At 40.8% G+C, this 68,976-nt stretch overlaps 5 protein-coding genes across 8 annotated transcripts in view; 4 read left to right on the top strand and 1 right to left on the bottom strand.

Annotated features, from left to right (window-relative positions):
- Nucleotides 1-4,662, top strand: part of ubap1lb (ubiquitin associated protein 1-like b) — a 13,699-nt gene extending 9,037 nt beyond the window's left edge. Inside the window, exons 3-5 of the mRNA XM_010790183.1 lie at nt 286-462; nt 3,746-3,847; nt 3,933-4,662. Of these exons, the coding sequence (XP_010788485.1) occupies nt 286-462; nt 3,746-3,847; nt 3,933-4,067 (414 nt within the window). The 3' untranslated portion in view covers nt 4,068-4,662. The remainder of the gene's footprint in view (nt 1-285; nt 463-3,745; nt 3,848-3,932) is intronic.
- A 3-nt stretch (nt 4,663-4,665) lies between these two features.
- LOC104961830 (kelch repeat and BTB domain-containing protein 13) lies at nt 4,666-6,583 on the bottom strand. Its single transcript, XM_010790178.1, has one exon. The coding sequence runs from the start codon at nt 6,140-6,142 to the stop codon at nt 4,682-4,684; it is 1,461 nt and encodes a 486-aa protein (XP_010788480.1). The 5' UTR covers nt 6,143-6,583; the 3' UTR covers nt 4,666-4,681.
- Nucleotides 6,584-11,619: 5,036 nt separating this feature from the next.
- Nucleotides 11,620-33,843, top strand: gpsm1b (G protein signaling modulator 1b). The gene is made up of 14 exons (XM_010790177.1): nt 11,620-11,788; nt 19,304-19,525; nt 20,557-20,692; nt 21,524-21,666; nt 22,463-22,586; nt 23,704-23,819; nt 24,069-24,224; nt 24,319-24,427; nt 24,557-24,671; nt 25,926-25,996; nt 26,151-26,321; nt 30,567-30,729; nt 30,822-31,027; nt 31,689-33,843. The coding sequence occupies exons 1-14, from the start codon at nt 11,727-11,729 to the stop codon at nt 31,887-31,889; spliced, it is 1,995 nt and encodes a 664-aa protein (XP_010788479.1). The 5' UTR covers nt 11,620-11,726; the 3' UTR covers nt 31,890-33,843.
- A 362-nt stretch (nt 33,844-34,205) lies between these two features.
- Nucleotides 34,206-39,917, top strand: ak1 (adenylate kinase 1). Of its 2 annotated transcripts, none has more exons than XM_010790175.1 (7): nt 34,206-34,318; nt 37,238-37,274; nt 38,110-38,145; nt 38,257-38,420; nt 38,663-38,779; nt 38,864-39,055; nt 39,138-39,917. In XM_010790175.1, the coding sequence occupies exons 2-7, from the start codon at nt 37,268-37,270 to the stop codon at nt 39,201-39,203; spliced, it is 582 nt and encodes a 193-aa protein (XP_010788477.1). In that variant the 5' UTR covers nt 34,206-34,318; nt 37,238-37,267; the 3' UTR covers nt 39,204-39,917. The 2 variants fall into 2 exon arrangements, with proteins under 2 accessions (XP_010788477.1, XP_010788478.1); XM_010790176.1 differs by lacking the exon at nt 34,206-34,318 and adding an exon at nt 36,866-36,967.
- Nucleotides 39,918-46,892: 6,975 nt separating this feature from the next.
- eng (endoglin) overlaps nt 46,893-68,976 on the top strand; it is a 57,994-nt gene continuing 35,910 nt past the window's right edge. For 2 of the 3 annotated variants that reach the window (XM_010790173.1, XM_010790171.1), the window contains exons 1-2: nt 46,893-46,979; nt 48,058-48,233. In XM_010790173.1, coding sequence (XP_010788475.1) covers nt 48,176-48,233 — 58 coding nt within the window. In that variant the 5' untranslated portion in view covers nt 46,893-46,979; nt 48,058-48,175. The remainder of the gene's footprint in view (nt 46,980-48,057; nt 48,234-68,976) is intronic. The other variant, XM_010790172.1, reaches the window with a different exon arrangement.

The following is a 68,976-nucleotide window of genomic DNA, read 5'->3' as shown; positions in this document are numbered from 1 at the left end:
AACCGTAACGTAACGTAACGTAACGTTAACGTAACGTAACGTAACGTAACCGTAACCGTACCGTACCGTACGTACGTACGTACGTACGTACGTACGTACGTACGTACGTACACACACTACACGACACACACACACACACACACACACACACACACACACACACACACACTACACACACACACACACACACACACACACACACACACACACACACACACACACACACACACACACACACACACACACACACACACACTGTCACTCACTACACAGTGTTGTTTTCAGAGGCTCAGTCCAGACTCCTGCAGAGAATCCTCTCCTGGCTGGGACTGGTCTGCAGACCTGCTGTCAGCTCTGAGCCCAGAGGAGAGGGAGCTGCTTGGGGCCGTCACTGCCCGGGGTTACCCCCTCCATACCGTCATCATGGCCCTGCAGAGGACGGGCCGACAGACCCCAGATCAGGTCAGTCACTGTTACATACACTTAGACCTCTGATACTGTAAGCTATCACTCCTTCCCGGTCTGCCACAGACACAACATAAGCACACAATAAGTCACAAAGAGACCAAAACAACAACGAAAACAGGCTAAAAAACGATTAAGTCTTCAGTGCCCAGAGGGCCAATCGTCTCATAGTCTACCTGAAAAATTGTCCCTTGGCTATACGTATGTATTTATACACTGAACAAAAATATAAATGCAACACTTTTGTTTTTGCTCCCATTTTTCATGAGATGAACTCAAAGATCTAAAACATTTTCTATTTACACAAAATAACCATTTATCTCAAATATTGTTCACAAATCTGAATGTGGAGGTCCTGGGCTGGTGTGGTTACACGTGGTCTGCGGTTGTGAGGCCGGTTGGATGTACTGCCAAATTCTCTGAAACGCCTTTGGAGACGGCTTATGGTAGAGAAATGAACATTCAATTCACGGGCAACAGCTCTGGTGGACATTCCTGCTGTCAGCATGCCAATTGCACGCTCCCTCAAAACTTGCGACATCTGTGGCATTGTGCTGTGTGATAAAACTGGACATTTCAGAGTGGCCTTTTATTGTGGCCAGCCTAAGACACACCTGTGCAATAATCATGCTGTCTAATCAGCATCTTGATATGCCACACCTGTGAGGTGGGATGGATTATCTCGGCAAAGGAGAAGTGCTCACTATCACAGATTTTTTCAGATTTGTGAACAATATTTGAGAGAAATGGTTATTTTGTGTATATAGAAAATGTTTTAGATCTTTGAGTTCATCTCATGAAAAATGGGAGCAAAAACAAAAGTGTTGCATTTATATTTTTGTTCAGTGTATATAACAGCTTTTGCTCTCGAGTGAAAGGAGCAACATCATTGAATCCAGCTCACAGTAATGTTTGATGTGTCAGTCTATGTTGAGACTGCCATTAGCATTGAAATAGCTGCGAGTATAAAAAGCAACTCAGTGAGAGGCAATGACAAGCTGAATTTGTTGTTAGTTAAAGTTACTTATATTTGAATCCTGCTCACCTTTTGTGTAAATGTAAATAATAGTGCAGCCACTCTGCATTTAGAGTGGGTTACATCATGGGTTTAGCTTCAGGAGTGGCTAAAAATAAAAGTTTGACCTGTGACCTCCGTATTAACTGTGTTAGTCCAATCAGACATGCAGAGCCTGCTATCACTGCACATACAATAACTTTCAGATTTTATTTATATTTATTTCTATATTTATACAGTATACACCTTCTACATACTGACCACTTTATTAGGTTCACCTTGCTGGTACCGGGTTGGACCCCCTTTGACTCAACAAGGTGCTGGAACGTTCCTCAGAGATTCTGGTCCATATTGACATGAAGGCATCACTCAGTTGCTGCAGATTTGTCGGCTGAACATCCATGATGTGGATCTCTAGTTCCACTACATCCCAAATGTGCTCTATAGGATTGAGATCTGGGGACTGTAGGCCATTTGAGTTCAGTGAACTCATCGTCATGTTAAACAAACCAGTTGGAGATGATTTGAGCTTTGAGACACGGCGTGTTATCCTGAAGGAAGTAGTCATCAGAAGATGGGTCCACTGTGGTCATAAAGGGATGGACATGATCAGCAACAAATCTCAGGTAGGCAGTGGCATTAAGACGAAGATCAATTGGTGCTAAGGAGCCCAAAGTAAGCCAAGAAACTATCCCCCAAACTATTAACCCCCACCAGCCTGAACCGTTGATACAAGGCAGGATGGATCTATGCTCTCATGTTTTTACGCCAAATTCTGACCCCATCGTCCGAATGTCGCAGCAGAAATGGAGACTCATCAGACCAGGCAAAAATGTTCTAACCTTCTTTTGTTCAGTTTTGGTGAGCCCGTGCAAACAGTAGCCTCAGTTTCCTGTTGTTATCTGACAGGAGGGGCACCCGGTGGGGTCTCTGCTGCTGTAGCCCAACTGCTTCAAGGTTCCACGTGTTGTGGTTCAGAGGTGGTCTTCTGCATTCCTTGGCTGTAACCAGTGGTTATTTGAGTAACTGTTGCCTTTCTATCACCTTGAACCAGTCTGGCATTTCTCCTCTGACCTCTGGCACCAACAAGGCATTTTCTCCCAGAGAGCTGCCGCTCACTTGGTGATTACCCTAATTGGACCATTCTCTGTAAACCCTAGAGATGATTTTGCGTGAAAATCAGCAGTTTCTGAAATGTGATTGGCTGATAATATACTTGTGTTAACGAGCAGTGGAACTGGTGTACCTAATAAAGTGGCCAGTGAGTGTATTCTCTTCAGTTATTTTTTATAGCTGAAAGAGTTACCAGTCGCCCATGGGAATGAAACCAAAACACAATCTACTAAGCCTTGTGAAGCAAGATACAAATAGCCGTCAGAGTTTCCATAGCGCTCTGTGTTTCCCATGACCCCGTTTTGCAGGATGGGAGGGGACACACTCCTGGAGACACTTGCTGCCAACATATTGCTATATGCATTTTCCAAAAAAAAACATCATCAATAATATAATAGAATATCATTTAATAGTACAAAATAGTATATCATATAATAAAATATAATATGTTAGATTTAATAATGATAATAATCAAAATTATTTGATATGATAAAGCTTAACATTAATAGTTACATTACTTAATTTATTATTATTATTATCTAATGATAAATATATGTACTGTATAATAGTACAACTAATACTAATACCCAATACTTACATATTTTGCTGACGTTTAAATTAAAATTAAAATTAAAATAGTTAATAGTTAAATCATAAGTATAAGTGGTTATCCAGCTCCATATTAGACCATGACTCCCACCCTCTGCACTCAGAATGTAAGCTTCTTCCTTCGGGCCGGAGGTTACTTGTCCCAAGGAGTAGAACGAAGCGGTATAAAAATAGTTTTATCCCAGCAGCTATTGCACAAATTAACAAATCATAGGAGTGTCACACAGATGCCTATCTTTATTAATTTATTTAATTATGAATGTCCATGTTTGTACTAGTGTTTTCCTTCTTAAAATGTTTTTAAAATATTTTGAGATTTGGTTGATCTGGGTATACTTTTACTAGTCCTTTTATTAGAGATGTGTCTGTTGTTTGTGTTTGTTTTTAGTGTCAGGATGGAACCCTTGTCTTTTTCTCTGCAAACAGAATCTACCTACGGGTACAAATAAATAACCTGAACCTGATAAGTGTGTGTGTGTGTGTGTGTGTGTGTGTGTGTGTGTGTGTGTGTGTGTGTGTGTGTGTGTGTGTGTGTGTGTGTAGATCCTGAGTTACCTGCTGGCCTGTGACCACCTGTGTCAGCTGGGTTATGATAAGAGTCTGGTGGAAGAAGCTCTAGAAATGTTTCAAAACTCTGAGACAAAGGTAAGCCCTGCAGAGGATAGCACCACACACAAGATTTATTGATGAAATGGTATAAAAAAAAAAAAAATGTTGTCTTCCTCTGGAGGCAGAGGAGTTTCTTCATCTGATGAGTCAGTTCAACGAGATGGGCTTCCAGCAGAACGCCATCAAAGAGGTGCTGTTGGTCCATGACAACCACCGGGAGCGCGCCCTGGAGGAGCTGATGATGCGCGTGGCCTGACGGAAGATCTACACACACTCCATATCACAACTGAAACCAAAAATCCGCTGTAGGAATAAATATGAAGTCCAGTTGATAAACACACAGAGAATAACCCACAATATTATATCTGGAGCTGGACCTGGCCAAAAGTACATTTACTGCATTATACTGTGTACAATGATGATGATTCCATATTGCACCCTTTCAGTCCTGTGTTTATTATGTGAACATGTGAAAGTATTCTCATGCGACCTGAGTAGTTTGTATTTGGGATTACTTTATTAAAGACATGTCCACCGAGGCAGTGTGTTTTTTTTCTTTTTGTAAATTGAAAACTTTATTTTCTTTCTACTCCCTCTCTGCTTCCCACAGATTGATAACTGCAGCACAACATGTCATCATCGCTGGTTATTAAAGCATAACTCCAATCTCCTCAGTTTGTGTTAACCAGAGATCTTATTTCAGGCATTTCAATATGCCAACTCATTTCCGGGTTTAGGACTCAAGAGTTAACCATCAGTGGATGAACACTGTGCGAAGGACAAAGCAGGAAATCCATCTATAGCCTGTGATGGATGTCTTGCCTCTTTGGATTACTTTAGAACCAAAGCAGTGAAAATAAGACAGGCATATTAGTTATTGTCTGAGCATTGTGAGGAGATTCTGGGACAGGTTCTGAGGGTTTGGTTCACATCTGGAGACTTTCCCAAAGGGGAGACAGTGGCTTTAGGAAGCTTCATCAGAAATGTATATATGGATCCAATCCTACCGAACCCTTTCATCTCCCGCGTCACTCTCCACCTGTGATCCTCCACTGTGTACTCTGTGGTGACGTGGCGGCTCAGAGTGAACACTGAGTCTCCTCTCACCACAGCGGTGAGCAGGGAGCCCTTACTGTTGCCGTAGTGACCGCACACAGCCGTCCACTGGCCGGAGCTCAGGCTGTAGCAGTCCATCACACACAGCAGGAAGTCATCACAGGGCCCATTGCGCACCACGTACAGATTATCCCTGTGGGCCACCATGTAAAGAGCGTAACTGTGCTCCCTGGTGAGCGTGGTGACCAGGAGCCACTGATCGCGCTCCGACACGTACTCGTGTATATCTGTGGCCCCCTTCCCTTTCCACAGACAGATGAAGATCCTGCTCATAGCTACAGCAGACACCACCAGGGCTGCCGGGCAAGGGAGGGGGGAGACAAACCCCCAGTTCCCTGTTTCCACCCTGAACCTCTCCACAGAGGACAGGGCCTTCCTGTTGTTCTCTCCTCCCAGGGCGTACAGGCAGCCCTGGTGTCCAATCAGAGTCAGGTTGTAGCGCAGCTTCTGGGGGCCACAAAAGGTGGTCCAAGTGTTTGCTGCAGGGCTGTAACAGAAACCACTCTCCACCACCTTTTTGCTCACATCATGCACCCCCCCGATGATGTAAAGTTTGTTGTCTAGGACTGCCACGCCTGCCATGGTGGTGCTGGTGCTCACCGGGAGATGAGTCAGCACCTTCCACTCCCTGCTGTCCTCGTCCAGGAAGTTCACGGTCCTCTGGGGGTCCTGCAGCTGCTCTGTGCATGGGGAGTGGCTGCACACTGCCATGTAGCTGCTGGGGAGCAGGGACTGGATGTACTCCACCAGCGAGTCGGGTAAGGTGTGCACGTCCTCCTCCAGCTCGGAGTACATGTCTCTGATGAACAGGGCGGAGCAGTGGGCGAGCTCCCTCACCCCAAATGTGGCCGCTGTGTGGAACATGAGCAGGCAGTTCTCAGAGTTCACAGTGTTGATCAAGTGCTCGGTGAGAACCGGCACCTGCAGGAAAGCCGTACACTCGATGGCCTCCACGATCTGGTCGGCGCTCAGCAGGGGGCGCTCCCCCCTAAGGACCCTCAGCATGAGCAGGAAGCCTGGAGCGCCCACCCCCTGCAGCTGGAGGTGCTCCTGCTGGCACTCTCTCATTCCGGACTGGAACAAGGCTCTGAAATACTCACACTTCTCAGCCAGAAGGATCTTATCCACAATGAAGGAGCTGTCACAAACACTGACCCTCAGACAGTGAGCTGGACAGCTGCTGGACTCCATCTCTTCCCTGCTGTGGGCCTTCATCACATCCCAGCTGAACCACACACTCACTACAAGAAAGCTCTGACACAGAAGAAAGCCAGTCTGTGGGTGGTGTTTCTGCACAGACTGCCAGAGAGGCTGAGCAGCTCCGACCCAGCGAGCTGACAGGCGGCTCTGGACAGACTATAGATAGCACACCTCAAGTACATAATGATGACACGCTGCCAGAGTAGAAAGAGGAGCAGGGAGCTGTGAATGTGCTGATGAGTATTATATATCATATTTATCTTTGTATGTGGGACAGCTGCACATTTGTCCTTGAGCAGCAGGAAGAGTCACAGCGTAACAATAGGCTGTTCTCTGGCACACATAGGGAGCATGCCACTGTTTCACTGAGCACGTGAGTGAAGGACACGCAGGATCGTACTGCTACTACAGTACAGTTCCGCTGTGGCCCTGCAGCCTTCACTGGAGCACCAATGGATTTAAAGCAGCAAACAGAAGATAACAAATTAAAGTGAGAAAACTATAAGTCATGTCCTCGCTGTATAGTACAGTGCTCCTTATACTACCATGGCTAAAATGCAGACTGTACACTCACTGTGACAATAAAAAGTTGAATTCATTCCAAATATTCCTACCAACTTAATATCTCAGTGTGTTTACATTATGTCCCTAAATGTTAAAGGTCTCCTATCATGCAAAATGCACTTTTTGGTGTCTTTTATACATGGATAGATAGACAGATTTGCTGCGGTCATGACGACATTACTAAAATGTGGGCTGGGTTTACGCCCACGGCCCTATAAGAAACGTTGCTGTATCAGAAAAAATGCGCGACGTGTTTTAGAAGTAATATGGTCTGTGTTTACATTAGCATTGCTAACACTCAGAGCTAACACTGTTCTGGAGAGAATTAGTGTAAAAAAGCAAGATATAAAAAAGAACTCACCTTGTGGTAAACCTGTGAGAGAGAAAGCGTTTGATCTCCATATTCCATAGAAATAATCCTTGAAGTGGTTTGGAACATGATAGGGCATTTAATCAACTGACAATATGCTGGCAGAGCCAATAGTATGAAGCTGCAGCGTCGGAGACTGCAACCCACTGCACCACACGCCTCCCTTTATTAATTATTAATGTTAAACAAATAAAACTTTAAAAGCACTTCACATTACTCACACTCTGTGCGTTGTCGTTCATATTCATGTCTCCAATTCGCTAGTTGGCAGTGTCACGAAAAACTAGGGTCCTAGGAATGCGGTCCCAGGACTGAGATCCTGAAACTGCAGTCTCCGGCGCTGCAGCTTAATGCTACTCAGCAGAGAAGACAATCTTCTGCTTGCCTTGCCGTGCTCCAAAGGGGGCGGGGCCAGCATCAGCCCAGTTCAAATTGAAGCTAAGGACCCGGAATCAGCATTTCTCTCACAGGGCTGAAATAGAGGAATATGAGGGATGTCTAAAATGCATGATCTGTTTGTTATTTTGAGCAAAACGCATCATAGACATGTTTTTATAAATGTGTATATATCTGAGATCCATAATAGAGAGGTGCAGGGATGGCGTATTTACCCGGAAGTAAGCTGCACATGGGTGCCCTCGACAAAAAAGCAATGGGATTTCTCCATAGGATTTTGGAAAATAGCTTGAAATAAGGTCTGTGGAAAACGAACCTGTTTGATAAATGCACGTTTTGTTCAGCCGGATAATATCCACTTTTATAATTTTCGAATCATAAATCTAATCGCTAGAAGCACAATGTTATGCTATAAACGAACTACAGCCGAGTACAGCAGAACGTCACGCAAACTTAAGATCCATATTCAAAAATACAGGTTCAAAATTGTATAAGTTGAAGCGTTTGTTTGAACAGTTTGCAAGAGCGCAGGTACTTGCTTTCAATCAGAACAGGGGCAAACAAACTTAGCGGGAGTGTTTACGTCTAGCTGCACAGGCTCGTGCAGCTAGAACTTTAGCTCGTGCTTTAGCTGCAGCTAAGCTAGCTGAAGAGTTTTTGGAACTTGAGCTAGAGCTACCAGCTGCAGACCTGATAAGAAAGCTCCTGTCTGATGATGGACCCGCCTGTTGCTCTTCTGCGTGAGGTGTAGCATCCATCATGTAGCTTTAAGGGAACATCAGTCTGGCAGAGTTGAAGTTGCTTTGAAGAAACCTCTCTTGTTTACGAAGGCTTCCGCTGTGTAGAACCCGCTGTNCTAAGCTAGCTGAAGAGTTTTTGGAACTTGAGCTAGAGCTACCAGCTGCAGACCTGATAAGAAAGCTCCTGTCTGATGATGGACCCGCCTGTTGCTCTTCAAAAATAGCTGCGGGTAAAATTTACCCGTTGGCGGTTCTAGTGTTAAGGGAATATCAGTCTGGCAGAGTTGAAGTTGCTTTGAAGAAACCTCTCTTGTTTACGAAGGCGTCTGCTGTGTGGAACCCGCTGTGATGCTTTTTTTTTCACTATTCTGGCCCCTGGGCACGTAGCAATGATGTACACATCACCAGATAGTTAAACAGTTTATTGTTGTAATCTTGTGAAACTGAAAGTAAAAAGCACAAAGCATTGCAATCAATACAATGACATGCTATAAAATACAAACATAAATGAAATCCATAAACATAGATGAATCATCAAACTTACAAACAATGCCTCTCCAAGGTCCACATGAGTAGATGGAGCCGGATGTTTGAGGAGGTACAATAACATGTGGCACTCTAGCTGTTCTGCTGGAAAAACATGGCCGCTGAACTTTCAACTCAGTCATGTGAACATGCAATCAAGAAACATAGAGAGACCATTCCAAAAATCTACTGACCAATGAAAACACCTACATCAAAACTAGCATGAAAAGGCTGCAATCACGCCAGTTGCCTTTAGGAGGTGCTATAACAACAACAAACGAAACTTACATGTAACGTGACATACATGTTACAAGTGTTGGCCAGAATCGCGTCTCCCCTTTGTTTGGCAAGAAAGGGACATGTCATTTTCGTCACTTAAAAAAGTTCTCCCGCGTTTTTAGGATCACATGACCTGCACGAACTAATTATGTTTAAAGGGAAATTTGTCAAATGCAAGGTTTATCTTTATTTTTTTTACATTGATTGAGGTTTAAAAAGTTGTGATATTTTATTTGTTTAAAATCTTTATTAACAGTACTTACGTAAAAGTTACGCTATGGGCATGTTTGGTATAGTCCGTACATTTTTTCTTAAATGACACAAGGCTGGTAAGAAGCATTTAAAATAAGTTGATTCATAGAATTACAGTGTGTGTACAGTTGTTGACGACTTTGTCGTTGACGACTAGCACAACGGCAGGAGATATTTTGTGAATTTTACAATCAGCGTATTGGATTAGCCCTTATGTTGTGTTCGGGTCTCGACCCGTTTCAAGTTAAAATTATATAATAACTACGCTCTAGTTTTTTTTAACGGAACAAGGCTTCATGATATCCTCCACAACAGCTATATAAACACTAAAAAAGCCAAGTCTGAACGTCTCTAAAATAAAAAGTGTATAATTTGGTGTTCGGGTACAGGATTGTACGGTTTTGAAAGCATTATAAGTTAGTTATCATGCAGTTAAAACAATATTGGATGATAGTCAATATTTTTGAGTGTTTTGGACTGAGATAAATCATGGGTCAAAATTTACCTGTGAACACCATGAACGGTAACAGCTTTTGAACACAACACAAGGGTTAAATCAGGGGGGTCAAACTGAATTTCATCGCGGGCCACATCAGCAATATGGTTGCACTCTAAAGGGCCGGTTGTAACTTTAAGACTATATAACTATATATAAAATATATATGTATTATATTACATTATTGCTTCTGCATTGGATTATTGCCTCTGCATTGGATTATTATCAGATAGGGTAATAATTTAATAATACGTCTGAAAGCAGAAGTCTGGGGCAAATAATTGCAAATAATTGCAAGTCTCTTCGGTGCCCATGTCACAAAATGAGATGCATTGTGGGACATGTCATTTATGGGCAGCATATTATATTCTTTGCAAGCTCTTGCGGGCCACATAAAATGAAGTCGCGGGCCGGATCTGGCCTGCGGGCCTTGAGTTTGACACCCCTGGATTAGACTATCTATCGCTATATTAATTAGGCTAGGGCCCCCTGATGCAAGCCCTTCAAATTGCTGTACCAAACCTGAGTGTCTGTTGTTACCTTCCCAGGAAAGGCAACTCATTTGGATCTCTGCAGGAAAAAAAAACACTCTTAATTGTTGTTTATCCCAATAGGTGCGGCCAAGAGAACAACATTTTCAGCGCCATTAAAAAGAATAACACAATCAAGAATCATTCCCCAGGTAATTTTGGCATATAACACACAGAAATGCATTTTATGTTTGAATCAAGAAACATAGAGAGACCATTCCAAAAAGGCTAATTTGGACATGCAGGTTGCAGGCAGTCGCAGGCTATATGAATGACCAGTATGGGAAACAGGCCGGCAGGTTCAGACAGGCAGCGATATCAAGGCTGGAAAGTTAGAGTATACCAGTGGAAATGAACTGCTATATTTACAGGGTAAACCAGGGTAAATGAGAAACAGGTGAGTAACTGGTCACGGAAGGTCAGGTGATGGAAAATGCCGGAAACCGGTTCCCGTAGGTTAGTCTGAAATGAGACAGGTGAATATTTCTAAATAAAACAGGAAAATATGAATATATTAAAAAAAGAAAAGCTTGACACATTGATTTATTGAGAAGTACATATTTTGAAAATGCACCATTTAAAAGCAAATAATAAAATGAAAAGTAATGCATGAAAGTGTGGAGAAGTAGCATCCTTTACATTGTCCTATTGGGATGTACAAGGTATAGACAATAAAGTCCATTTGGACATTTGGAAAAATCCAAATCCCTCTCATTATTTCTAAAGTGTTGACTCGCCCTAATACAAGGTTACTTTATGGAATAGTTCAACTTAAAAGTAAAATAAAAGTTGTGAGACACTCGTAAGGGAAAAGGAAACTGGAAGTATTTATTTAATTTGGTTTATAGTAGTAAATACCCTGCATGACTAATGTAAATAAAACCTTTTTAACACCTGCTTAAACAAATCTTGTTTTTCTAACCTTCAGTGGTTTAGTTGTACACCTTTCTTCTGTGAACCCTAGGATACCCACTTCTGACCACACCCAAACATATCCATTTGTTGTATTATCAAAGGTAAAGCTGGCTACAGGCTACTATTTTATAAAGGATAAAAGCACCTGCAGAAAAAATATAACATTGAGAAAATAACATACTGAATAATAAGCATGAAATGTGTTGGAAAACCCTTGCTCACCAGCCAGCACATTCAACACTTCCACGCATAAGCAACTCCCCGGCCTGTGACGTAATTTGGAGGCGGTTTTTTTTTTTCATGGTTTACTTGCACAATACCTCACTTCCTGAGCAGCTGCCGCTGTGGCGAATGAGGAAAGAGGGGAGGGTGATAGACAGTGGTGAACAACGAGAGAAAAAGGGGGGGAGGGAGTGACAGAGAAGCGGAACGACAGAAAGAAGGAAAAGGGTAGCTGCCTCTGGAGGAAATAATTGTGAGGGGGGCCTCATAGCGGGTGGAAGCAAGCTCGGAGGCAGGAAGCAGCGGCTCTATGGCTCAGTCGGCTGCTAACGGTGTGGACCAGGATCTGGCCAGCAAGAGGCTGCACTCAAGGTAGGACCCTGGGGGGGTACACCGGCAAACAGGGGGGGTCAGTCTTGTAGTCTGTCCTTGAATGGCTGTCAGGAGAAAGAGAAAAGACAGACAAGAGGGAGCGGCTGAAGGAACAGACATTAGGGGGAATAATAGAGGATGCCAGCTCAGGGCTTTCTTACCAAGGAGGAGTTGGGCAGGCGGAACTTGACCGGCCAGCTTCCTCCGGTTTAAAGCTCCAGACCAGCCACAGCTGCAGCCAGAGCCCGCTTCCAAGCCTCATTCCTGGCTCGGGTCATTGAGCTGCTGTGGCTGGAATGTGCAGACTGAACGGAGCCTCATAAGATGTGGATGTTGAAGGAATATAACAAGGGGTGTATTTGTCTAGGTTGAACACATTGACAGTGCACATGGCTTTGGTTTTAAAGTGCCATGTGGGTGCAGAGGCAGATCCATCATATTATGTACAGTCAGGAGATCACATGCCTGAAACCTGAACATAGATGCTCATAGTAACTGTGTAGGAAGATGGATTTGTGTTGCTCAACTTGTCAGTTTCACCCCTTATTTGCATATTTGATACCATTATAACCTGCCTCACTAGCTTTGTGATAGCCTTATTTGCGTGGCTTCAAACAGCTTTTAACTGTCATTCAATGGCAGTCCTAATTGAGATATATCAATATTTTTGCAGATACACTGTCAGAAAAAAGAACTTTACAAAGAATAGCATCAAAATCGGACCTTTTTGAGAAGCTGAAAACTGATTATTTAAAATAAAAACATCAACCCTATGTATTACATCAGTGGGACATTGTGTGTCAACTGTTATCTTAGACACCACTGATCCAATTTTGGTAGAACTTCTCAGAATGATGCGCTTCTGTTTCCTTTTTTTTGACACTCTTGGAAATGATTGATGACCATAACACTGATTACCCTGTGTAAAAGGGCCTCCACACCATGTCAGTCATGTATAATGTGTCAGATGTACCACCCACAGATTATGCAAATAACTGTCCATGTTATATCTGCATGGTACAATTGTCCATAGGAAACTTTGGAGGAGAGTGCTTCAAGTCAAATTAAGACAGTATGTGTTTGATTGTGAAATATACTTTCAGCAAGCACATGTTCTGCCCTGACATTAGATCTATTACTAAACTACAGACCAGATTTTCACTCCGTATTTTAGTTTTTGACATTACACACTCCCTTTATTTGAAGCCCAGACGTCTGTAACAAAGGGCAGAATGCTGGGAATGTTAATGCCTGTTGAAAGTTTGAAGTGACATTCATGAAACTTTTGAAGGTTGTCTATGTCCCTGACAAACACACACCCAAACACACATACACACAAGATAAGAACGCAGAGTCTCAGTGCTTGTAATGAGCCGGCTCTACCCTCTCTATTTTACAAACAGGTAAAATACATGACCTTTCTAAAATGAGGGTAGTGGATATGTGGGTCTGTGTATGCTTGTCCATAGCTGCTAAGGAAACACAAATGAGACAACACATGATATAATCTGCAGTCCTGTAAAAAAGTATTTTGTTCCAAACTAAAATGTTTTTTATTGGATAATTAAATGAAACTGTGTCAATCTATGGATAGCAACACATACAGAAGCATTTTTCAAAGCAAACTGCTTCTATGTAATTAATTTAATCAGATTTGGTCAGATCTTTATATAACCTGTGTTATAGCGAAGCTGTATCTCCAACAGAAAAGTGGACCTTGTTCTCTCAAGGTCCATATTATATGATAATTCTCGATTCATATCACTATTAATAAACAGGAACAAGCAAATCAGACACAACAATTCAGAAGGAGACAGCTCTGCACAAACTGAAAGAGACATGCGCTGCAAGGGGAAAAAAACATTCCTAGAGAGTTTCTCTTTGGTTTCCCTGACAACTAACCGTGGCACTCTGTAATTATGGCTGGATTACTACTCTGAGCACAGAGTTTCTTAGCTAAGCCAAGAATAATGGGGGCAGAAATGTAGATCCCTGAATATGGAATAGAAATTCATAAATTAATGAAGAGCTTCAAAAAAATGTAAGAAGAATATTTGGCTTATTTTTTATTAATATATATATATATATACAATATTATTCTCATACATTTCAATAAAATAACATATGTTGTCGCTGCATATTTCAACAGTTCTATATGTATTATTAGGTATTGCCGAATTGATATACTTTTTATCTCACTTAGATTTTTAATCATATAAAATATACTGGAAGAGCTGGTGTATAATTTGTGCAGCATTTGTTTACAACAGGTTGTAAATGTTTTATCTAGGGCTTCGATCAATGATTATTTTCGTAACCAAACAATCTGCTTTTTGCTTTACTGATTTAGTTTATGGTCTTTATCTCTATATACAAATATGTCTGTCAAATCCCACCATTGTTTCCGAAAGCAAAAGGTGTCAATTTCTTGTTTTGTCCAAAACCCAAATAAATTAAGTTGACAATTTAGGGCTTTCATTTAGGACAATTCTCATGACCTATTTGATAGCTTGTTGGACCTACAGCTTAAAAGCCAATTAGTATTCAGTTTGCTGTTACTAAAAAAACATGATGTTTTTCGCTCTAAGGACAATCCATGAATGTATCACTTAAATATACACACGTTCCTTACTTTAACTTCCTGAAACCTGTCCAATATGTTCGTACCCCGTGCTGCCATGTCGATGGCACCCTGGGAGACTGTCTCTCGTAGACCACAGGCAGGCGATTATGGGATGAGTGTCTCCCAAACTGACCAATTAGAGCGGTAATCAGAGGAGGGAGTAGCAGGCTAAACCACACAGATCCATTCTTACTCCAACCACAAAGATGACAAGAATGAAAGTCACTGTGAAAATCCTCTCATGGAGAATAATCCTTTCCTTTGTCTTTGTCTTATTGTCTCTTGGCTTTGCCTTTTTTTATAATGCCCATACATTTCTCTCTCTCACCCTTGGTCTCTTTTTATTCTATCCTTCTTTCTGTCTGCCAGTTAGCCCTGTAGCTAGCTCTCAAGCAGCACTTAGCGTTTACTGACTTTGATCAAGATGAGTGATGATGTATTGGCCTCTAACTTTACAGCTGCACAGCTTAAGTTATTTAAACATGTCGCCAGGCACTCCAAAGGCGACACCCTCTTCCCACAATCTGTTTTTACAATTCCAAGTTTTACAATTGGGTCGTGGTTTACAGAGGCCCCCTTCACCATCTGTTGCTTGACACTGAATCCGTATGTCTTCCTTCTCATCTTTGTCTTTCCACTTCCAAAGCACCTTTGTAATTTCCTCCGTAAACGTGACTCCTTATCGCTACTGCATTCATGTCCTTTCAAGGCCTCAGCATCCACCTTCAATTGGATAGATGCTTGTTTAATATCATTGTGTGAAATCTTGTTAGAGATGGAGACCAATATGCCTCGTGTATTGTATGATGCTTCCACCTCGTATTACTTCCAAAAGGCACAGCGCAAGACAGAGTCTTTGCCAATCATTAACCTTCCCAAAGTGGATTGCAAAGGAAAGCATAATCTTCTTTTTCTTTGTTGTCTGTGAGCTTCCTGACCACATGCTGAAACCTTGCGTGCAGCATTAGAAACAATTTGGACCTGCTCAGTGCCATCCTTTGTGGAAGCTGAAGAGAAAGTCTTGAGCCGATTGGTTAACTAAACTTCCTGTCTTCTACACCATGGAAGTAATTACTAAATTATGAACATATTTCCTTTGTTTGTCTTTTGACATTGCATTGACCCTGTAACTTTCATCTCTCTGGCTAGTGCCTGCTCCACTTTCCTGTCTGCACTGAAGAGTAACCTTGGTGCTATCTACAACTTAGTGGGCCCTCCTTTGGTGACTTGTTCAGACGTGGTTATTGGAATAATCAACATTTTTGGGCTGTCTCACTGAATGTTTTTAGAGCTGGACGTTTTTACTCATTGTTGTTGTTTCTATTTGAAGTCTGTTGTATTTAACGCCAAGGATATGACCGTACACATTTTACAGGATGGTGATAACCAGGTCTATCCACTTTGCAAAGGGTGACTTTCCATTTGTTATTGCCAGCCAAACTAAAAGATGTTTGGACAACTATCCCCCTAGGGCTAGGTTGTGTTGAACCAAAAACAGCAATTGTCTGTTTGTTATTGGGAAAGACAGTTTGGTCACTTCAGATCTGCCTTTGAGTGAGGGTGATGTATCGTTATAATGGCAACAATGTGTTTTCTTGCTTCAAAAAACAGCCACAGTAGTTTTAAACATGTTAAAGCTTTTTGTTAAGCGTTAAGCTTTGACTTAAAGCCTTGTTGTCCAAGCCAGACTAATAATATCAAACCATTACAAATAGAAGGACATTTAGGTTCTGGCAATATAACATGTATGTATAATGTACTGTAACATTTTGAATAGCATCACAGATTCTCAACAGATTTTTCACACCATGTTTTACATTACAACAATATACAGTATATTGTACCCAAATATAAAAGTACAGTAGTTTATTTCCATATCCCCAATGCGAAAAGATGGTATAAGTGAAAGGGCAAACAAACAAAAGACCACCTGGTGAACACTTCTGTGAGTAACACCTATGGTTAAACACTTTCCATAAGATCAGAGAGGATATGTCTCTCTGCTGTATTAACATCTGCTTTGGAGAGGTCGGCACATAAACCTATTTCACAAAGGACATTTGAATGTGCCACAGTTTCAAAAGCCCAGGTGTATAATAAAAATGAATTATGGATGTTTTCTATGTAGCTGCTTTGGTTTCTGGATCCTGGCTCACTGTCATGGCTTAATGTGGTCCATCTTTAATGTTATTAGTAACACCTGTGCTTTTTTCCTACTCTGAGTGACCAGTCAAAATGTCTGCTGTGAGAATGGTCACACAGAGTTGTTGAGACACAAGAATATGCCTAAAAGCAGGCAAAATATGGATGGAAGAAGAGGAATAAAATAATGTATTTTTTCACATACGTCTCAATTTTCGCATTTGATAAAGGTTAGGTGGTTTATAGCCCTTTTACCTGGTATGACTTTTCATGTCCTAGCAGGAACCACAGGTGTGCTGTCTTGACTTGCTGACATAACTGAAGGGAACAGAGCCAGTGTTAATGTTATTAGTTACACGCAGGATGTGTTCTAGTACGCATTAAGTAGGTCACAGCATATTGGCTGCGTAAACACTTAGGGTAGCATTTTGCATGGCACATTGCATGAGTTACCCAGTTACTGAATGAGGAATCTGCATGAACTATTTTAACCTCTTTGTTACAATCTTTAATTGTTTGGAAGTGAACACAGGTAATTACGTTAAAAAAGAACTCGTGTAAGTCTTGTCATAGTTGCTACATTATTTGTTTTGTGATGGATCAAAATAGATCTTTGTAATATATTTACTAGAACCATAGACGAATGAGATTCTCTGCCATAGATTCCTTTATTTTCACTAAAAGTAATTGAAGGTATACTATGCAACCACAGTTGGAAACTTAAAGGTCCCTTACCTCCTCTTTACACAATTGTATTTGTCTTGGCTGGTGACCTATTAGTGTTACTGCCAGTGTCAGCAGATAGTTGGATTAGTCTTGGCCAATCAGTACACTCCGTAGTCTCTACCAAGGACGTGCAGCTCACTGGATTAGCAATGGTCTCTTTCCTTTCTCTCTGTCTCTCATTGGAACGATGGTCAAGCTAAGCAGTATTAAACACACATTGTCGTCCCTGACTGTACTTTTTCTCTCACCCAAATTGTTTCCCTACATTACACACTTCTTCATTTCTAACTGTGGCTTGTAGTGGGAAGGCAGAACAATGGATCACAGCTGAGGACAGGTTGAAGAAGATGGAAGTATAGGATTTATTTTGTATGGGATAGTAAGTACTGAATGACAACAGTGCAAAGGACAATTCAAATGCAGTTGGATTAGGGGAACATGCCCTCTGTCAACTCTTAAATCAATATTTCCTTTCTAAAAAATACAGTTGTAACTGGAACTGCTATTTGGTGGAATTTTCTACAATTGCTTCCTGACTGGCTCGGCTGTCTGAGGAGAGAGTTCATCGCTGAGAACGATCTCATGGACTTAAAAAGCAGATGTGATTCTTGGCTGGTATGGTACTGTGTGTAAAACGTCTAGATGGATTGTTTCCAGGTATGCTGCAACATTGCTGACAATTTTTATTTTTATTGAGTCGATCAGTGGACAATTATGGACTTGATTCTGTAAAAACTATTAGCTGGAACTGTCCTCTCACTAAGTTTATTGCTTTAATGAACCCTGAACTCTATGTTAGGAGTTCCTCATTTCCCAAATGCTTTGGACATAGCCCTTTCCGTGATGGCATATAAACCTTGCCCTCTGACTGGAGCCGAAAGAGCTGTGTGTAGACTGGTCCACCGTGGACCTCGACCTAAAGCTTCGCTAAGGCCATTGCACTTGGAGCTACAGGTGTATGTGGACAGAACCCGAACCAAGAAAAAACACAGGTACTGTTTGAACACTGGAAAGGACCAGTTCTTGTATAGCACTGTTGGTGAGCACTCTGATTCTAGATCAGAAAAAGCTGATGCATTTTGAAAAGAAGATCATGTTTGTAATGCAAGTAAACTGTAACATTACATCCTTTTGGCATTGGAACTGCCTCCCATTGTGATTTTGGTGCCCTTTGTGAAACAGATTAGATTGGAGGATAATCCTTGTTTAGCTCTGCATTCTAGTACCGTATCTGGAATTTGGAGCTGCAACCAAATTGGCTGGTCTTTAGTTTATCCTGGATTATACAATAAATCTACTCCCTGGATACAATTCACTCAGACACTCTTTCATGTCTTTTTAAGGACCCTCTGGAGAAAGATTTAAGAAACTAACAGGATTTATGTGTTTTTATTCACTACCCGATCAGGAAATGATCTATAGACACAAAGTTAACATTTATTTTACCTCCCCTGAGTCACCCAATTGATCCAACAGTTGTCATGGTAACCAATACATTGTAGAGAACGAGGAAGTCTCTTCTTGACTTGGCTTTTGTTAGTTTTTTCTGAAAAGTGTTGCTTCTATTATGTCTATTATGAAAAGTGAAGAGACCTACTTGGGTTTTCACATGTTGACACAGAATTACCTACATCATTTATGTACATTTTTCAATATTCACATGAACCGATCAAATTTTAGAGAGCATTGAGATGTACATTTAATTTCGGCCAACAAATATAGTTCTTCAACAAATTAAGCAAAACATCTGTAAATCATATATCAGACTCAAATCAAGCTGATTTGAGCAGTAATGAGTAAAAAGGCAACACATTTTCAAGGTGCTCATCCATGAGCCTAAGACTCAGTTGCTAAGGCAACAGTCAATATGGTTACAAACCTTGTTGTCATGGAGATAATGGCAATGTGTTCTCATCCTGAGAAGATATTGCACTTGCTACTATAAGTTCTCTCTCTGATAGTGCTCATTTGCTAACCCTGTTTCTGTCTTCCTCTCTATGTGTCTGTGTTGCTGCACCTTTTAGGATGGAGGCCTCTTGCTTGGAGTTGGCGTTGGAAGGAGAGCGGTTGTGCAAAGCTGGGGACTTTAAAGGGGGAACAGCGTTTTTTGAGGCAGCCGTGCAGGTCGGCACAGATGATCTGAAGACCCTCAGTGCCATCTACAGCCAGCTGGGCAACGCCTACTTCTACCTCAAAGAGTATGGCAAAGCCCTGGAATACCACAAACACGACCTGACTCTGGCCAGGTGAGCAATGGTTCTCTTAGTCCTGTTAGTGCTACATGCTGCACAGTTCAAGTTGGACAGGTTGCCGGTCAGAGTTTTATTACAATAGGTGCTTGAATAAATGCATGACGCAATTTACTAACCGCTGTGTTCATTAAAATATAAAAAAAGGTATTTTCATCCAGTCAGATACTAGGTGGGAAATGTGCCTATAATTTGTCTGTACACAAAAATGCAATGATGGGATTTTATTTTGTAAATCATCACTCGCCAGATAGTCATAGTAGTATATGTTATCCTTTTTTTGTTGCTTATTTAATTGACACTCATATCTCATTATCTGAGAAAACATTAACAATTTGCAATGTGCTTGTTACATCGTAGACAGTATCGTACAATGTAAAACAAACAGATATTCGGTTGTAGCTATCTCTGAAGCCTAAATGCTATTCAATACATAAGAGATATTACATTGTGGTCGGATAATGGGTTAATAATCCAGGCAAAAAAAAAAAGTTTGAAGCTGGGCTATATTACTTCATTCCTGTCATTCATGCAGGAGTTCTGTTTAATTAGTAGGAGAAATAGTTATTACATATACAGATGGTCTCAGAAAAAAGGATTCAGTTTACCATTGCTGAAATATCTTTTTTTATAATTTACGAGATGAGTGTCAGAGATTTTACTATGTTGACATTGAGACATTTCTCAAAAAGTGAGGGGACTTTCATATAGTAACACTCGACAACTACCAGCTGGATATTTAGCTTCTATGAGTAATCCGGCCCCCTGCAGTGAGTGCAGCTGGTCCTTCAGCAGGGAAATGATAAAAGACCCCGGGGAGCTTTACCTTGCTGCGTTACAGTCTCACAAGAGCCACTGGGACCGGATCTTAGGAAGTAACCAATTAAGAATGTTGGTTTTAAAACCTCCCAATTAAATCTTGTTGCAAAACCTTAATGGATATTGTTTCACTAAATCATATTAACATAGATAACTGTAGTGCTGTATCGCTCCCACCACTAAACATATGTGTTTCTTTGCTATTTTAGAACAATAGGAGACAGAATTGGAGAGGGAAAAGCCAGCGGCAACCTCGGTAACACGCTAAAAGTGTTGGCACGCTTTGATGAGGCCGTCGTGTGCTGCCAAAGACACCTGGATATTTCTCAAGAACAGGGCGACAAGGTAGCGTGCACATTTATTTTAATTATAGCATGTTCTTAAAAGTCCGGAAAGAGATGTTATACTTTCAGTTTGCTGCCTCTATTGTTTATTTGGTCTTGCAACCATGTTGGGAAAAATACTGAATGTACTCTTCCAATATCAGAGTAGCACGTGATAACAAAGGCCCAACTGTAACTGTGTACATGACAGGATGTATGATTACCTGGAAGAGCGTCAGGACACACTGTTTTAGGAAGATGATAGCTATGTGATAACGATTAACATGATGATCCAGCCTCTATGGAGATAGACATGTGACAAGCATGATCATTTCTGACGTGGGTCTTAACTAATCCAAACAAAACATTGTATACTGCTTTGAACCGGTATTCCTCCATCGTGTGACTGTGATACTCCCTCTCTTGTATATAAAGCATGTGAAGGACACTGTTCTGGGAACTAGTTGTACCATATGCTCCGTATGTGATGACTACTTCCATTCTTGCACGGATAATAAATAAATGTATCCTGATATTGAAGCTCAAGCCAGTGACGAGTGATATTTTTAAAACAAACCACATCAGCACTGTCCTACAGATTTTTATTTCATATTTAAGACATTTTTTTATATCTATTTGCTAAATTGTAATATTAAAAAATGTTCTGATCATTGTGAACTATATATGTGTTTTTAATTATAATGTTTAAGCATATTATTGTACTGGCCATTCGTACAGTTTTAATTTTGTAATTGATATAACCACATATCTTGATATCTGCGGAGAGAGCTTTTCAGCATTTCCTTTTTGCTCTAATCTTTCTTTTTTGTGACTATTTATTATGTGATTGCAGGTTGGAGAGGCCAGGGCACTGTATAACATAGGGAACGTGTTTCATGCAAAGGGAAAGCAGCAGTTATGGGGCTGCACCCAGGAACCAGGGGACCTTCCTCCTGATGTCAGAGACACACTGCAGAAGGCTACTGGCTTTTATGAGTATGTATTGTTTGGTAATGAACTTAAACAATAGGTGAATGTTAACAACAGAAAAATCTAAATCACAGTGGTAGCCTAGACTAGTGAGAGTAATGCATTTTATTTGTCAAAATGCAATTAATGCAGGAAACTTCAGAACATTGAGATATATATAGTGTCAGATGTGACCTTGTGGTGGTCAGTTTGGGGGAATAATAGCATTTAGAAAAACATTGTATACTTATATTACAACCCAGTCTCACGGCATTTCGTGTTATAGTCACGCAATGTAATCTATTGATTCGTGTCACACAGAACGATTTTAGAAGCAATGTATTTCTATTGGTAGTATGTTTCGTGCCTGCACCAAATAATAAGAAATAGAAGGAAAAACATATTTAAAAAATAAAGATTTCAGTATTATGAGCCCCATTTATTTTTCCTCACGGATGGCAAAAAAAGTCTGACATTATAAAATTAAAAATAAAAACAATAATCATTTGATATTGAGTAAGAAAATATTTTTATGAACCACACAGCTTCCGGTCTTCCAAGACCCGACCGGACAAAAAGACGTGGTGCCGGCACGAAACACACTACCAATAGAAATACATTGCTTTTAAAATCGTTCTGTGTGACACGAAAAAAAAAGGGAAAATCGTGTTAGTGAAAATGTATTTTGTGTCTATAACACAAAATGCCGTGAGACTGGGTTTTATATTAAGTTATTGTCTAATGTTAACATATATAATAACATTTACTTTAACATAATTGACATGCTGCAACTTAGTTTCTTATGTTTTACTTCTCTCTGTAGGATGAACTTGTCTTTGGTCAAAGAACTTGGAGACCGAGCTGCTCAGGGGAGGGCTTATGGTAACCTAGGCAACACCCACTACCTACTGGGAAACTTTGTCGAAGCTATCAAGTTCCATCGTCAGGTGAGAAATTCAAGATGTTTACCTGCATCATATTTAAAGTGCACCGATAAGAGTTATCAGCCATGTTGATGTGCAGGAACAGTGACCTTGCGTTGCCAAGGGAACAGCCTAACATTGTTTTTTGACACAAGGTCATTCAACATTTTTCATCTCCTCTTAATATAATTACACAAATACACAGATATAAACTCATGTTCCTGTTTTGGGTTCTTCATATTTGGTTTTCTTATCAATCCCATTAACATGCTCGCTAAAATATGGTCTGGGGTGTTTTGTTGGCTTCTGAGTGTGCTCTGTGCTCTATGACGTCCTAGCCAGGGATCTCTGAGTGTCCTCCCTGAAGCCCATGATACATTCTACCCGTGGTTGGCATTGTTGTGTGCACGTCTGCCATGTGAAGCCCAGAAGCAAACAAGTGGTTACCACACAATTTGATTTACTGTTGCTTTGCGTTCAAACATGTTTGCATAGCTCATAGCTCAGAGGTGCAGTCAGACTACACGGCTGTTCATTTCAGTTGAAGGACTTCATCCATTTGCTTCTTGTTGAGAAAGATGTTACCTGGTTTGCCCTGCACAGATTCACTCAAATATTACATGTAAGACTCACTAACACACAGCCATTTTGAGTACTTCTTTCATGTATTGTCATGTGTGTATATATAGCTAGTCCTGCTACATGGTGGGTTTTTCAGTGGACCACAATCCTCTTTTCCCTTGACCACATTGTGCAGAGATTGATGACATCTTATTGAATTTTTTTTTGGAGGAAATTGGTTTCTTGGTGAATCACTCGAAAGCAGGGCTTTAAACTCTCTCGCCCCATGTTTTCTGTCACTCTCCATTGTAAACCACTTATTTTCTTATGCGAGAAGCCGGGCTCTCCTCGCTTCCCCATTACACATCTATCATTTTGCCTTGGAGAGGTTGCACTTCTTTTTAAATGAAATCAGAGAAGCTGATTTGATGCAGCACTGCAGCAGCACATCTTGGACTTGTCTTATCGGCTTTGCTTGTACACAAGGCATGTATGTTTTGTGGTATGTATCTCGTAAAAAGAAGAGCCAGTTTGAAATATATTTTGTCTCGACTTGACTTTTCTGTTCCGTCGTTCACAGCGATTATCAATAGCCAAAGAATTCGGAGACAAAGCTGCAGAACGGAGAGCCTACAGTAACCTTGGCAATGCCCTGATATTCCTGGGCCAGTTCAACACAGCCACAGAATACTACAGGTGAGGAAAGTGGGGAGTCTGACATCTAGTGGAGGGAAGTTGAAGTGAACCAAATTATGCACAAAGTGAAAATGTTGATCAAGTACAAATAGAAAATGAAAAAAAAACATAATTCTGATGCATGATCAAAACACTCCCACACACCTCAAAATGTATGTTATTAAACTTAATAACCTATTTGATACCTTTTTCATCTTCAATGTTTCTCTTCTCACTTTATCCATGTGTTCCTTTTTTCTTTTTCAATAGGAAAACTCTGCAGCTGTCCAGGCAGCTGAGGGACCAGGTGATGGAGGCTCAGGCCTGTTATAGCCTTGGGAACACCTACACTCTTTTGCAGCAGTATGAAAAGGCCATAGACTACCACCTGAAACACCTGTACATAGCCGAGGAGCTTACTGATAGGTACAATGAGCAATATACAGTATAATGCTTATAAACAGACAAGCATAAGCACAGGAGTGGCTTTTAACATATGTCTGTATGCATGTCTCATTAGAGTTGGTGAGGGCCGTGCCTGCTGGAGTCTAGGAAATGCATACGTGTCTTTAGGGAACCACAAACAAGCTCTCCACTTTGCCCGAAAGCACCTGGACATCTCTAACGAGGTGAGGCATTATTTTGGACGTTTGTTTTTGCACTCAAAGTTATTCTAAAAAACAAACAAAAGAGCATCAACCTAATTTCCCCCATCTGAATCTGTTTCTCTTTGTCCCTGCTCTTCATTTCTTCCTCAGATTGGAGACAGAAACGGCGAACTGACAGCCAGAATGAATGTGGAGCAGCTCATGGAGTCTCTGGGGGTCAACGAGAGCGACCTTTCACCCTCCAGTTCAGAGTTTGAGATGCAAGGTGACCTTTGAAGTCATTAAGTTACCTTCTAAAGCAATACTACCATTTTGACATAAGACTTTAATCTGATTTTAAAGGGCCACTGATTTGAGAATTAATGAACATTTATTACCGTAATAATAATATATGTTTTTGACTCTCCAAGTTCTCATAAAATGATCTGGTAGGCAAGTTATTCAAGAGAGAGGGTGTGTCAGTGGAAAAAGCCTGACGCTTTGTGTGTGTGCTTGTATTTGTGTTTTTCGGTCAGTTAGGTTTTGCATTCACATACAAAAAAATAGACCAGTTTGCACTCTGCACACTGTGGTTAAGCAAAGGTGTCTCACCCATCTCACAGATATAGGATCAGAAAAGAACAGCCATTGAGCTCTAGGAAATTGTTTATATCAGGAATTTCAAATGTAAAAACTTGACTGAGGGGTTTAGTAAATTGGCAACTATAAGAAACTCCAAAACCCTATGATAACAGATGTTCAAACAACATACACTAGTATTTAGATTCTGGTCTTTTAAGTTCATATTTAACATAAATAACACATGTGGGCTAGAGTAAGCTAACTGGAGTACTGTCTGTGTACATATGGTGGCCATTTAGACGTAAAACCAACTTATGGCGAGTGCAGACATAACACAGACACCTTTGGTCTCTAATGTCTGAACTGAGGCTAAATGTGAGAGAAAGCGATGGGTGTTTACACATTTCTGGGGTAAGAAGAACATTCCTGACCTAACCCCCAGTCTCAGGAAGATGTTTTCTTGATTCTCAAGCAGTCTGTTGTCAACTATCTACTCACTATCCTCACATAATAACACGGATTCATTATTACTATTATAATAAATTCCCTCCAACTTGCATGATTGAAATGCATAAAATGAATGAATGAACTGTACAATCTTTATCGGTATGTCAGCCTGGCTTTTGTGTGATGTTTGCTTTCATGAGTGAACCCTCCTCCGGGGCGAAACTCACACCCGTGTCCTACATTTCCCTGTCTGGCGCGGAGCTGGCAAACAGACTCTTATTCAACCAAGCAAAACTGAGTCCAATGAACTCAACAGATTGTTTGGTTGTCTGCTTAAAACCTCATTATCCTTTCTGAACATCATGGGACTAGTGCTGCCATGATAAAAGACAAAGAGCGCCTTGCATCCGTGATTTCATTTAGGACATCAGAGTCTCTACAGCTGTGAGACAAGTTATTTTAACGCTATGTAATAAGCTATGTTTATTTTTCTTATGCATTTTGTCTGTAGGAGCAAGACCCAAATTCACCAAAAGGAACAGCATGGACAGTGTGGAGCTGTGGAAGTACTCTTCAGATAAGGTGATTTATCACTCACATTTCACTCCAGAGAGAGAATTGGGGCACACACACACACACACACACACACACACACACACACACAGACACAGACACAGACACACCTCTTCCCAAAGAGTGATGGAAGCAGCTCTAACAATATGTTCTTTTGCTGCAGAATGGTGAGAACCAAGACTTGGAAAGTATACCCCCGAGATCCAAGAGTCAGCTGTCGCAGCCAGGCAAGAGAAAAGGCTATCCTGACAGCCAGTCATCAGATGAGAGGCTGTGGTTGGACTCTCCCGTAGACACTGATGACATCACAGTGCAAGTCCCGCCTCCAGTGGCAGTGAGTAGCTTTATTTTCTAATTTGCTTCCTATTCGGACCCAAGTGTGTTCCTTATGGTGTTTCCAGTCGTTGTGCATAGATAAGCTAACTGACTGGTAGCTGTCTATAAATTCAATCCAAAATGTAAAACTATTTCTGAATTTTTTGTTTAAAATCTATTTTTGGCTTTAGCAATATCTCTTTTTTTTAACACTCTAGTTTAGTTATTATTATCTTATTATATCACAATCAGAATACCGTCATACTACCTTTTTATCTGTAATGTAAAACGTTTTTTGCATATTGTCAAATAATTTGAAACAGATATAATCATAATGAAATGAGCTTTCCTCATAACACTGAGACCAGGTTCCAATATTATCACAACTCAAGTACTCCTCATTTTTGGGACTTTGAGTTTTGAGTCAGTGTTTGAAAAGACTGCTGATCTCTACATTCTATTTCATGTCTCAGAGTATTAAGCAGCCCACCACAATTGTGTGATAACAGCCCCGGTTCACATTTGCCATGAATGTAAGATATGCTAGTCTTTTAATTCACTCACAGGAACCCTGAGAGCCCACCTGAGAAAATAGGTTTTAATCTTTCTCCTAGAAAGCATCACAGGGATTTAAAATGCTGACTGCTGAATTCTCCTAACTACTTTGTCCCTTTTTGTCTGTTCAGTCCATCCCCTGTCAAAATGTCTTCAGGGCTTCTGCTTTAAAGAGAAAATGAGAGGAATTAGAGAGATTAAATTAGGCACATTTCTCTTGATTTCCCAGGAGGTTTTGTTAGGAGTCAGATACAGTATAAAAGGTTTCTTCTCATTAAATGCCAACAGTGGTCCACTTTATGTGAACTAGTTTCTTAATGAATAAACCGTTTCACAGCTGTTCTATCCTTAAAGTTCTGTTCCCCCATGGCGCCTTCTCATGCATTGCTTCTGTGACAATGTTAATTGTTGTTATCAGCAAGCTCACATGCTAAATAAGAGCGGAGATTACTGGGCTGCATGATGATAGATCATCACGAGGGACTAGAGAGCTAAATGGTGGTAATCCAAATGACACTAAAGCGTACCCTTTTTCAACTATGTCAATCTTTTGAAGCCAGCTGTATGTCGGTGCGGTTGGGCCACTCTTTCCTAAAGCTAGAACTTGTGATTTCTTTAAGAAAACATCGTCAGGGAAAGTTGGAATTGATATATTGCACCAAGGATTTGGAACCATCAAATCATTTTTCACAGTTCACGTTCTAGCCTTGTAACTTCTTATGAACCAGTTGAACTCATGTTAGGGTGCAACAACCCTAAACATCTTATTGGTAAACAAAGGTATGCTGCTTTGCATGAAACCAACTCTGGGAAAGGTTCTCAAATAGGCAGTGAATGGCAACATGCATTAAGACAAAAAGTTACTTGTGTAAGGCAAAAAGTCGGCAAACTCACCGGTTGAAAAAAGCATTACAAAGTACCGCTACAATAGGTAATACTTTGAATTACACGATTGGTTGACTGCTTGAGCAGGTGATTGGGATAGCAAGCGATCATGTGATAAAGGGTTTTAAGTTTAACTTATGTTTAAATCTGTAATAGATAATATATGAAAGTGTAAGTTTTAGAAGGCAAAATTAGTCTTTTACTCTCCTCTCACTCACTCACTCCCCCCTCACACTTCTCTCACTCGCTTTCTACCTTATCTCTCACTCTCTCACCATCACATGTTCCTTTCTCTCTTGTTCTGCCCCTTTGGCCTACTTGATTAATTGGACAACACAGAGAGGGAAGTGAGGAGATCCACACACAAAGCATGCTACTGAGGACAGAAACTGCTATAAATCACAGCTGACTAAGAACATAACTCCATGAAAGATTCTTTTTGAGATATCCTCGGTTATGAATGGTTTCCTAGAAACCACTAAAGTGCTGACATTGGTAACTCCTGTCATTTGGAGGTTGTTGATCTCTCTGCAGGCTGCCACTGTTGTCATGCAATTTCCTCATGACTGTACCCCTGCACCCATCTTTCCACCCGCTCACTCCCCTCCTCCCATTTGTTCTCCGACCAGCTCTCCCCCCCCCCCTGCTGATAATGTGACCTTGATCACAGAGCTGCTACCCTCCCCACAGCGTCAACCCCCCCGCTTCTCATAATGAGTTGTTTTCCCACAGTGGGCGAAACGGGACAAAAATGCCCGGCAGCATAGCCACAGAGAGTGAGAGGGAGTGAGACAGGAGAAGAGAGATAGACAGAGAGTGGATGGCAGGGATTCACACAGGGGCTGGAATAGAGGGATACAGGAGGAGAGGAAATTAGAGGGAGGGCGTCGAGTACAGCGGGGGAGCAAAAAGAGAGAGAGAGAGAGTAAAGTGGTGGGTGCAAGTAGGGGAGAAGGAGGTGTGAGCCAGGCGTCTGGACAGAGCGAGGGGGAAAGGGAGCACAGAGAGACATGAGAAAGAGCCATAGATAAAGGACAAAGAAGAAGTGCTGCTGGTAAGATATTTCATCCATGTTTTACCGCTTGAATAACTCTATAGTGCGATTATCTTTATTTTCCTTTAGGTTCTTTAAACAAGTAACGGTTTGTTTCTCCTCAACGCATAGACATGTTGCTCTACTTTCAGGTAGTTTGTGCAATGGGGATTTATTTCTCAGAAATAGTCAGTTCTGTTTTGTCTGAAGCTTAGTCTGGTTTTACAATCCAAGCATCAATAGCAGAGGACATAGTAATGGAGTTGAGTAAAATAAATTGCTAGTCGACCCTGACCTACTTCACAGTAAGTGTTTGAACTTTATTCACTTTTTAGTGTTAAAGGTGTCATAATGCTAGACCAGATGGTACAATGTAACTGAATATTGTTAGGGGTAGAGTAAAGAAGTTTAGCTGCAATTTAAGCATAGGCAGTTTTGGCCACAACCTCTGGAGATGTAATCCTTGCTTTGAGATTTATGGTTTCAAAGTTCTTCATTTTCTCAGATTTGAAGCTCGATGGAAAACTATTTTGAAAAGGATTTAGAAACTATTTCATTATTTGTGTAGTTTTTAGTTTTCTGTTGAACGTCGAAACACAAGAAGTCTCTTTGCTATTTTTCAGATTAGAGGGGGGGTTTACTCTGCGGGGTTATCCAGATCTCTTACTAAACCCAATTTTGGAACAGACCCCAGGCATTTCTAAGCAGAGCCCTTAAAATTGTGAGGATAAGATAGAGGAGATCAGACTTCTCTGTACTTTTAGTTTATTATTTAAAAAAATATATTGAACATTTTTTATTCATTAAATTGTTTTCATGTTATCTGACAATTAAATTAGTGATGTTATTAAACTTAATGATTTTTTTAAACAGCTAGCAGAAATGTTCATTTTTACTCTTTTATTTTGTAAAACTAATGTCATTGCTGCTGTCCAGTAGATTTCTTCTCATTCAGTATCGTAAACATCTCAGTCTGACTGCCCGTATGTTTCTGTAGCGCTGGTCAAACATCTGCTCTGTAGGCTCAGTGTGTTTGTAGCTAAACACAGTTTCATGCATAATGTTATCCACTTCAGTTGCAAAGCTTAAACACACAGCCAGACTGTGACACTCAAGGGAGCGTCTTTCAGAGAGCAGCTCTACGAGACATAACTAGCCGTGAGGAAGTCATATTTATTCCGTCAGTCAGTGACTTCATTATTGATCAGCTGATTGATTTGAGCTGTATGCTCATTTCCAGAGCTGCTAGCAGAATCTTAAACCAAAACAGTTGATGTTTACATTTTAAACCAATGACTACTTAGTTACCTAGTCACGTTTTTTTTATTAGACCAAGATTGAACTATACAAACCAGAGATTTAAACAAACAGTACAAATATAACAAAGACACTTCTGTACATACATTATGTTACCTTTTATATTCTATCCCATTAAAGTTATAACATGATCAGCGGCTTCATCTATATCTGTTGAAATGATCATCTGCGCTTACAAGGCACCACTATGTGGGCCAATTTTAACTTTAATACAAATGGGATGTTTATTTTTACATGACATTTTATTACATTGTAACCCCTTCAGTATCTGGGCCAAGGTATTCTCACCAGGAATGCCATCCCATGTGAGTTCTTCAGATTTATTTCTATTTCACATGCCGGCCACCTAAAGAATCCTATCCCTCACGCCACTCCTGTCACCGAGTTTAGTCATCTACAGATCGCACTTCTCTGATCTAGGTAACGGTTCAGCATAACGGTAGAAAATAATGTAAATCACATCTTCTTCCTCAGAAGCTGGGCCGGGACCCCTCCGATGAAGACTGCTTCTTTGACCTCCTCAGCAAGTTCCAAAGCAGCCGCATGGATGACCAGCGTTGCCATTTTGATGAGCCTGAGAATGGAGACAATGGAGAAGACGCTGCCAACTCTGTGGCATCCCTGAATGAGATGAAAGGTCAGTTAAAGAAAGTGTTTGCATACCTGCTTTATATTTTTAAGAATGAATGACCTCTTGTTTAATAACTGCTCTCTTCTCTGTTCTCCTAGATCCGTCAATCACCACCTCCCCGCAGACGGAGGAGCTGTTCGATTTGATCGCTAACTCCCAGAGCCGCCGGCTAGATGACCAGCGGGTTAATGTTGGTAACCTCCCAGGCCTGAGGATTACCCATAACAACCTGGGGCACCTTGTGGGTGAGGGAGATCATCAAGAACCCAGCGATGACTTCTTCAACATGCTCATCAAGTGTCAGGTAAAGCCACAATTCACACATGACTAGAACTCAAAGGTAAATCCCCATAGATCAGGGGTGTCCACACTTTTTTCACCGAGGGCCACATACAGAAAAATATACGAAGGGCTGGGCCTCTCCCTAGGGGTGAGGTATATTGCCTCTTAAGTTCAGTTATAAGTTGGAAAAATCAACCCAATGTAGGTACATTTTTCTTGATACTGGAAATGATGTAAGCCTACATCACAGCTCTCCATAGGGTTTCATTTATTTTGTTAGCAGCTCATTCCTTAAAACAGAAGCTTCAGATTGCTTTTGGGATTTTTTATTATCAACTTAGATTTGTTAGAACATGTTTTCAACTTTAATGGACTGAATTTATCTGAAAATTGGGCTTATTAACACATGAATACTGTGTAATATATTTGAACATATATATTTAAGAAGTACAATATAAGACAAGCAGAAGTTTGTTGTACTTAAGTCATACTTTTTTAATTTGCTGAGGGCCGATTCAAAATGGTTGGCGGGCTGTAGTTTGGACACCCCTGCCATAGATCCTTAGTTATAAGTATTATGAATCCGTAAGATTGCTGTATGGGGAATAGAAGAGGTTGCCAATATAATTAGCTTCACTTAAACCCCATTGTGTCACACTTGCTTCAACACTATTTTCCTGTAGTCCTCCAGGATTGACGATCAGCGCTGCTCCCCACCAGAAGGAGGCCCCCACGCCCCCACAGTGCCTGATGAAGACTTCTTCAGTCTAATCCAGAGGGTGCAGGCCAAGCGTATGGACGAGCAGCGCGTCCATCTGCCTTCAGACGACCAGGACGACCCCCCGTCTCCTGACCCGGAGCCCCCTGGTGGTTTTCCCAGCTAGGACTTGTTGAATAATGCTGCAATACTTCCTGTCAAAGAAAGCAGAAGAAATGAAAGAGGGATGAGGCAACATTTAAAGACGGCACTGAAGGGTGAACTAACAAGATTTTTTTAGTAACAAATTTCATGTGCAATAGTTGGTGCCCTGTCAAATGTTGCTCGATGTATTATGTTCTAAATGTGTGTGGTAATACAACGGGGAAACAAGCAGAGTTTAAGCTCGCTGGGGTAACATGAAACAGATATGTACTCAATATAATGCCTTAATCAGCATTTTTTTTCAGACCCAAGATTGTATTCCCTGGTGTCAGATGTGTTTTGTAGAAGCACGCGATGGGCATACAGAGTTAATGTGGAGACCTACAGCTGTGGTGGTTGGAATCACAAAGATTCAATGATAGGAAAACAGTTGATAAGAACATCAGAGATATGACTGGTTTTATAAAGACATTATTGTCACTTTTTCAGCAAAATATATCTATTCAGTCGACTGATCAATAATGTTTTTATCATTCAATCTCTGTGGTTCCCACTGCTCACAGAAATGGGTGTTATTTGTGCAGTAACAGTATTATAGGATCGTCATCTAGTGTCAAATAAACTGCTCTGGTCAGTTCAAACATTCCACTCCTTGATAACCATGCTTACTTATTTGTTTTTTAGAATTTTTTTAAATTAGCAGACTGATTGGATCTGAAGTGTTATTTATGTGCATTTCTGCATTTATAAAAATGCATCTCTTCACACAGTAACCAAGGTGACTGAGCAAACAATTCAAAGCTTCTTTTATAGATTGGAGAATAGAGTTTGATTCTGTCTCCAAGTACATGTTTCCGCTTATTTTCGGCTGTAATGTTATCTGCTGGCCATGACATTCTCAACTTCTGATAGCATACTACTGCTTACTGCCATTATTATTATTATTATTATGACCTAACATAGGAATAGAAGCAGACGAATGTGTCATACTTTGATGAGTCTAATACCATGAACAATGTTAAAACACTAATTCTAGTTTATGCTGCCGATTTCCTGCCTCGCTGTGGTCAAAACCTTGTACTACCTCTGTGAAATACAGAGCACCATCTGTTGGCGATAAAAGGCGTTCCATATTCTTAAATATTTTTAGGACAACATTATTATAGTAATATTGTGATAAAGTACAAGTATGACCACACTGAGGAACGTTCCCTTTGGTGTGGGGCCAAAATGTTTTCAACTTTTAACTTAAATTTGGAGATTTTTGCAATTCTTTTCATTAAGAATACAGTGTTTTGTGTCACGTCAGTGAACATTTCTATCCCTTTGTTGCCATAAAAAAATCAGCAAAAGGTACAAACTGCCGAGAGACATTTTTAATCGGCTGAGGTTTTGAAACCTTTTGCTGAACAGAGCATCTGTATAACGGTACTGTAAGAACAGTTTTTGACCTTACCTATGGGCTAGCTTTTTATTCAAAAGTAGTGCATACCTCATTTTTGTACCTCAAAGCTCATGAACCTTAGAGATTTAAGTGCTGAGCTAGGATGTATCATGTTCCAGGGTCATAGTGGTTTGATTCATCTATCTTTGATATATAACGCATTGGGAGTTACTATTTAATGTTTTTTTGTGAATTAACATTTCTAGAAAGTACCTTGTATGCTTCTATTTGTCTTTGCCATAACTTGTACATATAAATATATTTTGTATTTATGTTCCATATGAGGACATGCATATGTCCCCTCATGCTTTTAATAAAATGGTTCAGATGTTTAAATTACCTTTTTTCATTTAGTGCTGGCAAACTAATGATTATCAAAGCTTTTGTAAAGTTTTCATCTTTTGATGCTATGGGAAATTAAATGAGCAACAATAAGTTAATATAGCTATGAAATATCACATTTTGTACATTGAAAAATGACATGTGAGCTGCTGATTTCTTATTAAGCAGAATTCTATTAAAAAATGTTTGTGTTATTTCTGTAAATAATTAAAAACACCTGTATTAATATGATTATATATGTTCAAACATATTTCAAATGTCTGCCTTTCTACCTTTCTGCTGGGCTTAAATGATAATAATAATAATAAGAATATAGATATAGAAGTATACAATAAAAATAAGTGAAGCCCACCTTTTTTAGTATAATCGAATGATGCACAGAAAGCTCTAGTCTAATGACTCAGTGTTCAGTTCTGTCACAGACCCCCTCCCCTCTCCCTCTCCCCATAATTTCACCCATGCCTCCTTCTGCCCATCATCCGTTATTGCCCTCCCTCTTACCCAGAATGCAACGCCGGCTCAGCAGGCTCAGCTGAGCTATAAAAAGGCATAGGAAGGGGGAGGAAGGGCTGCCATGCAGTAGGAACTGTGCAGACACACACACACGGGGATCCAGGAAAGGCAGCCCATTGCACTGGGATCTAGAGCCACACCGCCACCGAGAGGTCAGTACAGAGGACAAAGGCTCCACGGAGGTAGCATGAAATGACAGGGAGTAGGTCTGACTGTCAGAGGCAGAGAGTGATATCAAAGAGAAACAGTGTGTGCAGGCAGAGTGGGCAGGGCTGTGTGATAAGATGGAGAGACTGTAATGGTAAACTGTCATCTGGTTTACGAGACACATGGTTAGTCACACTGTCAAATAATGGTTGTCAGAAGATCAGGCATTTCTGTATACTTCAAGGCATGGTGCTCTTGTGTGTCATTGACAGTGAGGCCACTCAATGCATGACATATTTGTTTTGCTACAAAATATGTATATCCTTTATTCCTATTCTTTGCCCCAGACATTTTATTGCAAATGGTTCGCTCTAATGAGATGTTAACATTATCCTCCATCTACACACATTAAAGGTCATTATCATGCATGCTGTAGCCTTTTAATTCCACTGCCATTCTTTTAGCCCCAGTAATGGTCATTAACAACTGACTAGGGGGCTGAGTACTATTGATTCTAGTGAGTAGTTGCCCTACATTAAAGTGAACCAAAGCTTGCAATTTGGAGCACTAACTACGTCCACAAAAGCCATAGCTAACACAGAAATAATCTTGCTCCATCCCTCCTTTCATAAACACCATGGAATATCTCCCACTGCACTGACGTCAAAGGGTCCCCTGTTCTCCCTTAAAGGAACAGTACGCTCAGTAACCAGTGGTACACAGAGAGAATGCATTAAAGTGCTCAGTACTTTGTTTTCACGCCTGTTGCTTCTACTGGCCCACAGTGAAAGCTTCAGCCCCCAGGTGCTTTTTAAGAATGGTCGACACGCTATCCCTTAACAGCTGAGTCTTTTTTTAGCAGGGCTAAATGTTAAAAAGCAGTTATAAGACATGAGAGTGGGATGGGTCACTTAACATTTGGGAGGGGGTTGTGGTGAGTCCAGTATCTATCTGTACAGTTCAACTTCAAGGATAGAATTACAGAGTCACATGCTCTCCTCATATCAGGTTACATACGGCTTATTGCATGGTATTACATGGTGTTACATAATGAAATATCCTACAGAACATTTATTGGGCTTTGTCCTTACAAAGTATAGTGCACACCAAACACACCTCGCACACCAACTCCAGCACTGATAACGCCTGTGTTTGAAAATGTGTCAGCACAATCACACTACAGCAAAGACATGTGATGTTGGGCTGCCACAATTCCATGCAGTATTGGATGTTGTCTGCACCGCATGAGAACCATAACACCTCTGACATGCCAAAAAATCAGGAGACCCAGACGATGGCACCCTAATAGGCCAGGGAGGGATTCCCAAACAGGCTCTTTGCTGACTTGGATGCCGGCCTCCAAGTGACATTTACCACAGGGTCAAGTAACCATGACATAAAACCGGACACCTGAGGAGAAGGCCCGAGGAGTGTTGAATTTGAGCATTTACAGTTTGGGTGTACTCCTAATCTTGAACCAGGAAACACATCTTTGCTCTAGATATAAAATAAACCATGTACAGTATAATACAACAATATGTCTCACTCTTCTGCAGCCTAGCTACAATAAAACAAATGATATCACCTTTATTATACCACACATACAATAAAGCTTATTTTTCAATCTGGCCTTATAGTAATTGTTTTTATTGAAGTATGGGGCAGTGAACAAACAACCACATTGGTGTCAAAATCTCAAATCCAGGTTTTGTTAAAGTAATCAAATGTCTTGCTATGTAGACTATAGGAGAAATAGATTATCAGATTACATTTCAAGACTTTGAGGTAAAGTCTAAATTCCCATTACTACATCTAGAGGTTTGATATATTTTGTGTGTGTAGTACAGTATGTTAATTTCCTCCTCACCATGCCTAGAAACTTAGATCCAAGCTTGGCTCTTACCACGTAACTTAAGGAATCAGACCTTTTCCTGTCTCACAAATCTGCTTTCACAAAACTCACGCCAGCAACCTCTCAGGATCCTGGATGAACATACCGTGCCTGTGTGTGTGAATTTAGTAACTAATTGACAGACAAATATAATGGTCAAAACTGGAGAATGCATAACTGTAGTGAAATCTGACTAACACAGTGATGTTATAGTAGTAATTGTCAAAATGTAATCTACATTATTCACATTTACACTTATCTTAAGGTGGTATTCAGACTCTAAATGAATGCCAAGCATCAGTAGCTGTATTGAAGAGATCAAAATAATTGAAAACCCATGCAAATGTACTGCATTTTATTCAAAGCATCATCCAATGTGACCTATGGAGTCCCTTCAGATGCAAAATTGCTTCGTTATTTTTGACACGGTCAGCACCTGTTGAGCCAAATGTTAAAGTTATTTAAAGAGAGATCTTTCAAACACTCATTTCCAACCAGAGACACATGACACTTGCAAGCAGCTAGCTGAAGATATCTGTTTACAGAACGCCCAATAAATCCTTCCTCATTCGTGTGTCTTTAAGTAATCTAAACCAGAAGTGTAAACAGGAAACCACATGGCTGTTTTCTTCCTTATATAACCAGGCATTTCCTGGCTCCATCAAATGTTGAGGGACTTGCACATTTTATCGATAATGAGACACACCGAAAGGCTTCTTAGCATTGTTTTTGGTCTATTTATAAGCTAAGTGCGTCCACTTTGGTAAGTCTTTGACAAGTTCTCACTCGACAGGAAGAATGAGTGAAAAAAAGGAAAATGTATCATTTAAAAGTACAACATTTAAGTGGGTTTCTTGTGTTGGTCTACTGTACATTATTAAGTCGTACAAAATGTTTATAAAAGAAAATGAGGAATGTTTTAGTAACATCGAAACTGATACCAAAAAAACACTGTTATGTAACACTAAATAAATGCTTTTGGGGAAGTTACTGAAGCAGTGAACTTACTCTGTGTCCTTTTTTTGTCTTCCAGTTAAAGGATAAACTCATCTAACGCAACACAATGGCAGGTAAATAATATGTCTGGTTGATTGATGATTGATGATGATTAATTATGTGTGAATAAAAAAAGATACAGCACAGCCCAGGGCCTGATAGCATGGGTGCTGAATAAATAAAACAAAAGAGAAACAAAAAGTTCCCTTTGGAGGATTGTAATGCTGCTATGTCATTTGTATAGCACCAGACTGTAGTTTCATTCGTACTGGATAAATGATAAGGCAGAAGCACACTTGTTGTCTAAGACTCTACTGCCCTCTTATGGTGATTTTTTAGAATACAGTAAAGACCTTACTTTTTCTTTACTGCACTATGTAAGCCATTCTAAAAAGAAGTCCATATTTGTATATGATATTGCATTTAATTAGGAACTAAATATTCTAAAACAATTATGTTTTGCATATAGTTACACCGCACACATTGACAACATATTTAGATCATTTTAAAAGTGTATGTTTCTCATTCAGTCATTTTCTAAACATATAAAATGTGTTATGTTTTATAACTCAGACTTAGTTAGATGTAGTTCCATGAGAACAGCTACCTGGCTGAATAACAATATCAGGTCAGGAAACAACAGTTGCCATAGCAACACTGTTTGAGTAATAACACAAAGCTATACACCAAAGCAACAGTCAAAACAGGAGGACCAGGCGACACAGTGCCCTGCGACTAACAAAAGGAAAATATGAGTACTTCTGATATCAATGAAGACCTTTCCTCTACTTCTGAGTGTCAAGATGGTTTGTTCTCAAATTCATTGACTTTTGAATTTAACTGTTTTAGAAGAAAGCTTTGTCATATCAAATGACATGTGCTGACTTCTTTTTGACATTCTCATTTCAGACAAAATTAAAGATGCAAAGATAATCTTTGTAGTGGGTGAGTACACTTCACACATTTACACAATGTTGTTTTATTTTTGCACCATCAAAACACATTGAGAAGCTGCTCTGTCTTGGCACACCAATATATTTTGCCTTTCTTTCTCAGGTGGGCCTGGCTCTGGAAAGGGCACCCAGTGTGAGAAAGTGGTTGCCAAGTATGGCTACACTCACTTGTCATCAGGAGATCTGCTCCGTGCTGAAGTGTCTTCTGGCTCAGAGAGGGGGAAGCAGCTCCAGGCCATCATGCAGAAGGGAGAGCTTGTGCCCCTGGTAAGAGAAACGGACAGTCCTGTTTTAAACTCTGTCTGAGTGTATAAGGTCATTCAGAGTGGTGTTGATTCAACTTTATCTATAATACATCATCATTTAGGAGGTTTTAGTTTGTGGTGCTGTTTTGTCATTAAGCCTACCCTCATTGATATTTATGGGGTGGACAACATTTGTCAGTATAATAAACTAGCAGATGAATATCATTGTGAAGGTTGATCATAATGTGTTGTGTCTGCCTTCAGGACACAGTCTTAGACATGATTAAGGATGCCATGATCGCCAAGGCTGATGTCTCCAAGGGCTACCTTATCGATGGCTACCCCCGTGAGGTGAAGCAGGGCGAGGAGTTTGAGAAGAAGGTAGGAAAGGGAACGAGGTGTTCATAAATCATCGCTGTAAAACAATGATAAAACCTTTAACGAGTTTATTACACTTGATCCCAGATTGGCAAACCCTGCCTGCTGCTCTACGTTGACGCTAAAGGAGAGACCATGGTCAAGAGGCTCATGAAGCGCGGTGAGACCAGCGGCCGCGCTGATGACAACGAGGAGACCATCAAGAAGCGCCTGGACTTGTATTACAAAGCAACCGAGCCAGTCATCGCCTTTTACGAGGGCCGCGGCATTGTCAGGAAGGTGGGTATCACTGCTATGAGAGTGACAATTCAAAATACGATGTGAATTGTGTGTAAAATCTAACATATTGTCTTTATACTAGGTCGACTCTGAGCTGCCAGTGGATGAGGTCTTCAAACAAGTCTCAACAGCTATTGATGCATTGTAAAGTAAAACAACAGAGCTAGACGGTCTGGTTGTTGTTTTTTATCTTTATGTTGTCAGTATCAATTTCCTAAGGACAAAACATGAACGAAATAATACATTTCCCACTCATTTTGGTAAAAATAACAACAAAACTGATATGAAGGCCGTTATCAAAGATGCCTTAACTTTACTCCTCCTCCAGCAATAGGAGGCTCAAAGCTCAAACAACAGTGAGCAGTTTAAAGCAGTATCTGAGAATTCATTCTTTACATAAGTCTTGCTTTTATTCTGTGCTAAACATGTATGTCGACATATCAAAATGACATCTTGAAAGGTTGTGTATACAGGAGTTTTCAACATTCTACTAACCTTAGAGGCACCATGCTCACTCTGGGGCAAACCTGCACTTTATACAATCTTGTGTTCACCCATAGAGTATGGGAAAATAACACACTTGTTTATGATTGTGCCAATCATTGAACAAAAGGAGACAAACTGGTGAATATATATGTCTACATGCATTTAGTTAACAGATAGGTAGTGCATCTCACAGAACATTTCAATTACTTTTCTTAAAGACCATATATTTCATACATTATTTTATATAAATCCATTTACAACAATGATTAAAGCACAGAGATATGTTTTTTCATGAAGATGTACACATGTAACATGGGTATTTATAAAGTATATGTTAAAAAAAGAATGAAACGATTAAAATATATACAAAAAAACATGATACAGTATTTGATTAAATTGCGACTGTGTTTTTAAAAGATGTAATTTCCCATGACATGCAATCTTCATCACAGTTATTTTACCACCTCTTGGATGAAAGATGAAGCCAATATGAACGTGCTTTAAACCTGCATTCTTTCTAATGGCCAGCAGGGGACACTGGTTGCAAAAATAAATCAGATTGTATGATAGTCTATGAGGAAATGATGGAAATTCCCACTGGATTTAGTAACTCAGTAAATATTTTCCCGACAATTTTATTGTCTTAATTGCCAGTCATTTACAAAACAGCATAATGACAACTTCTTAAATGATGGTTCCAATGTATGGTTAAATACACAATAAAGCAGCATGTGCTTTGTCAATGGCCAACAGTCCAGAAACCAATGGATAACGTCACGTTGACTATGTTCACCCCTTGTCAGTACGCATAGTCCTACTGACATTTTGAGTTATCCAGGAAAAACATAGACACACAGATTAGCAAGGGACTTTGACAATGCATCATGTTTGAAAAAAAGGAAACACGTTCCATTCAGACAACATGGTCAAGGTGCTGGAGAATGTAGACACAACAGGATACAGGACACACTGATTCAGCTACAGCTCACCACTGTTATCGTAACTTTTCCTTTGAGCCCATGATGACCCAAAGGTCTTCCTCTACCTCTCACCTTCCTCACACACACACACACACACACACACACACACACACACACACACACACACACACACACACACACACACACACACACACACACACACACAAACACTTCCAGCTGGCCAAGCAAACACCGCAGCAGGTATCCGGGCTACCCTCCAAGGAGAGATCTGACTGCGCTGTGGGGATGAGGAAGAGGAAAACGGCTTCTGAAGGGGGACAGGATGTGTCCATCGGAAAGTCAATCAAGAAAAGGCGCCTGTGAGCACTTTCATAAAGCCATCGAGGATGCTGCCTGAATGCTAGGAATGCTGCTCTTACCTCATAAAGGTACGAAACAAAGGGGGAAAATTGAGGTGGCAGTGCTACTTATCACGTACAGCAGATAGAGAAAGAAAGGGACACATGTGGAGGAAGAGAGGAAACCATGAGCTGATGGTTCACCATGTGTGGCCTTAACCTCCAGTCCTGCAGTGCAGGGATCACAATAGTTTTTATGTTTTTCATATGGTGAGGATAGACTTATAGATAAACATTTCAGTCACTATGATGATATGTGTGAGAGGAGATTAGGTAGGGGACATTATTATGTAGTGTGTGTGTGTGTGTGTGTGTGTGTGTGTGTGTGTGTGTGTGTTGGATGTGAGGCGGAGAGAAAGCAAAAGATGGTGATTAGTAAGAATACATATGATGTGATGTAACGTTAGTATCAATATAATATTCATATTAGCAATATTTATGATAATACAAATACGGTAATCAAACAATATTAAAACAATTATAATGTAGTAATAATAATACATTTTATTTAAATAGCACCTTTCATGTAAGATTCAGCTCAAAGTGCTTTACAGATACAAAATAAAGATGGAGGAACATACAGTAATGGAGAACAAGTTATGAACAAACAGAAAGAGTTGTATCACAGAACCATATAACAATAAAACATGAACAGTGATACAACAAAAATTACCCCAAATGCTCCCAGCAAGGCAGATAAGATGGACCTGAAAATAGTGGGCATGCTATATAATAGTTGACACACAGGAGCCACAGTGTCTGACATTATTTCAAGGACAGCAAGGTGAAATCAGCCATGAACATCACACACAGGTTTAGTATCACCTACTTATAAAAATTGTCACTTTTAAATTAGGTTGCTAATAATAAAACTAATCAGATGGAAAATGAACTGTGGCACGTGGCAGATCAAGAAAAAAAATCAAAGCTTGTCACATAGATTACGTATACATTATGCATACATGTTACTTTTGTTTCTGTTGTCAGATCAAAACAAAGCCAGAAATAACTTGATGAGTTGTGTATTGGGAATCCTCACTAGTTAGTTACCCATCCAAGGGTGATATGGGGACATTCACAGATTTAAAATATGCCCAGCTTGCTGAGAAATAATCCTTTTTTCGACTGTCACAGACAATTACATGCGGCGTTGTTGCTCTAATGTAAAATTAACCACTCACTGATTACTGAATCCTAACTGCACTTAGTTAAAGTTCTATTAATAATTGAGATTTTTTTTTACAAATGGGATGCTTTTTAAATGAATGCCCTTTCAAATAGCAGCCCTATGGTATGTATATGTACATTGAGAGAGTGTTTAAGGCTGACAGGCCTTAGTTCATCTAGTATCACTCTTGGATATTACCGCTTCAAGTGAATGCGTCAGATCCCCCCTTGGAGGACGATAAGGAAACAAGCAGGCTGGCGCAGACACTTTATCCCCTCTCTCCTCTGCTATAGACTGCAGAGGGCTGGCACCGCAGAGACCCAGTGGCACCATGCGGGAACCAACGTCAACCTGTGATGAAAGACGATGGCCGATTGTTTCCTGTTATTGAAACACTACTCATGGGTGGGGGTGGGGAGTAGGGGGCAGGCCTTAATAAAAAGTAAAGCCATTGAAGGAGAGTGCTACTGCAGAAGTGTCCTTGGGCCAGCCTCTGATGTGATGAAGTACTTTAAATGAATGCCAACTGTGACATATGCCTCAGAAACTAAATCCAAGTCATGTTGACTGCTGGAGGATTGCAATTATTTAAGTAACACAGTGTCACATTGTAGTAAACCATGTCATTCCTTTGTTTGTGCTGCCTAAAGGAACGAGGTTAAGGCAGGTTGTCAATGGGCAAATAATCAACTAGTCTCAGAAAACAGGGCTCTATAAATAACACGTCAATTAATACAATACGTTATCGACTGCTTTTGATCAACAATCATCAATAAAGTAGTCTTGTTAAAAGTCTAAAGTTCAAGTTCATATTAAGCACCATTTTTAATTGTTCTGGCAGATAAATCCTTTCAACAGTATCTTAAAAGGAGATGCGCTTCACTTCAAACAGTCCTTTCGACTTTTCTTTTCTCCAAATATCCGGATTAGGAGCACATAGAACTGAAAATAGCATGACTGGCTTTTCTACTGAATGGAAGAGGAGAGAGACAGAGATTCTGCTCTCCTGCTGTGTTCCAGTTTTGTTCTCAATAAGTACAGCACATCTCTTGGAGCAAAAAGAGACAAATTAACAGAGTTGCTGTTTGAGAATTGTGTTTTTGTAATTGTTCAAAATGCTTTTGTAGCACACAGCTCTGTTTTGCCAAGAGACTTTGTGTTGAGAGTTCATACGACGGAACGATGTCTCCTCTGAGTCTGTTCATTACAGAAAGGATGTTGTGTCTACGCTTTGTTCCAGATTTTTTCCCTCACAAAGTAGCATAGTGGGATATACTGTGAGGTACGTTATGTTCCTATACAAGAGAAGCCTATGGTTTTACCTCATTGTTCAGCAGATTATAATGTTTACAATACAAGTGACATATACTGAGGTTAAAGTGAATACAGAAATTGATTATTCCACATAAATAAAACTGATCCATAAAGAAATAAAACACACAACAGAAATAGTGCAAGTGACATAATGGTGCAAGTAAAATCCAGTAATAAGTTCACTTACAAAACCGAGGTATTTAGTCATACTTTGTCTTAAAATTCTAACGATAATCCACACAATGTTCCACATGAGAATGTATTCTGTGGAACCCCCAGGAATTATAAATATTTTAACTGTAACCAGTATTACCATCAGGGAAGGGTGAGCATTAATTTGGTTTCAATATGCAACCTTGCAGCTACAGTAGATGCCACTTTATCTTACACACAGCTCCTTCTAGTGTTATGTTGACAGGTATTTCAATATCACAGTGAGACTTGGAGTTTGAAGACAAGCAATGGTAAAGGTAAGGTAGACATACATCAGAGTAGTATAGACACTTCTGTGATAAAATACAACAATTAGAATGTAAGGCTACCAAATCTAAATAATTGAAGCACTTAAAAGTAAAGAGACAGTGCTATATAATCACAAAATTGCAGTAATGTTAAGTAACTACGTACATTTACTAAAGTATTGTACTTAAGTACAGTTTTGAGGTACTTGTACTTAACTTGAGTATTGCACTTTTTTGCTACTTTGTACTTCTACTTCACTACAATTAAAAGGTAAATCGTGCACTTTTACTCCACTACATTCTCCTTTACTTACTTTACAGATTTGGAATAATGATATGAAATATAAACACACTTAAATAAGACTTTAGTTACTCCTGGAGTAAATTCACAACCCTACAGTCAGAGCCGGCCCGGACTCAGAGTTCTCATTCATAACACTCCGTTCGATGTCTCACTATAGACAAGTTTACGCGACAAACCACGGGTAGCGCCATAACCCTACACAAATGCACTTCATTTCCGCCGGAAGTCTTTTGCACAGCGTCTGTCGGTGTAAACCGGTGTAAACAGTCAGACGGGCACTGGTGTAAACACAGCGATTTCGATGCTAACAGTGATGCTAGCTTGGGAACACGATTCTACTTCTTTGACTGGAGATGGCGTTACTCTCCCCCACCCGAATTCAGTGCAAAACTGGGAGGATAACATGACGACGTGGCCCAGCATAACGTACAGCAAAATTTGCTCCGACTTCGTTCAATCCATGGCAATAGATGGAAAAGCAATGGACAGTCTGAAGGCCTCCGANCCAATCCTGATTGGCTGGTGATCTTGACGTCTACGTCAGGGAATCCACCCACCCTATAAGTAGCTTGCGCTACGACGCAGCGTCATTCAAAAATAAGCACCTCTTCTCGCTTCAGAGCACATCTCGAATTATCAGTAGCCGGGCTAGCTTAACGGTCCACAGACTAAACCCAAAGGTAACATTCGGTCGACGGCGCTTGCCGGTTACTTTTTTGCTTTGCAAGAAGACTGAACAATATTAACACACCAGTTAATATTGTAATCTGCCTCGCCGTTTCTTTCTTTCGAAATTACGGTAAGGTTTGATTTTTTTCTTCAAGCCAGTAACATACCTTTTTCTTCCCTCCACACCGACACCACGGTAGCGAGGACGTTCTCTTTTCTCTCTCACACCAGAGGAGACGGAGATAAAAACAAAAGGTATTAACACACCAGTTAATATTCTTTAAAGAATAAAATCTACGCCGTCGCTTTTTCCTTTCAGATTAACGACAATGTTGGATTTTTTTTTCTCGGTAATGTACCTGTTACTAGCGTGTCCACTCCACGCCGGCACCGCGGCGAGCAAAGATGGACCCTTCTCTCCCTCACACCAGAGGTGTCAGGGACTCGGAGGCTCGGCTATGCGGCTGCAGGTTTAAGATCTCAGGCACAGACTCACACCAGGTCTGCTCATCCTGCCTCGGGCTGGAACACGCCCAGGAGGCTATCGATAACCCCGGCTCGTGCGGGCATTGTGCCCGCTTCACCATTAAGAGGGTCCGCCAACGGCTAGCACGCCAGCCAAGCTAGCTTGTCGGGACAGGNATGCTGCGTATCACAGTGCACTGAGATTTTTGACAAATTGTAAAGCACTTACGCATCACTGTAAACTGTATACAAAGGCGGTTTTGCCATCAATTACTGTACGGAGGCTCAGTCACTGGTACTTTTTCATTTACAAAGCCATGTTGGATAAACTACCATCTTATATCTGCTCCCTGATCTCTCGGCGAATTGAAAGTATTTATTGCCTGAGATCGCATGCTATGGTTTTATTACATTTGCCAAGTGCTAGGACTGTCTTAGGGAAGAAAGCTTTTAGATGTGCAGCTCCACTAACATGGAACAGTCTGCAAAAAGAATGGAAAATTACCAAGCTAGTACCACTACATGTTTTTAAAGCTCGGTTGGATGCTACAAAATCAGATGCTGTTGGTACCTGTACATGTGGATAGATATGTAAATTGTAATCCCTGTACATTTTGCTGTATGATGTCCTTTTGTTGTTCTGTTGTTTATGTTTTTATGTTTTCATGTGGAACCTACTGCTGCAGGTCTCCCTTGAAAAAGAGATCATTGATCTCAATGGGATTTTACCTGGATAAATAAAGGTTTTGAATTGAATTGAATTGAATGAATGAAAAACAGTTATGAAATACTATATGACAAAACAAGAATACAGTTTAAGTGATTTGTAAAATATCCATAAAGAAAAATCTGTTTATTTGTTCTGTTTCATATGGGTGTTGAGAGATGTATCCATAGATCTCTTAATTTTGCTCTCAAAGTGCACCAGATTGATCCTTTTGACTTCAATATTTAAAAAAAAATCTTCCCGGGGGGCCATGCCCCCGGACCCCCCTAGAGGAGGTTAGGTCCACGGTGTTTACATGCTTATTTATATAATATGTGTGCTTATACTAACGTCATAAGACAAAGGTTGGTTCCGTGTTGTGTGAAGTGAGAACACGCTAGAGTGAGGGGGGCCCCCAAACCAAAGCTCGCTTAGGGCCCCCAAAAGTCTAGGGCCGGCCCTGCCTACAGTATGCAAAGTAATTACAACTAGTTCCACCTTTACCAGCTTTGATGTATCAATATTTATAATCAAAACATATGATATATATTATTCTGAAATGGACTGATCTGCATGATAAGTAGCTTACTTTTACTTTTGGTAGTCTACTTTAAGTACATTTTGATGCTAATACTTTTCTACTTTTACTTGAGTAACATTTTGATTGCAGGACAAGAGTATTCCTACACTCTTGTTCTTCTACTTTTACTTGAGTACTACAAGATCTGAGAGTACTTTACCCTCCTCTGCAAAATTGGTTATATTAACACCAGTTTTTAATATACTGCTGTGTTGACTACATAAAAGAATGCAATGTCAGGGAGGGGGAGCACCATAGGGCAGCACTTACTAGGACAAGGGAAAAAAAGACCGGTGGGAGGGCTACAAAAGTCATTGTGCACCGCCCCGCAGCTCACAAAGTTTGGAAAGTCCTGACATCGTTACATTGGCCACATCCTCGCGCGTGGATTATAAAGCATACCTAATTCAAGACAGCCACCCTGCCTAAAAAGTAAGTTTTGTGATTCATAACTTTCGTATTTCCACGGGGATGTGAAGTCTACGTCTATAAATTCTATGTTCTTTCCCTGATAGGATAGAGAGCAGCAATTTAGCCATGCTCTTTCCTCAATCCTCGACCAGCCCCTGTTAAATCTGTTTTGAAATGATTAGCTCACATTACGGTTTATAGTTTTGAAAACACGGAGTTATGTCCAAAAACGCTGATAGTCGTATATTTGGAATATTTACCTTTCTGTTTTGCATTATTAATTCCATTATCATGAGTTAAGTTGTGGATTCAATTGCTTGTTTCGCCAACAAAACCTACTTTATTGATTTTTAAGTACAGTTTTAGTGATAAAGTTGCTAGTTTAAGACCTCAGTTTGGCCAAAAGTAGTGCGGGGAAATAACGTGACCATTTTCCTTTGGAATTACATAAACAGTTTACACAGGCTCTTCCTTTCCCTCTATATGAATCATATAACCAGAGCAGTCTCCCCTCTTATCTGATCTAGGCATTGTGATATTATTTAAAGAAAGCGATGCAGGGTTGCTTCCTGAAACGGGGTTGACCAGAAGTGAGTGACCACCAGATAACCCTAGGTTCAGACCCTCATTGTGCACCAGGAAGGCGGACAGAAATATTGTCTCAGGAGGAAAATCCTATCATCCCACTGGAGGAATTTAAGACATTTGAGCATCATTTCCCTTACTGTCAGTAATGAATAGGTTGTGTAAATGTAATGACTAATGCCCTTTGTGTTCTCAATCATGTTGTTCTATGGAGCTGGCAATAAATCACATATTCTATTAGATGTGGTAAACTGCACTTTAAATGTTCATGTTCAGCCAGCAATACTTATGACCACAAAAATGGTTTATCAGCATGTGTGTTTTATCCTTTTCATGGCAGTTTTGAACAACAGAATACAGATTTGCATACAATCCTTGTATTTTAATATTGTATGCGGAGTATGAGATTGGCAGTTTGTCACATCCTTATCAACCATCACATTTCCTTATTGATTCCCGGCTTTTTTTTCTCCACCTTTTCACATTTTAACGCTTGGTATTGTCTGCTCCACAGCTGACACTGTCACTTCTGCTCTGCCTCTGCAGACAAGGACACTTCAACCTCTGCTCGAGCATCTTCACACCCCAGAGACTCCGCTTCTACCAACAGCTCCAACTTAAACTAAACAGAGATGGAGGGTCACGTGGTGCTGTTTGCCCTGCTTCTGTGCATCTCTGCTGCAGCCTCTGGTAAGTGTACCAAATGATATTCAGTGTTTTCAGTGCTCAGCTGTTGTGTAACTGGGTTTCCTGCTAACATACTCTTTTTGAATAGTCTATAAACTTAGACATTAGGCCACTGTATTTGGAGTCTCCAAGGCTTATTTTCGGTCAACAAAAATTCTAATGTAATATAATTATCCTCTGCTGTGTTTCTGAAGAGAAAAGGGTTTGCAATGCTGTTAGTGGTGTAGAGGGAGGTCGTGTGCAACATAGTACTAGTGAAGTTTGGGCTTGAATGATGATTTTTTCCTTACAATAACTAAGAGATCATGTAGTATAGTCTAAAGTATTACACAATAGCTACATTTAAAAGATATGTAACTCCAAACAGTATCATTTCAACTATTGAACCACTGTCATCACTGCACTTGTTTGTGTCGTTGTTCAGGTTTAAGTGAAGAAAGAATATTTTATTGTAAGACCGCACAGGCACAAGAAGAAAGCAAACATGTGGGGTGATTTTGGATTCTATGTGATCCTCCTCAGTTGGCCTCCCTCTAACACTACCTCCACTGGTTGCCTGTGGCTGCCCATATCAAATTCAAACATGTAATCCCTACAAGGTGGCAAAGGGATCTGAAACCCTCCATGTGCCCTCCGGCCATAATCCAGCCTTACGCCAGCGCTCTGCAGAGCTGCTTCGGGATGTTTGGTTCTCTCTTCCCTACGGCAATCTGGCGTTTCAGTGGCCACCTGGCTTTCAATTAATAAAACAATGCTGGTTTATTTATTTGTATTAGATTTATTATTTCATTTTGTGATTCAATATCAGTTCCAAATGTACAGATCTGGTATAAAAAAAGACAATGTCAAAGTGCAGTTTGTTTTAGTTATGAATATATATTTATTTCCCGTTAGATATACAGTTTTAAATCTATAAGACATTTACTGGTATTTTCATCCGTATGAATCTGGTAGTAGTACTTTTCTGAAAAATGTTGGACTAAACTGTCGTTGACATGTTAAAACTACTAAACGCTATTACAAGATGCTTTTTAATAGCTGATTGTACATGTACAATACAACCCCCCTCAGGCTCATGTAATGCAATATAGTTTGAAACTGTCAGAAAATGAGGTTGTCCACATGAACTTTTCAGTGATGGACTTGAAGGTGAAACAGAGAGTTCAGCGCTCAATGACCTTTTTTCACGCTCTGTATCTGTAATCATACACCAGCAAAAATAAACTGCCATTTCCAACTTGCTTTTTAAATAAGGCAAATTGGCCCTGGCAGCATACATCACTGTCAAGATTATGTGCCAGGAAAACAAGCCTGTTTGCTGAATCTGCCCTCAGAGCTGACCGACTGTATGACAAATCACAGTATTGCCACAAGTGCTAAACACCCCCTCGGCAGGGGTGCCGGTGGCAGGGATACAGAGGTATTTTTATGGCCAACTGGAAGACCTGCGTAGAGTTGACCCCTTGTAGCTCACACCACGGGGGATCTGTCTGCTGGTGGAGTCTGTGAGGAGCTGTTTAGCCCAGCCTTAATTGCCTCTGTGACAAATTGTCCCCAAATCCCTAACATTTTATTTCTCTCTTGAAAGAGTTTCCTACAATTTTTATCTCTCTCCTCTTATTTTTTGGGCTACAGCAGCTTGAGGAGAAGTCCCAGAGGGAGCTGTGACGCTGTTCTCAGACAGAAGGGTACACTGACCCCGTGTGCTGAATGTTGAAGCTTTAATAAAAACATTAGTATGACACGTTGAGTTCCTATATCTCAGGCGTTGTTTATTGCTCATTATATAGTCCAGTATTGTCTTATTGATTTGTCATTTTCTCCGACATTGTCCCCTAGGCTTATTGGTATGTTGTTGTTGAATAAATGAAGCGAGAACATCAGGTGTGACTCAAAGACCCAAAGTATATTCCATACTGAATCAAATTGGCACATTCCTCGACTGAGCAAAGCAAAGCAAAACAAATCCGCAACTATACAGCAATATTTACTGGGAATTGAGGTCTGTGTAATAGCATCCACTACAGCTGCAAGTCAATATGGGAGCAGATACACACATCCCTCTGGAGCAGATACACACATCCCTCTGAAGAAGTAGTCTGCAGCCTGCAACAAATCCCAAGACACTCCGGGTCAGTTGCAGGCGATTGGATATGGAATATTACTTGAGCTCAATTTTGCTTTCACTAACATTTTATATGTTTAACTCTCTTTCAGCTCCTTAATATCAAGCTTGTTTGTCTGAAGACTGGTTGTAATGTGCAGCAGCTATTGCATTCACAGTTTAAGTTACCCAATCATTTCTTGGTCATATCAACTGTAAACCAAATTATATAGATGCATAACCTTGCCAAGTGACCCAGTAAAGCCAACGGATAATGTCTAAGTCTAGGTCTGACACCAGATGTACTCTCCAGTTCCTGAAACTACCAACTTTAATACTTTCTTAGTGTACCCCCCTGGTCTGAGTTCTGTTGTCATGCATTTTTAGACGAATGCTAATGACTGACCATTTAAGGGAAATTGGTGTTTTGCAATTTTAACACTATGTCGGCAATAGTTTGTTAGTGATAGTGAAAGTTTGATTAATTTGAAATGTAGTTTAGTGGTCCTAATACCAAATAATGGGAATAACAGTACTGCTGCAGCCCCAGATAAACTATCTCCTGAACTATCTGACCAATTATCAAATTTTTCTTCAGCGATATCCTAATTTCGACGGTACTCCTCCTGTTTTCATCTGCTCCGATTACTTTTAAAATCACCCGCTGCTTATATATCTCTCTCAAACCCAGAGAAGACCAACCTTGCTTTCACCTCACACCTTCATTATTAAAACTCCCTATATGCTGGGATCATTCAGGCCTCTCTTTCTTGTCTGCAGCTTATCCATAATCTGTGGACAGGCTTCTGTCAGGCTCCAATAAAACAGACAACATCACGCTGGTCTGAGCTTCACTGCACTGCCTCCCTGTGAGGTTAATTGTGTTTAATATTTTGCTGTTTGTTTTGAAGGCCTAACATGGTCCGGCCTATGGGTTTATCTCTGAGTGCATGTGGTGCCACAATTCATCTAAATCCCTCCAGTTATACTGGGGTATTTATTTGTGCCAACATCATACAGGCGTCGATGCCTTTGCAATAGCTGAATGAATTCCCCCTCTATGTTTTGGTCAGAGTCCTTTCTTTATTAATAAAACATGCTAAATGCTTACCATTTCTCCAAAGATTTCACACTTTATTGCCTGTTTTCATTTACTGTTGGATGTTACTCTTTGGTTCATCTTATTATATTTCAGTTTGTTTGTGCACTGCTACCAGGTACTTGCAATTTTCTTGCAACTGTTTTTGAAAAGTAAATGTATTTAATTTGGCGAACGGGCAAAGTAGAAAATGTACCTATAAACACATGTTTACAAACCTTTAGAGAGTTACTGTGGTGATTCCGTTTTTTTCATTCATTTATCTGGAGGAACATTTAAAAAAGTGTCAAGACTGGAGCAGCAGAAGCCATGATATACTGACTTTTAGTTTGTGTTCATGGTTCAACTGCCACAAAAATTGCAACATTTCCCATAATACAACTCAACAGTGTTTTTTATCTCTTGCTTTAAATATATACTGATCCTCTTGTATGAAGTTTTCCTTTTTATGAGGCTTTTGAATCCTATAACTTATCCTATAAGCATTTATGTGTTTTCCCTAGCTGGCATTACTAGGCTGTTGGACCTTTTGCAAGTACATCAAACATGGGAGCTTTTACATTTTCCCTGCCTGGTTGCTTATTAAATGGGAGTTCTTTTTTATTAATAGACCACTTCATAATTGCTTATACAAAAACCTCCACCACTTTGGCCGGCTGAAGCATTCGGACATAAACAATTATCTATGCGTCTGACTGAAGTCTTTGTATTTAGTGATTTTATCCATTATGTGCCTGGTGTTTCCTGGTGGGGAAGTAGTGTTGAATAATCCCCGTTCTGCAACAAGTTTCCCAGCAGGAGCCAGGCATCAAGCATGTTAACCAGCGAACCTCCTGCTGCATTTGTGCCTACCCCAGAGTCTCCCTCTATGGGCTGAAGGAAAAGCACAAAAGTGATTAGCAAGCCACGGGAGAAGGAGGGGAGGCCCTCTGAAAATGATTCATAAAGGGGGAAAGGGAGCGAGACAGACAGACAGACAGACAAACAAACAAACAAACAAACAAACAGAGATAACATAATTCATAAAGACTGAGTCATGGAGACAGTAGGGGAGTGGGGGGTCACATTTATCTGAGTGTCAAATAGCAGATAAGTGGTTCAGAGGGAAGATGTGGGGAAAATGAAAGAAAATAGGGGATTAAAAAACACAAATAATCAAAAAGGACCAGACCGAGATAAATACTGAGTTATGGAGACTCAAAGTCAGAAAATGAAAATGAAAATAAAACACTGAGTGACACTAAAGATTAAGAATAATACATTTAAAAGGAAAACATTTGTTATTTAACGGAAATAGGGTGTCAGTGATTTAAGAATAAAAGGTTTCTCGGAAAGCAGGCTGTAGAAGAATAAGCTGGGAGCCAAAAAAGGAAAAACACGTCATGTTAAAAATGGCGTTGAGTCAAAACAGTCCACTTCCCCTGTTTTACTGTAGTGAGCCAGCTCTGCCTGCAGTCAGACTGGGTGGCAGGGAGACGCGACCACTTGTCGCTGCCTCAGACCGATTTCAATCTCCTTCAATGTTATGCCCCTCCCAAATAACAATCCATTTCTGACTGCCTTGCTTTTCCTCTGTTTGAAAACAGAATGCAGTGTGAGGGAGCCTCGCTTACACCATGTTGCTCTCTGCTGTTTGTTCCCACATCATTCTCACCGGCTAACACTTGACTTTGATCAAGATGGTTCTAGCTGCAGCGTTGCACATAAGTAATGACATTAGTCGTAGGCTAAAATAAATAAATAAATACAGATGAATGGCATTTTTTTGGTTTTAAGTGACAATGATAGAAGATGCCAAGGGGCCATTTGTTCCAGTGTTGGAACCTCTTCTGTTTTCATTTAAAACAATACATCTGTTTTTTTTTTGTTATCTTCCCTCTTACCTCTTCGCAATTCATCATCACAAACATATATCATATATATATTTAGTTTCTCTAAATTGTGTTAAACAGTGGACTTAACCCGTTTTTACCTTTTTTATAGTGTCTGGTCTTTACCTTATGTATCTGAATAAAGACCCTCTTGATATAAATGGCATTGCTTAAATAGTCATACCTCCTTCTCAATAATTCTTAGAGGTAAGACACATATTTTAAATGTAGAATCGTGATCATTATAGATAATAATAGCTTTTTGCTGTATCTCTTAATTGGACATCATCACTGTGTGACTACAAGGTCTTGTGCTCGGCATCCCACTGCTTTTCATTATGCAGTTGCATGAGCGCTGAATGGCTCATTAGTAGTGGGCAAGATAAACGCCTCGTCAGCATGGCGACCACTTATGCTCATATCAACATGCCTGCTGTCTGCGCAGATAAGGCCTGGCATTATGTACTCTAATCTCTACGTCTGTCTACCCAGGGTCAACCCCAGGGTCTGCACAAACACAGGAAATGTACCTGGACTGAATTTGGAGGGAAAACTATTGAATCGGCTAACTCACCTATGACTTAGAGGGTCAAAGGTTCCCAAAGTAGGAAGGGCATCCTGGCAGAACAAGAAAGTATTTTATATCAAACTGTGTGTTTTTATTCCAATGAAACTTTATTCACCAGTGACTTTAATTAATGAGGAGACTATGCTGGGCAGATTCAGCTCCTTAATCTTTCCCTGACAGAAAAGCTATGAAGTAAATGTTCTCAGAAAATGTTCTCAGCTAAAATGTCAGCTCAAATGCTTCATGACATGTGTTGGAAGAACTTTTCTCTAGGCCTTTAGAGAATGACATTTTCAAAAAACCCAAAATAGCCTTTTAGAGCATATTAATGTAATTGTATTCCATAAGTACATGGCATTATCCTTCAGAGAACACACTTTGTTCTCAAAGAAACGCTCGGATTTGAAAAGTAATAATAATAATAATAAATGGGATTTATATAGCGCTTTTCTAGACCCAAAGACGCTTTACATTACGAGTAAGGTCGACAAACAAAACAAGAACAAAACACAAACAAAACACAAACAAAAACAAAACAAAAACAGAAAAGCAGTCAGGAGGATGTTGGTTCAGAGGGGGGAGGGGCGGGTTTAAGGATAAGCAGAGTTGAAGAGGTGGGTTTTGAGACGGGACTGGAACAGGGTGAGGGAATCAGACTCGCGGAGGTCTTGGGGGAGGGAGTTTCAGAGCTTCGGGGCTGCCACAGAGAAGGCTCTGTCCCCGAAGCTCCGGAGTTAAAGTGGCCTTGGGGATTTTGGAGATCTTTTGCGACCAGTAGATGATGTTGAACCTAACTCTGCCATGGTGAAAGTGGCCGGCTGTTGCTGGCGAGTCATTGAAGTACTGCTGCAATGCACGCCCAATGACGGCACCCCCAATGAGGGCACGAGATACATTTGTGCGTGCACGAGATGGAAGGCTGACAGACAGGGCGGCAATCCAATCCGTTTAGCCGGGCCGGCTAAACGGATTGGTTGTAGTTTTTACAGTATTACAGGTTCCACAGATGACATTTTTTTATGGATTTTTTTGTCAAAGCACTTCAGATATTCATTGCTATCGGGATGTTAAGAGCATTCCATGGAATATAACAAAAAGTGTATCTCGAGCCGGTTTCTGAAACTTACCTACCCCACCTTTAAACAAAAACAAAACAGAGACAATTATCTTTGGTGCCTAAAGGGAGGAACGGGCTGAAGTAAGCGCTAAACTAGAAGCCCTACTGCTAAATACATCGGAAAAGGAGAGAAATGTAGGCGTAGTTCTGCACCCTGACCTCAATTTCTTATCCCATATCAACACAATTACTAAATCAGCATACTATCACCTGAAAAACATAGCCAGGCTTACAACATTCNGCCTAGGAAACAATAGAACAACTTTTCATGATATCTATCCCTAACAGCGTGGCAGCAAACGGAACAAAATGGAAGCAAAATAGAGAAAGAATAAGAGAGCATGCCTCATAGCCAATATAATCTACTCCTCATATGCCCATTTCCTCTTGACCAACAGACTTCATCCAGTGTCTCTCCGGTGGTATTATCCAGTTATGAAAGAGGTTATTTTTGCAAGCCACCTCAGGGTGCCCTACATAAAGAACAATCTGCTATCGATCTGGTGAGCGCCCCGTTCCAGCCTGCACATTCCACTCTAATGGCAGCTTGCCTCCTGCTCTTCAACACAAACAATTGGGTTTTGAACTATGTCTCCTGCCCAGGCTGCTCACTCACTGTGCAGCCCCAGCCAGCCCAGCCACCCCAGCATCCATCCAGCACCAACAGCAGCACGGCTGATCTGGTTCCACCGCCTCTTAGTGAGAATTTATTAAAGTATGTGCCTGAAAAAGGAGGCTGAACTCTTTTAAGCTATTTGCTGGAGAGTCAAAGTTGACATGTTATGTTCTGCTCATTTTCAGGTTCATATTTGTATTTAGTGCCTCTACTGTGACATGTTTTAATGTTCAAAAAGCTCTTTATTTTTCTCATACTGCCTGTGCTGCAGCACCTCTTTTCACCCTCTATCAAGCCAGCCCATAGAAGCATGAGTGTTACATAGTGATGTAACTATGTTCCTGAAGTAAACAAAGGAGTCCAATGGAGGCGTTTCAGGCAAGGGGGGGAGTGTGAGGGAGCGAAACTCTCATTTAGCCTTTTAGACTTTACAAGGCAGGTTTATTTATATAGCACCTTTCAACACAAGGCAATTCAAAGTGCTTTACAAAATTGAAAGAAAAAAGTTACAGTGCAGTTTAAGATATGAATGTATCAATTAAAAGCAGCGGCAAAAAGAAAAGTCTTCAGCCTGGATTTAAAAGTAGTCAGAGTTGCAGCGGACCTGCAGGTTTCTGGGAGTTTGTTCCAGATATTTGGAGAATAATAACTGAACGCTGCTTTAGTTCTGACTCTGGGGACAGAAAGCTGACAGAAAGCTGACCCGTCCCTGAAGACCTGAGAGTTCTGGATGGATCATAATTTAGCAGTAGGTCAGAAATGTATTTTGGACCTAAACCATTCAATGCTTTATAAATGATGCTGGAGTGATCTGATCCACTTTCTTACTGTTAGTGAGGACTCGAGCAGCGGCGTTCTCGATTAGCTGCAGATCTTTTTGTGAGACCTGTGAAGACACCATTACAGTAGTCGAGTCTACTGAAGATAAAAGCATGGACAAGTTTTTCCAAATCCTGCTGTGACATTAGTCTTTTAATCCTACTGTAGATATGTTCTTTAGGTCAGTGGTTCCCAATCTGGGGGGCGCGGACCCCTTCTTGTGTACATATCATTTGTTTTACATATTGTAATGCAATACATGATTGTCGCTAAAAGCCTTGTCTCTACATTACAATAAAATATAGAAATTAATGGATTAATTAAAATAAAAATTCAAAAAATTCTTCTGCATACTCCTCCGATCGCGCCAACATGCACGCTTACTGCCCTGTCAGCTTTTCTATGATAATAACAGATTTGCTTCCGCTTGCCTAGCCTAGACCCGACCGACTTCATAGGTGAATATTTTTGTCTAAAATTGGCTCTGCAAAACGTAAAGCGAATGACAGCCCTCATCTGCAATCAAAAAAAAATGAGGACCGTTACCTAGAGAGCATCTGTAACTTCAGGTTTTCATCGAGGGAACAGACAAACCCGGGGCCCAGATGTGTGATATGCAAGGCAAAGAGCTAGGCCAACGAAAGCCATGTAAACCCAGCCCCAAAATGAAGAGACACCAACAGATTCATGCACCCAGCAAACAGTCGGGCCCCGCTGATCGGCGACTTTTTCATAAAGAAACACACCTTGCAAGCCAAACAAGTCAATGCGATATAGAACAGCGTTTCTTTAGGTCTCGCGCGTGCACAGTAAGGCCCACCGAGGGCTGCCTTCTTGAATGCCCTGCCACTTTTTAATAGCAAAGGCAAAGAAATCCGCACAACATTGGGCGAGCAGGTCATTAAGCCATTCCTGCCCATTTAAGAAGCGTTGAGAAACTGGTGCGGGCCCGCCAGGTGGCCGGAGAGAGTAAAAACTGCTACACTGTCAAACATACGGTTGCAAAGACAGAATTGACAAGATCGCCAGCTAATGCGAGCTGCAGCTGCTCAACAAACTTGGAAGGGGCCATTCGCCCATACCAACTTGATGAAACCAACAACTGTAGCAGACGAGGCTGTGCTTGCATCGTTTATGCGCCCAATTATTCGGATGCGGGAAGATTTGCAAGCAGGGGACATATTATGCTCGAGCTCACCTCTAGGCCCTAGCCACTACCACCCGGGGTGAGGACATTTTACCGTGCAGTGGATTCTTCGTACTTCTCACCCACAATCTATGATCCTATGATAATTTAGGCATGTTGCACAGACGGAGCTGCCTCAATGATGGGGAAAAACAAGCGGATGTTAAACAGTCGCTTGCAAAGAAAAGGGGCCCCCACACTGCACCAATATTTTCACTTGTGTTTGTTTTTTTTTTTCATAATCGCACGGCCCTTGCGCAGCCCCAAGAAACTGTCAGAAAGACCTCAGCGAAACACGTCTCAACTGTGTGAAATAGTCAATTTCATCAAAGGTCGCCCCCACCACAAGCGTCTTGTGGAGGATGAGCGCACGCATACCCTCCTCCTGCATCACCGAGCTGACCGCTGCGCTCTCACGCGGCCGAGTCTGGCCAGCTTTGCTAGAACGAAGGGAAAAAATGAAAGAGTCTTCTACACTCGTAACCGCGCCACTGTCAGACCAGTGGGACTGAGTCACTTCTGGATAAAACAGAATACCTGGCCGCACATTTTCGGTCCTAAATGAACACAAACAAAGCATCTGTCCAAGGCGTGGAGTCCACATTCTCCAGATGTAAAGAGGCGCTCCGATGCATTTGTGGAGTACAGGGTCGGAAAATGGAGAGGGGGAGCTGCAACAGGTTTCCATACTTGTGCAACAATGCAAACAATCCTGAAACGGTGCCTGTGCTCTGTACGGTCGCAAGTTCTATCCGCCCATTTGAACGCCCAACTGCAAACGGAAATTGCAATCACGGTTCGCTGACATAGACGAGTTATGTCTTCCAAGGAATTGGGGTTTTAGATCCCTTTATTGCCAAAGTTTGAAGGATGTGGAATACCTGGATTGCGAAGATGAGCCTCCCGACATCCAAGCTGACTCCTGTCAAAGAAATACTTCCAGGAAAAGGATTTTAAAAGCTTCTTGGATTGCTCCAAATGACCAAGCCTCGCCCCAAGCTCACCACTGCGATGGCCACGACCAGGATTTATACTCCATTCAGTACGACATATCTATCAGATAAACAGCCTCAGGCCGCCATTGTTGCCATCAAAACAAAAGCACGCAACACATGTACGTTCAATCAGACGAATTTAGACTGTGCTGCTCACTTCACATTACACCGGAACAGTTCATTCCCTAGCTGCGGGGTGCAAGCCAAGTTCACATTACATGAACCTACTTGAAACCTCGTCTTCTCTCTGCCCTACCGTGTTCCATGTCTCTAGACAAACATTTGATTTCCTGCGTTAATATGCCAGTTTTTCTTTTTTTTTTATACAGGCCGTATCCCCGAGCGCATATTACAATTGTTTTATTAACATTAGTCTTCTTTGAAGTGCTGTTCGTTGACTTGAAATAAATATGAGCCATACATTTTCAGTTAGAGTCCTGAATAAAAGCATACAAAGACAGAAAGTACATTTTTTTCTTTAATAGAAATGTTTCTTCTGCCCGCGTAAAGTGTCGGTTTCAGTTTGTCCACAGTTGCCGCGATCAGATACGGGTCTTCCTCGCATTTTGTAGATTATTACGATATTTTGATCGAATAAACACTCCCCCAAAATCCGGCATACTTTGATCATGTTGTTGTTAACATTGAATCCCTTTTGTGATTGTTTCCCTTTGCGGCGACGTCCCTTAATTTCGTTCATACAGCTATGACCGGATTTGGCTGAGGCATGCCAAGTCTTTGTGTTATGTGGTCGATTCAAAAAATCGTAAATAACTCTACAAAATGAGAGAGACCTATCTGATCGGAGCACTGTGTAACAACAAACTGAAACCGACCCACTGTACGCGCAGAAGAAACATTTCATTAAAGAAAAAGATGATACATTTCTGTCTTTGTATGCTTTTATTAGCTACTAAACTTGCAAATGTATGCACATATTTATTTCAAAATGTCGAAGAACAGGACACTTCAAAAGAAAAGAATAGACATATGTCAATAAAAAAATTGTAATATGGTGCATAGGGCCTGTTATATATAACAAAAAGAGACGGAAACGTCGGCATATAAGGCAGCGGTAAATCAAATGTTTGTCTGCCATGGAAACAGGTAGCAGGAGAGAAGACGAAGGTTCAGGTAGGTTCATTAATGTGACCTTGTGGCTTGCACGCCCGCAGCTAGGGATGGAATTGTCCGGATGTAATGTGAGAAGCCAGTCTTAAATTCGTTGTGAACGTCAGTGTTTGCGTGCTTTGTTTTGATGGCAACAAGTGCGCTGAAGGCTGTTCTGATTAGATATGTCGTACTGAAGGGGAGTAAATCCCTGGTCTGGGGCATGCACGGTAGCATTTGGACGCGAGCTTGGTCCTTTGACAATCCAAAACTTTTAAAATCCCGTTTTCTGGAAGTATTATCATGATTAGGCGCGAGTCAGCTTGGATGTCGTGAGCTCATCTTCAGCTCAATCCAGGTATTCCTAGCAAGATCTCCCAACTATAACATCAATTGGCATGAAATATAAAACGCCAGGAGAGGGTCTATGAAAACCCACTACTTCCTTGGAGACTACCTCGTTCTATGTCATGTCGAATATCCTAGATTGCTATTTCTGTTGTGCACGTGTCCTCCCGTTCATTTATGAGTAGGACGAAAATGAACTTGCAGATACTACGTACAGATACAGGCACCGTTCAGGATTGTTTATGCGTCATCGTTTCAGCAGTAGGTTGTTTGAAAACGTGCAAGCTCCCCCTCTCTCCATGTTCTGCGCGATCCGTGCTACTCCCTATTTATCTTCTGTGAAGCGGCACTCTTTTTATACATTGTGAGATGTGAGAACTCCACTCTACCTCGCACGTATGGCTTTGTTTCGTTTGCATTTTAGAGACCGAAGCATGCGCCAGTATTGCTGTTTTATCCAGAATGATCAGTCACTTTGCTCTGACCAGTGCGCGGTACGAGTTTAGAACTCTTTCATTTTTTCCTTCAGTTCTACAAAGCGTGCCAGCACTCGGCCGCGTGAGGCCAGCGCACCTCTGGGTGTGTGTTCAGGTGATGTGTGAGTGGAGGGTGCTATGTGGCGCTTCATCCTCGCACCCAACGTATCGTCTTGATATGGTGGGGCGACCTTGTGAGAAATGGGACTAGTTGTGAACACAGTTGAGAGTGTTTTCTCTTGAGGGTTCTTCTGAACACGGTTTCTTGCTGGCCAGATTGTCACTGGGCGAGTGCTACTCACAGTGATATCTGAGTGAGTATGTGCTGACAGAGGTGTGGGGCCGTGCTCTTCTTCCAAGCGTGACTGTATACAATCCTTGTTTAGCATCCATCATTTTAATCTAGCTCCAGTCTGCACTTAACATCGAAAATAAAAATTACTCATAGGAAAGATTGGTGGGTAACCATGATGAGGTAGCAATCACTGCAGTAACAAATGTCACTCATCCCCCGGGGATCATGGTCAGTGGTAAGTAGGAGATCTAAGGTTGCTGTATAAATAATAAATGTCGCTGCCTTCATAATCCTTCCCGATCGATATATCTGCCGCATGAAACGATCAGTCACAGCACCTCGTACATGCTACAGTGTTGTAGTTTCATCAAGTTGCTATGGCAAATGGCCCCTATATTCCAGTTATTTGAGGCAGCATGCAGCTCGCAGGATTACTTGCACCATCTTTTCAATTCTCTGTCTTTCACCGCTGATTAGTACTTTTGACAGTACGGTATACAGTTTCTTAATCTTTACTACCGCCATCTCTGCGGGTCGCCATCATGTTTCTCAACCATCTTAGAATGCAAGCTGGCTTAAATGAGTCTGCTCGCCCAATGTTAGTCTGCGGATTTCTTTAGTGCCCTTCTGCTATTTAAACGATGCCCACTATCTCAACAGGCCTCGGTGGCTTCTGTGCATCGCTGCCAGCCCTAACAAAACGCTGTTCTAATTATCCATTGACTTGTTTTGCCTTGCAAGGTGTTGTTTCTTTATGAAATACGTCGCATCACGCTGTCCGAACTGTTCTGGGTGGCATGGATCACTCTGTGTGTCTTCCTCCATTTTGCTGCGGCTTTCGAATCTTTCGCTTGGCTTAGCTTCTTTCTGCATCTATCACGACACTCTGGGCTGTCTGTGGTCTGTTCCCTCGATGAAAACCGAAGCTTGTAAGATAGCTCTCTAGGGGTAGGTCCCTCCTTTTTCTTTTTGATGCCGAGATGAGCGTCATCGTCCTTTACCGTTTTTCAGACACTTTTTAGAACAAAAATATTCACTTTCATCTTATGAAGTCGTGATCGCTAGCTTAGCAAAGCGCAGCAAACTGTTATTATTATGAAAGCTGACACAGTAACGTTCAATGTTGGCGCGAATCGGAGGTAGTATCAGGAAGAATTTTTTGAATTTTAATTTTAATTAATCCATTAATTTCTATATTTTATTGTAATGTAGAGACAAGGCTTTTAGCGACAATCATGTATTGCATTACAATATGTAAAACAAATGATATGTACACAAGAAGGGGTCCGCGCCCCCCAGATTGGGAACCACTGACCTAAAGAACATATCTACAGTAGGATTAAAAGACTAATGTCACAGCAGGATTTGGAAAAACTTGTCCATGCTTTTATCTTCAGTAGACTCGACTACTGTAATGGTGTCTTCACAGGTCTCACAAAAAGATCTGCAGCTAATCGAGAACGCCGCTGCTCGAGTCCTCACTAACAGTAAGAAAGTGGATCAGATCACTCCAGCATCATTTATAAAGCATTGAATGGTTTAGGTCCAAAATACATTTCTGACCTACTGCTAAATTATGATCCATCCAGAACTCTCAGGTCTTCAGGGACGGGTCAGCTTTCTGTCAGCTTTCTGTCCCCAGAGTCAGAACTAAAGCAGCGTTCAGTTATTATTCTCCAAATATCTGGAACAAACTCCCAGAAACCTGCAGGTCCGCTGCAACTCTGACTACTTTTAAATCCAGGCTGAAGACTTTTCTTTTTGCCGCTGCTTTTAATTGATACATTCATATCTTAAACTGCACTGTAACTTTTTTCTTTCAATTTTGTAAAGCACTTTGAATTGCCTTGTGTTGAAAGGTGCTATATAAATAAACCTGCCTTGTAAAGTCTAAAAGGCTAAATGAGAGTTTCGCTCCCTCACACTCCCCCCCTTGCCTGAAACGCCTCCATTGGACTCCTTTGTTTACTTCAGGAACATAGTTACATCACTATGTAACACTCATGCTTCTATGGGCTGGCTTGATAGAGGGTGAAAAGAGGTGCTGCAGCACAGGCAGTATGAGAAAAATAAAGAGCTTTTTGAACATTAAAACATGTCACAGTAGAGGCACTAAATACAAATATGAACCTGAAAATGAGCAGAACATGTCCACTTTGACATCTCACTACTTAAGGTTCAGCTCCTTTTTCAGCCATACCTTTAATAAATTCTCACTAAGAGGCGGTGGACGCTCAGATCACCGTGCTGCTGTTGGTGCTGGATGGATGCTGCTGCTGCTGCTGCACAGTGAGTGACACCTGGGGCAGGAGACATAGTTTAAACCCAATTTGTTGTGTTGCAGAGCAGGAGGCAGGCTCCATTAAGAGTGGATGTCAGGCTGCACGGGGCCTCACCAATCGATAGCAGATGTCTTTATGTACACTCTGAGGTGCTTCAAAATAACCTCTTTCATAACTGGATATCCACGGAGAGACACTGGATGACAGTCTGTTGGTCAGAGGAAATGGGCATATGAGATAGATTATATTGGCTATGAGGCATTGCTCTCTTATTCTTTCTCCTATTTTCTTCATTTTTGTTCCGTTTTGCTCACCTGTTAGGGATAATATCTGAAAAGTTGTTCTATTGTTCCTAGCTTTTTTATCCCCCGTAACAAGCATGGAACTTACTATCCTATTTATACCATTGTCCATTTCCAACATACTCTTGTAATACAATTTTTTAAATCAATTAGTATGGTATTATTGTTGGTATGGTAGGCTTTATATATTAGTATTAATGCTCCATTATCTTCATTTATGTCGCTTGCATTTGCTATATTGTTGTAGGACATTGAGAGCCTTTAGTAAACAAACCTTTAAACAAACACATAAACTATCTTTTGCTGTTATCTTTAACGCTCACATTGTTACATGTGACATCTCTACCAGCCAACCAGAACAACCATTGAGCTGGATGTGTATATTTTGTAACATTTCAACTTTAAAACTTAATGCTGTGTTTACACTTTTCTGGAATGCCCTTAAAGAAGCCAAAGAGTTCGGGTGATCTGACCAGAACAGTTCACTTACTACGTACAGACACCATAATTGCATTCATGCAAATTGTAAAATAAATGTAATAATTGTTATAGAAATACCTCATTGAGCACATTTTAGGGTTATCGAGAATCAATAGTCAGCCACTGTTGTCCATTCTTTTCAGAACAGTATGAAAACCAATTTAGAGAAACTTGAACATAATCTGGACAGCATTACAACTGATTCTGTTTCATATAGACATCTGTTGTGTTATTAATGTGAAAGGTATGTTATCATTGTATGGCAACACAGTTGAAAGTGCACTCATTTTAAATTGAACAAATACACTTTGTGTTGGCTTCAGCATAGAAGAGAGTATGTTGTCATAAATTCAAACACAGAAGATTCCGAGCTAGCAAACATGGATTATGTGATGAATGACAGCTACTTACATCAAGCAACAAACATATAAACATTACGTTATTTAAATGTTTTTAGATAATAACCAATCAAAGCAAATATATAGCATACATGATTCTCACTGTAGGTGTAGAGATACATCTGACTTTGAGTCTACAATTGTGTGTTGAAGGTCGAGGTTCCTTCACACCCTACAGCTCACAAACTGTGTCTTAACAGATGAAAAATCACTCCATTTACTCCATAAGACTGTCTGTTCAGCCACTTTAATAGAAATCGATGTACTTCAGCCCAGAGGGCAGCAGCACTGCGCAGTCTCTGCCGCTCTGACCTACAAGCCACTGCTCCCCCCCCACCCGAAGGCTTGTCTGCGTTTATGTATTTGCCTTGTGTGCATGATCGTGGGTACAGCAGTGTGACATGAAGACAAAGAGACATGTAAAATGATAATAATTATAATTAATAATCATGTGGCCCACATTGCTTGCACTGGCAGGCGGGGTGAAGGGTGTCATTACCCTTTTTCCAACATTTAGACTGTTTCAGGGTTTTTTACCACAGAAAACCCATCGAATAGTTTTCAATTTGTAGTTACCCAAAATGTCTTTCTGGTTTCACTCAGAAAGCAGTGTGAGTAAAAACAGTAGATGGCGGTTCCTGTGATCATTCTTTTATACAAGATACTTATTTCATCTTTTTTTTTATTGCTCAAACGAGCAATCTTCTGTCAAGTTCAAACGAAGTGGCTTTTATGATAATCAACTCGGTAAAATGACTTTCTTGTAAATGGAGTCTGGTAGCTTTGAGGAGAACTTATAACAGCCTCCAGGTACACCGTCTCCATCTGAAGGACCTTTTCTGTGATTATAACAATTTGGTCGAAAACGCCCTGGCTACTTATTTTTCTAACCTCATCTCCTCTAGCACAACCCCAGCATAGTACTATTTAAAACCATAAATACCATTGCAAACCCCCCCACCCCCCCAGTTCCTATTTTTTCAAATGCCGACTGCAATCGTTTTCTCACTTTTTTTTGTAAACAAGGTAGCTTGATGTGAGGTCGAGCATCACCCCCTCCCACTCCCCCCTTCCCTATCCCTATCCCCTCTGTCCAGTGAGGCAGGCCACGCTGAGTCATTTCTCCTGCATCACTATAGCCGACCTGACCACTGTAGTGAGCGCTATGAAATCTTCTTCAAGCCCTCTGGATGCTTTACCAACATCCATGCTAAAAGAAGTTTTTTCATGTGTCGCTCCACCATTATAAACATCTCCATTGTCTCTGGCTCCGTCCCATCATTTTTTAAACAGGCGGTTGTTCAGCCCCTCCTCAAAAAACCCAATCTAGGTCCTTCCCTCCCGAATAATTACAGGCCCATCTCAAAGCTCCCATTTGTGTCAAAAGTTTTAGAAAAAGTCATTGCTAATCAACTCAATACATTTCTGAATGACAATAACATCCTTGACAAATTCCAATCAGGTTTCAGAAAACATCACTCCACAAAATCAGCTCTCAGGGTCTCCAGTGACATTATGATGGCATCAGATGCAGGTGACTGCGTGGCTCTGGTGTTGTTGGACCTGAGTGCAGCGTTAGACACAGTGGACCACGCCATCATGCTAGATAGACTCAGGGAGTGGGCAGGCATCTCAGGGTCAGGCCTCCAATGGTTTGCCTCGTACCTCAGTGGGAGAAGTTTCTCCGTGGCGGTGGGCCCGTTCTCATCATACAGCGCTCCCCTATCCTGCGGCCTGCCACAGGGTTCTGTTTTAGCCCCCCTTCTTTTTGCCCTTTATATGCTCCCATTAGGCCGCTTGATTAGCAAATTCAAGGGTGTCTCGTATCATTTTTATGCAGATGATATCCAGTTATACTTCTCCTTCAAACCCACCAAAATGGAAAACTTAAACACCCTGGTTACATGTCTGTCTGCAATCGAGGAGTGGGTGTCAAGCAACTTCCTACAGCTCAATGCATCAACAACAGAAGTATTGGTTTTAGCGGCTGATAACATTGCCTCTAAGGTAGCAAGCCACCTGGGTTCATTTAGTGGTAACATAAGGGCAAACATAAAAAACCTTGGTGTTACCTTCGATCAGGCTATGCTACTAGACAAACACATCAAACTCCTGACCCGTACCTGTTTTTTCCATCTCAGGAACACTGCCAGGCTCAGGGGGGGATTCTATCAAATGCAGAAATGGAGATGGCTATCCATGCCTTCCTTTCATCCTGGCTTGATTATTGCAATGCCCTTTTCCCCTGCCTCAATAAAACATCAATAAACCGGCTACAACAGGTCCAAAATGCTGCAGCCAGATTGCTCACTCGGTCCCAAAAAACATGCCGCATCACTCCGATCCTTTCTGCCCTGCACTGGCTCCCTGTCCATCTCAGAAACCAATTCAAGGTCTTGGCTTTCACATATAGAGCTGTCCATGACCAAGCCCCAGCCTACATTAACGACCTTATCCACCCTCACAGCACAACCCGGGCCCTGAGGTCCTGAGGTCCTCTGAGCAAGGCCTCCTAAGGGTGCCCCGAACCAGGCTAAAAACTAAGGGGGACCGTGCCTTTGAGGCGGTGGCCCCAAGGCTTTGGAATGAACTCCCCCAGACACTAAGAGCCTCTGCCTCAGTAGAGATTTTTAAGGGGCAGCTAAAGACTCACCTGTTCTGACAGGCCTTTGGGGCGCCGGAAAAGGTGCGTTTGTAGCTGTTTTTCCTTGGTGCTTTATTCTGTGTTTTACCTGCTGTGTTTTATGCCTTTTATTCTACATTTTATACTTGTACTATGAATTGTGTATTGTGTACTTAATACTGTAAAGCACTTTGTACATTCGTGTTGAGAAGGGTGCTATATAAATAAAGTTGTACTTACTTACTTAATTCCTTTCACATTAATCTTGCAAAAGTGCATTTGGTTTATTTCAACCAATTGTGATTGTTGGAACAATGGAAAGACTGATCAAGGTGGTTTTGAGTTTTGTTTCTATTGAGTCGGAATGAAGTATATTTCTATTAGCAGGAGCAAGGTCAAATTGCTGTTTCTTTCAATGGAGACTGGTTTCTTTGAGGATAACATATATTGCAAACGCAATGCCACCAAAAAAGATTCCACCGCATGCTGAGGAGGTTGACGACATTAAACAATCGTTAGACATGTTGATGGAGGAGGTATCTGTTGTAAGACAGCAACAGATAGCAATTATGAGCCTGGTGGAGGAAGTTAAAGCCCTGAGGCTAGAAAACTCAGAAAAAGAAAAGACGATATTCTCGCTGGAAAATCGGGTGGATGAGCTGGAACAATACACCCGAATTAACAACATCATAATCACTGGACTGGAGACGAAACCCCGCTCATACGCCCGGGCGGCGACGAGGATGACCGGAGGGGACACAAGCGAGGAGAATGCTACATCTGTGGAGCTACAGGTGACGGCCTTCCTCAACACCAAGGGAATAGAGATTGACAGCGACAACATCGAGGCCTGTCACCCGCTACCACGGAGAAATAAAACTGATAAACCGGCAATAATAATAAGGTTTGCCAACAGAAAACAGAAAATTGAACTTCTGAAACAGGGAAGACGGCTTAAGGGCTCGGATCTATATATGAATGAACACCTCACTAAAAGAAATACTGAGATCGCCAGAAAGGCCCGATTCCTGAGAAAACAGCAAAAAATACAATCAACATGGACTGCAAACGTGCCAACAATCTCATCAAGCTTAACGGATCACCAGAACAAGCCAAAGTGTAATCATCCAGGGACCTGAAGGAACGCTGGAAACTACCATGAAACAAATCAGACCAAAGTAACGAAAATAAGACACTACCCATGACAATTCCAGATAAGTATACACATATCTCCATCAAGGACTAGAAACTTTTGCATATATCAGCAGTCTATAAAGCACAGACATGGAAAAGACATTGAATCGGTAAACAACTTACTGAATAAATATCAACATAACAGCTGCAACTTTTCACAGAAAAAGCAATTCAATGTAAGCGTGTCGATCAGAAGAGAACATATCAATTATCCACTTCAATAGCAGAAGCCTTATTGCCAACTCTCAACCATTAAAGAATATCTAAGGCTCAGTCTTAAGTACCCATTCAACATCATTAGCAATATCAAGAGACCTGGATCAGTGCTGAGAAAAGGTGTGGACTCTTGAGGAAGTGATGGTACGAAGATATACAAACAATAGGAAATAGTTAGTGGAGGGTGTGTGGCAATCTTATGTGTTGATTTTTGTGTTTTGTAACTTATTAAGGTGGGTGGAGAGCATGACAAACAGGGCTTTGATCGATTCTGTTTGAATGTTTACAGTAGGAAATTTTGTATTGGAAAAACGTCTAAAAAATGTTATTGTGAGTTGTAGTTATACAGAGCTCCAGGGAAACCTGTATTACGGCATTACAGATAGTAGAAACATGTTTACTAAATCATACAACTAATTATGTGAAAGCAGTATGCAGGAGGAGACCACAAACAAACTCACAGTGCATGGATCAACTAATGGCCTAAAAAATGCCTCAAAAAGAAAAATACACTATAAGACAATTCATTAATATAGAACTTCAGAAGCAGAAAAGTAATAATATAAGATATAACAATAAATTAACCCATATTCTGAGGATATGTAAAAAAGAATACGTATAACTAAAATATTAGAGAATAATAAGAA

Source organism: Notothenia coriiceps, unplaced genomic scaffold (genome assembly GCF_000735185.1).
Source record: "Notothenia coriiceps isolate Sejong01 unplaced genomic scaffold, NC01 NC01_scaffold00033837, whole genome shotgun sequence".
Lineage (NCBI taxonomy): Eukaryota > Metazoa > Chordata > Actinopteri > Perciformes > Nototheniidae > Notothenia > Notothenia coriiceps.
Note: the sequence above shows the minus strand (reverse complement) of the source record. Positions and strands in the feature narration are given on the sequence as shown.

Excerpts from the sequence above, each read along its gene's own strand:
- LOC104961830 (XM_010790178.1), bottom strand. The coding sequence starts at position 6,142 with ATGAAGGCCCACAGCAGGGAAGAGATGGAGTCCAGCAGCTGTCCAGCT.
- gpsm1b (XM_010790177.1), top strand. The coding sequence starts at position 11,727 with ATGGCTCAGTCGGCTGCTAACGGTGTGGACCAGGATCTGGCCAGCAAG. Across the intron at positions 23,820-24,068 it reads ACAGCCACAGAATACTACAG|GAAAACTCTGCAGCTGTCCA; the intron begins GTGAGGAAAGTG and ends CTTTTTCAATAG. Across the intron at positions 25,997-26,150 it reads GGAAGTACTCTTCAGATAAG|AATGGTGAGAACCAAGACTT; the intron begins GTGATTTATCAC and ends CTTTTGCTGCAG.
- ak1 (XM_010790175.1), top strand. Across the intron at positions 38,421-38,662 it reads AGGGAGAGCTTGTGCCCCTG|GACACAGTCTTAGACATGAT; the intron begins GTAAGAGAAACG and ends GTCTGCCTTCAG. Across the intron at positions 38,780-38,863 it reads GCGAGGAGTTTGAGAAGAAG|ATTGGCAAACCCTGCCTGCT; the intron begins GTAGGAAAGGGA and ends ACTTGATCCCAG.